The 71418-nt window shown below is 43.4% G+C and overlaps 3 protein-coding genes across 3 annotated transcripts; all 3 read left to right on the forward strand.

The window, feature by feature from the left end:
• The first annotated feature begins 2616 nt into the window (after window positions 1-2616).
• On the forward strand, window positions 2617-7071 carry LOC130871556 (CD209 antigen-like protein E). Its single transcript, XM_057764990.1, has 6 exons — window positions 2617-2707; window positions 3364-3453; window positions 3761-3853; window positions 4223-4374; window positions 5837-5946; window positions 6659-7071. The coding sequence occupies exons 1-6, from the start codon at window positions 2656-2658 to the stop codon at window positions 6807-6809; spliced, it is 648 nt and encodes a 215-aa protein (XP_057620973.1). The 5' UTR covers window positions 2617-2655; the 3' UTR covers window positions 6810-7071.
• A 10394-nt stretch (window positions 7072-17465) lies between these two features.
• Window positions 17466-44310, forward strand: LOC130871342 (CD209 antigen-like protein A). The gene is made up of 8 exons (XM_057764689.1): window positions 17466-17673; window positions 37745-37795; window positions 37897-37983; window positions 38242-38331; window positions 38855-38938; window positions 39616-39767; window positions 41145-41254; window positions 43064-44310. Exons 1-8 carry the CDS (start codon window positions 17466-17468, stop codon window positions 43212-43214), a joined length of 933 nt encoding a protein of 310 aa, XP_057620672.1. The 3' UTR covers window positions 43215-44310.
• A 22216-nt stretch (window positions 44311-66526) lies between these two features.
• Clec4g (C-type lectin domain family 4 member G) lies at window positions 66527-70276 on the forward strand. Its single transcript, XM_057765840.1, has 9 exons — window positions 66527-66581; window positions 66878-66988; window positions 67871-67924; window positions 68098-68160; window positions 68263-68367; window positions 68816-68905; window positions 69090-69238; window positions 69343-69458; window positions 70068-70276. Exons 1-9 carry the CDS (start codon window positions 66527-66529, stop codon window positions 70204-70206), a joined length of 882 nt encoding a protein of 293 aa, XP_057621823.1. The 3' UTR covers window positions 70207-70276.
• Window positions 70277-71418: the final 1142 nt, after the last annotated feature.

The raw sequence follows: 71418 nt of genomic DNA on the forward strand, positions 1-71418 counted from the left end.
CAAGCTGTTTCTTATGTTTCTGAAAGTTCATCTGGAGTTGTCAGATCTTATTTTTTACTATACCTGATGGGTTAATACAGAAGCAACAGTTCTCCCTGAGGAAGAGACAAAGGCTACCTCTCAGCTGTTAGGAAATCTAATCCTTGCCGATTTTATAGTACTATGCAGTCAGCAAGTCTATTTAGCACTGGAGGGTTAGGATTGTGTGAGCCACCTGTTATAGATCCTGGATGAACTGCAAGGAAAGCTGATGGCAAATAGCTGGGTAGTCAGTCCTGCTGCTCCGGTGGTGACACTGGTGGCTATGCCTAGAGCTGCTCGAAAGGGTGTGACCTGAATTGCTCATCTCTCATGCCATGCTGCTTTAAACCCAGTAATGGGAACTGGCAAGGGTTTTCACCAGGTATTACCCCCTAGCATTGGAAAAAAGGAACACCAGGGCACAGACCACCTAGCAGCATACTTATGTGCCACAGAGAATAGACGCAGTGTGAATGTTTGGGCATAGGAGTTGGGGGAGGGTTGTCCTAAGGGTTATGGTACTATTACAATCTGCAGAAGTCAGGGTGTTCACAAAGTGTGTTCCTGGGGAGTTAAATCAGTCTGTGTGTGACAGAGATGGGAGAGATAAGGGGTGGTAGTGATATTCGGCTCAGAGCAATTAACAAGCGACAAGGTGAAAGAATCTACTAAGACAATGGGTAAGGATACAAATGGTGGTTGTGGGTTTGACCCAAGAGGGACACACAACCAGCATTCTCCAAAGCAGTAGGCGAGGCATTATTCAGGAGCTGATACACAGGGGTTAAGGTCTGAAACAGGAGATGATATGACAGGAAGGTGGAATAAATATCATCAAAAGGGGCTGATATTAGAGAGGTAAGGACCTTCAAGTGTTGAAAGGAGCTGCAGGCTGTGTTCCTGCCACCCGGCTCCTGGCCACCAGCTAGTTTATGCCCCGAAATAACAACACACAAATTGTATTCTTTTAAACACTGCTTGGCCCATTAGCTCTAGCCCTTACTGGCTAATTCTCATATCCTGATCAACTCATCTCTAATAATCTGTGTAGCACCAGTCTTACCGGGAAAGATTCAGCATGTCTGACCTGGCAGCTTACTTCATTGCTTCTGCCCTGGAGAGCAGCGGCATGGCCTCTGTCTGAGGTGTCTTACCTCACTTCCTCTTCCTTCCAGCATTCTGTTCTGTTTACTCCACCCACCTATGTTCTAACCTATCAGGGCCAAGCAGTTTCTTTATTAATTAACCAATGACCTTCCTCCATCATTCAAGGAGCTTTGAACCACTTCTCCCATGTATGTTAAGTGTGCCTGATGGGTAGCTCTGATCAATGCTGTAGAAAAGCTTACCCATGACTCCTGTCTCCTATTTGGGATTCCATGGGTCCCTAATTGGAATGAAAGATCACCCATTCTTCATAAAAAGTAGCATACCTTTCTGGATTTGCATCATAGAGGATCACTAAGGGCAGCCTATATCTGGCCAGCATCAATAGTAATCTGTAGTTTGATCACAGAGAAAGAAAGAATAGGGGACGGGTGTTTTAGATGTTGATTTAGGTGTTACAGAGAAAAGTATCTCTTCTTGGCAGCCTGCTGATGAGCCATCTCCAGACCCCACCATGCCAGTGGTCTGGTTGAGTCTTCAATAAAATCAGAGTCCATAGAGGAAGAGGGAAAGGGTCACAAAATGAACTCTGCGGGAGGAGTTTCTATAAGCTCCAAGTGGAACCTGAGAGACAGGAGGGTCAAGGTTGAGGAGACCCAGGTGGGCTTACAGAAACCTCACTTATCAGGCAGCTCTCAGGGGAGGAGGGCACAAAGCAGGGAGGGTTCCAATAGAGGAAGAAGAGTGAGTATAGAGAGTTGCGTGGTGAGGCCCTGGAGGGTGTAGCAGGCAGGAGCCAGAGAGGTCCTTTACCGTGTAGGCGAGGAGAGATGGATGGTTAGAGCAGGTGAAGGAAGAAAGCAGCTGAAGAATTTAGAACTATGATAGGTAGCAGAAGCCAGCAGAAACAAACGATCTATACACATCTTAAGAGGTCAGAAGAAGACATCAATTCCCCTGGACCTGCAGTTATAGGCGATTGTGACTGCCTGACGTTGGTGCTGGGAACTGAAATCAGCTCTTCCGGAAGAGCAGCAGCAGCAGCAGCAGCAGCAGCAGCAGCAGCAGCAGCAGCAGCACTGCTGATTGCTGAGTCATCTCTTTAGCCCCCCTCCACTCAAAAATACTTGAAGAATTATATTCAAAATTATCATCTGGCCTCCACATGGTGTGCACACACATCGCATTCATGCACACATGTGTGCATGTATACACACACAAATTTAAAATAATTTTAGGTTAGTTATTTTTTCCATAGAAATCATCCTATAGCATTGCCATACCATAAGTGATCCAGATCTTTTTTGCTACAGAGGCCAGAAGACACCCAGCCCTACTTCAAAATTCTTGGAATTTGAGGTCTCTGGTATATTGTGTCAAAGTCTTCCTCCTCGTCTACCCTCTTCCGGCGCTGGAACCCAGTTCCTCGTTTCTCTTCCTAAGAAAGAGTAGCTGTGGAGAGCAAGGCAAAGCGGGAGGCAGATAAAAGCTGCTGTTCCAAGCAGTACCAGGCACCAAGGAACAGCGATGACTGTGAGTGACTCCAAAGAAGCAGGGGTGCAGCAGATGGGCTGTCTGGGTAAGACTACACTGGAAGCCTGGGAGCTTGGGGAGGGTCAGCTCAGGTCTCTGCATACCTAGGCTCTGGCCAATGCTCTGCCCACTCAGATGAGAACCAGCTAGTAACCACTTAGAACTGGTGCTAACAGATACTTGAGAAACAGCTTTGGATTCCTACCAACTCTAGGATTCAAAAGTTTCCTAGGTAGCGTGGGGTAGGGTCATGGGATGAGGATGAGTAGACTTCTCCCAGCAGAAATTTGGCCCTGGGAGATGAAGACTGAGGTTCTGGGTTCCTGGGTCCCTGATAGGTGCAGTTTTTAGCTGCACCCCCTGATTGAAAGCTAACTTCTGAAATCCCAGGGAAGTGGAGGTTATGAATCTGAGCCCCTAAGACCTGGGAAGGCAGAGGTTGAGTCTCTGGACTCCTGAGACCTGAGCAGCTGGAGGGCTGGGACTAAACACCTGAATCCCCAGAGAGCTGGAGCAGCAGACCTGGACACTCGGGCTCTGGGAAGGTGCAGGTCGTGGATGTGGACCTCGGGTTGGACACTGACTTTGGGGCTCCTTCCTGGGGAGGCGGGGGCTAAGAGTCTGGCTTCCCCTGGGCCAGGTAGTAGACCATCCATCCATCCATCCATCCATCCATCCATCCATCCATCCTTTCCCCTGCAGGATTTCTGGATCGAGGCCACATCTCCCTGGTACTGCAGCTGCTGTCTCTCGTTTTCTTTGCCGGACTCCTGGCTGCCATCGTCATCCAAGGTCAGGATCATCTTGGAGTTTGGGGGATCCCCTGGGTGGTTTTCAGCTCAGGCATCCAGAACTAACAACAGGAGAAACTAAAAAGAGCAATGTGTCCTTCAGAAGATGCTAGGAGCTTCTTGGGGCCCCTCCACTTCTAGTTTAGTTTAGGAAGGGAAAAGAAGCAGAAGCATAGAGGGTTCGTGGGCATTAGAATTCCTTATTTTTAAATGAGATAAAATAGCACCCTGGATATCAAATGTGGTGTCTGTGTGACCCATGACACACAGTGAGTGTTCAGTAATTACAATATCTTTTTTCTGCCAAGTTTCCAAGATCCCCAGTTCAGAGGAAATACAGTGGGAACAGAAAAAGCAGGAGAAAATGTTCCAGGACCTGAGCCAGCTGAAGTCTGAAGTTGGTGAGTGAGCAAAAACAAAGTGTCCTGGGACTGAGAGGGCCTTCGTGTGGGATCACTTGATTTTAGCCTCTGGGCATCTCTGAGCTTCCCCTTCCTGATCTTTGAATTGGGAATAATTATAAAAAAATGAGGAAGGCATTCCGAGGTCAATAGGAGCCATGTACACAGTAGGCATCTGTGAAGAAGATGCGTCCAGAGCTCCTGGATTCTCTTGGAGTAGAGGACAGGCTTAGGAAACGGAGAGAGGAGAATGGCTTGACCCGGTACTATGGTAAGGGAGGATCCTCGTTCTGGAGGTCTTAAAGCTGGGCAAACAGAGGGACAAAAAGATTCAAATATGGGTCCAACCTGATCTACCTTCACCAACAGATAGCCTCTGTCGCCGCTGTCCTTGGGATTGGACATTCTTCAAGGGAAACTGTTACTTCTTCTCCAAGTCACAACGGAACTGGCATGACTCCATCACGGCCTGCCAGGAAGTGGGAGCCCAGTTGGTCACCATCAAAAGTCATGAGGAGCAGGTGTGACTGGCTAACTGTTCTGAGGCGTCTTCTGAATACTGGGAAACGAGGACAGAGACACTTGTTTATGTGGTGGCTTCTAGAAAATGGGCTGCTTGCTCTGCTTAGAAAGAGTGAAAAGAAGCGTTTGAACAGGTGTTCCCAGGCACCTTTCAAATAGGCATACACCAGTTCTCAACAGTGATGAATGCTGGGGGGGGGGGGGCATTTAAAATGAAAGTGGTTTCTGTGAGTGTGATGGCCAATGCACAACAGCTTGTTTGTTCTTTAAATCCTTATTAGTTATGCTTACAGTTTCCTTGGTGTGTATATTCTTACGAGGGTTGGTTTTAGGTGACAAATGAGGTGCCACTCACTGAATACCTGAAAAGATCTCACCACTTGCATGACTCACGGTCACAAACTGATGCAATCTGGATCCAGGATAACGTATGTGGACATACTTAGAACACATAAGGTGAAAAACCATGTAGTGTTATCAAGCCAGCTATACACACTACCCCCATAAGTCTAAGCAAATCTGCCCCATAGGACACAGATATGCAAATGATTCAGAAGTTCAACTGGTAGGAGAGAGCTTGCCTAATACACAGGAAGCCCTGGACTCAATCCTCAACGTCATGTAAGCCAGGTGGTAATGCACACTTGTCATTCCAGCCCTTGGGAGGGGAAGGCAGGAGGGTCAGAAGTTTAATGCCATCCTCAGCTACGTGAGTTTTAGAGCATGAGACCTGTGTCAGAGAAAAATGAATAAACTGCTGAGAACTTTTGGGGGCTCCTGACCTGATGTACTAGAAATATGAAGAAGTTAAAAGATTCCAAGCAGATCCTGCTGCTGCCAGAGATTGGGGTAGTACGTTAGCTTTTCCATTGCCGTGACAAAATGTCTGAGAATAGCTTCGGGAGGAGAATTATGTCTCATAGTTCAGAGGCTTCAGTCCATGGTCAGCTGCATCCATCGCTGTGGCAAGGCAGAAAGGCAGTATGAAGGCACAGCAGAAGAAAGTCTCCTGCCTCGTGACAGACAGGAGCAGAAAGACAGAAAAGGGGGCCCAGGGACAAGACTCTCCTCCAAGGATGCTACCACTGTGGCCTTACTCCTCCATCTAAGCCACACTTTCCAGCTCCCATAGCCCACAAATAAGTTTGTCAAATACTGAATCAAGCCCACCTCTCCCTGGGGATTGATAGGCAGTTACTAGGGGTAATGGTGGGAGGGTACCAAGGCCCCACCCCTCCCTAAAGATCTATAGGCAGGCAACAGTGGCTGAGAGATGGAGAGACTTTCTTCAGTGGTGTAGCCACTGGGAAGGTACCAATACTTCTGTAAGAAACCATAACTAAACTAATCAATTTACCAAAAATGCAAATGTTTTGTAATCCATTGATGAACATGAGGCTTTGTGGGAAGCTGGAAAATAGGGAGAGATGCTGCTGCCTGACTCTTTCTCTCCCCCTCCAGTACTTCCTGCAGCAAGCTTCCAAGAAAAATGGCTACACCTGGATGGGGTTGTCAGACCTGAACAAGGAAGGTGCATGGTATTGGCTGGATGGTTCACCTCTGTCAGACAGGTAGTCCCGGGGAAGGGAATACCCTGAACAGTAAGAGGGGAGGAGCTGTGACTGCCTTTCCAGGTCCCCCACACTCAGCCACCACATCCTCTGGCCCGCATTATTTTGGTGGGGCTTGCACTAAATCTTCAGGTTGCTTTTGGTATTTTTCATAATGATCTCCTAATCGTGGGTGGTCTCTTCAGCATTTGAGGTCTTCTTCGATTTCTTCTGGATTTTTTAGATTTTCATTGTAGAAAGTCTTTAATTTCCTTGGTTAGGCTTATTTCAAGATATTTTTAGACTACTGTGAATGGGACTGTTTCCCTGATGTCTTTTTCAGGGAAACATATATCTTCCTATATATTTGTCATACTTTTTCTTTCTTTCTTTCTTTCTCTCTTCTTCTTCTTCTTCTTTTTCTTCTTCTTCTTCTTCTTCTTCTTCTTCTTCTTCTTCTTCTTCTTCTTCTTCTTCTTCTTCTTCTTCTTCTTCTTCTTCTTTTTTGATTTTTTTGAGACAGGGTTTTTCAGTAGCTATGGAGCCAGTCCTGGAACTCACTCTGTAGACCAGGCTGGCCTCAAACTCTGAGAAATCAACCTGCCTGTGATTCCTGAGCACTGGGATCAAAGGCGTGCTCCAGCACCACCTGGTTATATGTTGTTTCTCATGTATAAGAATGTTGTTGGGTTTTCGTGTGTCTGTCTTGTGTAACTGTGAATGCTCTTTTCAGATTTGTGAGGTACTGGAATAAAGGACAGCCCAACAACATTGGGGGACAAGACTGTGTGGAATTCAGAGATGATGGCTGGAATGATGCCAAATGTGATGACGTGAAATTATGGATCTGCAAAAAATCTTCAACTACCTGTCCCAGCAAGTGATGGCCACAGCCCCTCTCTGCAGCTTCCACAGCCTAAACATCCCTGTTGGACAGTGGGCTTTTTTTTTGTGCTTTTCCCAGTTCCTTTTCCCTGTCTATGGGTGTGGAAATCTTAGCATTATTTCCGAAACATATCAGTCTCATTTGTGAGTCACTATGGTGCTGGACCACTGATGGCCTTCCTTTGATGTCTACAAACTCCTGCTGGCATAGTTGTGGACCTGCCATTGTGTTTGACCACATTAAAGTTGTATGGGATACAATGACAGGCTAGGTATGTTCCATTCATCTCCCTCATCATCTTTGTTGAGCTCAGAGGGCTTATATAACCATATCATTATAATATACATTATATTAATAAATGGTCACGTGTTGTCTGAGTTCACAGAGATGCTGGTTCTGGAATTAAGGTTTCCCGCTGTCTTAGTTAGGGTTTCTACTGCTGTGAAGAGACACCATGCCCATGGCAACTCTTGTAAAGGAAAACATTTAATTGGGGCTGGCTTACAGTTTCAGAGGGTTAGTCCATTATTGTCATGGTGGGAAGCATGGCTGTGTGCAGGCAGACATGGTGCTGGAGAAGGAGCTGAGAGCTCTACATCTGGATCCTCAGGTAGACAGAAGAGGGCTGGCTTGAAGCACACCCCTAGTACTACACTTCCTCCAACGAAGTCACACCTCCTAATCATGCCGCTCACTATGGACCCAGTATTCAAACACATGAGTCTGTGGGGCCATTCCTATTCCCTGTAATACCACTTCAGACCACAGCATATTTGCCTCTAAGCATCCTTAAAAGACCCTTGTTTAGGCTGCGGCAGCCTCCACCCAAGTTTGTGTCAGAAAGGAAAGAGATAAACAAGACAGTTGAAGAGTAAACACATTGCTTCCTTGAGATCAGCTAGAGGGTGACCATTATCCATAGGTGTTACTCTGTTTATCCCACGGTGTGAAAGTGGAACAGAGAAGCCAGAAGTTCACCCACGGGAAGTTCAGTTGTTGGACCCAGGGTCACAGAATGATGGGGAAGATGGGGAACAAACCACCAAAGTCTATTAAACCAGAAGCAAGCTTTATTCCAGAAAAAGAAAAAAATCACTATGGGGCACAAAAAAACTTACCAGTTATAGCTGAGACCACAGCCAGAGATCGGGCTCATGAAATTGTGGCAATGGGGACTGGTTTGAGGACTCTTCTTAGAGTAAATTAAACACCAAGTGTGGGTCAAAGAACTTTTACAACCTTGAGGTCAGGCTTAAAGTCACATTACATTTTAAGTTTTACAACTTTTGGTTATAGTATATTAACTTAGGATGTTTGCGAAAGCCTGAAACTGATGCAGCTACTTCACTGTCCCTGAAAGAATGCAAGGCAGAGGGTAGAGTCATGTAGGAGGACAGCTGAAAATTAAGGGAATACAATGCTGTACCTGCCTAGCTGGGAAGCTGGGAGGCAGAGACTATTGTTAAAAGTTTGCCTCTGTACACAGTGGCTGCCAGGATGTCTGCTCTTAAGGCAGAAAGTGGTTGTTAAAGGTTAACAGTGGCTGCCAGCTTTATTTTTTTTCCAACATGTGTTTGGGCTTACAACTTTTTATTTCTGTATTCCTGAACCCTTCAAAGCATTGGAGAGAGAACTCAATTATAAGTTCTAGCTGCCTGCCTCAACTTCCCCAGTCAGTTTCTGGTGGCTTTTGTAAGCAACCGAACTTGACAAGTCATCTCTAGCTGTTGTTATTTGGGGTTTTTTTGTTTTGTTTTGTTCTTTTCTTGAAAGCCTTGCCTGAGGGACACCTTGCCCATCTGGCGACTGAGTGGGGAGCTCCAGCAGGCTGGCTTGATGGAGCTTCCTCACTCAGTTTCTGCTGGGTGTTTGTGAGTTTCTGGCTCAGGGGTGTTATCTTTTCACTGTTATTTGTTCTTCTACTAGAAAGCCTCACTCGGGAACACTGCTCTGCCCAGGGCTCCTTGTGTTGGGAACTCCAGCTGGCTGCCTTAAAGGGACTTCTCTCATTGGTTTCTGTTTGATTCTTTGAACAGTTAATTTGATGATGTTCTGGTATCTATCTACACATCGCTTATTATTTATTCTTTTACTTTGGTTTGCTATATGCTTAATAAACCAATTCAAAACTGAAAGCATGGGGGATGGTGTAGTAGGAGCGGTGGGGCTGCGTCCCGCCACCCGGCTAGCTTTACTGGAAATAATTATACGGAAGCTGCATTCTTTTAAACACTGCTTGGCCCATTAGTTCCAGCCTCTTATTGGCTAATTCTCACATCTCGATTAACCCATTTCTAATAATCTGTGTAACACCACAAGGTGGTAGCTTACCAGGAAAGATCTTACTTAACCTGCGTCTGTCTGGAGTGGGAGAATCATGGAGACTGCCTAACTCGGCTTCTTTCTCCCAGCATTCTGTTCGGTCTACTCCGCCTACCTAATTTTCTGTTCTATTAAAGGGCCAAGGCAGTCTCTTTATTTAACCAATGAAATTAACACAAGACAGAAGACTCTCCCCCATCAGGATGGATGGATGGCTCAGTAGTTAAGAACACTGACTGCTTTTGCAGAGGACCTGGGTTCAACTCTCAGTACCCACATGGCCTCTCACAACTGTCTGTAACTCCAGTTCCTAGGGATTTGATGCCCTATTTTGACCTCTAAGGGTTCCAGGCATGCAAATGCTGTAAGGACATACACAAAAGCAAAACAGCCCATACACATAAAGGAGTGTGGCTATAGCAGATCATTCTTCAAACCATGTGGTACACATGTGTGGTTGCTAATACATCCCAAGGAATTGCATGCAGTCCTTGCATGTTTTCTTCCATGCACCTCCCCTGCATACTTTACTTAGAGGTCTTTCTCTGGTTGTTATAGCACATCCTATAAGCCAAAGAGCCAAGGAACCTCCTCAGTCATCCAATGATGGGCAGCAGTTAGTATGTGAATTCCCTGCTGCTACCCTCCCTTGTTGATGGCATGATCGACCCATCTATGTCTCTAGCCAAGGTAGGACATGTTTCTCTGGTTCCTGAGAGCTGCACTGGTGGCAGTGGTCGTCTGTCAACCCTCTTCTCAACTTGACTGTGCCACAGAAAGCTTCCTTCATCAATTCTGGGTCCCTTATTGCTTCACTTCATAGGAGTGTGTGACAATGATGATCCAGTAGGGTTGGACTAATGTGAGGCAACTATGAAACTCTATTCTAAAACTCCCCAGCAGGCAACTCTGGATTATGTCAGCCCACCACTCCTAGACTTGTGACCCTATCACATGTCTGTTTCCCTCCTTGTGGTTATAGACGATAGAAGATAGATAGATAGACAGACAGACAGACAGACAGACAGACAGAATGAAAGATGATAGATAGATATATAGATGATAGGATAGATAGATAGATAGATAGATGATAGATAGATAGAATGAAAGATGATAGATAGACAGACAGACAGATAGAATGAAAGATGATAGATAGATAGATAGATAGATAGATAGATAGATAGATAGATGATAGGATAGATAGATAGATAGATAGAATGAAAGATGATAGATAGATAGATAGATAGATAGATAGATAGATAGATAGAATGAAAGATGATATATAGATAGATAGATAGATAGATAATAGGATAGATAGATAGATAGAATGAAAGATGATAGATAGATAGATAGATAGATAGATAGATAGATAGATAATAGATAGAATGAAAGATGATAGATAGATAGATAGATAGATAGATAGATAGATAGATAGATAGATATAGATAGGATAGATAGATAGAATGAAAGATGATAGTTAGATAATAGATAGACAGATAGAATGAAAGATAGATAGATAGATAGATAGATAGATAGATAGATGATAGGATAGATAGATAGATGATAGATAGATAGATAATAGATAGAATGAAAGATGATAGATAGATAGATAGATAGACAGATAGATAGAATGAAAGATGATAGATAGATAGATAGATAGATAGATAGATGATAGGATAGATAGATAGAATGAAAGATGATAGATAGATAGATAGATAGATAGATGATAGGATAGATAGATAGAATGAAAGATGATAGATAGATAGATAATAGATAGATAGATAAATAGAATGGAAGATGATAGATAGATAGATAGATAGATAGATAGATAGATAGATAGATGATAGATAGATAGAATGATAGATAGATAGATAGATAGATAGATAATAGATAGAATGAAAGATGATAGATAGATAAAGAGAGAGAGAGAGATAGTCTTTTTCTGTACTCCTCAGTGGCATGGATATCCTGGATAATTCTGCCTGTTATGGAAATTGTGTCCCCCCTAGCACAGCAGCCATTAGCCTTTTCCCTCAGAGCAGCTGGGAGAGCCCTCAGACTCTTGCCTACTTATGCTCTTCATGGAGAAAGGAGGAAAGGGTCCAAGGAGATGCTTGTTGCCCTAGCATGAGGAGCTGGGTTTGGACCTTCAGCATCCGCATGAAAAACTGTGCACAGAGATTCTGACCTGTTAATCCCAGAGCTGGAGAGGTAGATACAGAGAGGGAACTTGAGGATAACTGGTCAGTCAATGCAGGCTCAGGAAGAAGCCCTGTCTCAAAAAGTAAGATGCAAACTTCTTAATAAGACGGCAGATGAGAAATGTCACTATTAGAACTCGGTGGAAGAAAACTGTCAAAACAATATGCAGTAAGTGCCTAATACTGGAAAAGACAGGGTATATAGATGAACTTATTAAGCCAGGGTAGATCTCTGCAGAAAAGAGACAAGGCTGAGAATTAGAACTCACTGTGAAGTCCAATTGAAGCTAAGCTACTCCAAACCAAATCAGGCTGCCTGGAGCAGAGAAGTAGAAGCAGTGAGGGTAATGTGCCACTTATGTGTATTGTACACCTGATTCTGTGTTACACCTTTGGTACAGTTCGCGCACCACTGTACCGTAAGCGAGTCAGGCAAGGGCCTAGAGATTGAACACAAAGAGACCAGGGTCATTCGAAAGGAGATAAGCCGAATGCCAGTTTATTCAGACTTGGGGAAGTCCTTAAGTACCTAACTGCTGCATAAGGACCTCCACCCAGGCAGGTGGAAAATTACCATACCAACAAAGGAGTTAATGCCTAATTGACTAATCACCAGACAGGGCAGGAAGAGCACAGGAACAAACAGGATGCTTAGTTAGTTGACCAGAAACTGTCCTCAAGATGCACCCAGAAACAAGGGCAGACCCGGACCCTACAGGTCCCCCTTTTATATAAAATATATGACTAGGCCTGTCTTGGGTGGCATTGTACGTCAGGCAATACCCCTTACCCATCATGGGAAAGCATCCAGGTCAAAACACATTTCCTGTCTTAGGTTGGGGCAGCCCCCCAAAAACCTTTCCCATCATTGGCTCACTAGTCATCCATCACTGAGTTCAGCCAGATTTGTGTTGAAAGATTCTCTGGGGCAATAGCTAAGAGGACTTGCCACATGGCAACATTGGCCTGAGCTTGCCTTTGGCTCTGGCATGATGCTCCAGCACATATAAGCATTCCTTAAGGAGACTGTGCCTGCTCAATCCTTAATTCTGCCCAAAATGGAGCCCTTTAAGTAAGGTCTCAGAACTGGTGAAAGGAACCCTGGTATCGCTGACTAGAATAATCTCAAGAGCCAATTTGTAAATTGTACACCCCAGGGTCCGTGAATAACAGCAATAAGCCTATTACTGTAATATCTAGCAGTGGTCTTTAACCACAACCAAGAGCAAAATTAACTGCAATATTCATTTGTAAATTTAGCTCAATTAGAACGGCCAAGGCATTTGCAACCTGCCCTGAGAAGGTATCCTTTGTGCTAGCAGGAAGCAACTGACTGACTAATGAAAAATCCAGCAGCTCTAGCCGCTCTGGCAGCAACAGCTATGGCTGCCAATATCATGGGATGGGTAGATGGGTAGAGGGACAATCCTTGGCACTCGGACCACCACAGCCAGCTCCTCAGGAATCTCGCAACTCTTCAGTTGACAAGCCAGCGTCGACTTGATCTCTTGGCTCTGTCCTGTCTTTAGGCTTCTGGACAGGAAAATCCACAGCACACACCAGATGCTCAGGTACCCATATAGGATTGTCAGCATCCTGAGGGAAAACACAAACAGCCCCTCTTCCCCACACCAGTACAGGATCTGGACCATACCAGGTGCCCTCTACTAGATTCTTCCATTTTACATGAGGCATCCCGGGAAGAATCTGGCCGGCAATGACAGTCAGCAGCGGTATGAGACAGTCAAAAAATTTAAAATGTATAAAATAAAAGACAAATGATCTCTGGGGGTGGAACCATATTCCCCCTTTTTTGTTTTATGCAAATAGGCTTTGAGCGTACGATGTGCTCGCTCCACTATAGCTTGTCCTTGAGGATTATAAGGTATTCCCGTTTTATGAGAAATTGAAAACTCAGAGCAAAATTTAGCAAAGCCAGAGCTAGTATAGGCTGGCCCATTATCAGTTTTAACAGTTTTAGGAACTCTCATGTAGGCAAAAGCCTGGAGACAATGACTTCTAACATCCCGTAATCTTTCTCCTGTATGGGCTGAGGTAAAAATGAGATGAGGCTATGTATTTATGGTCACGTGAACATATTACATGTGCCCAAAAGAAGGAACATGGGTGACATCCATTTGCCATAAGTGATTAGGAGCAAGCCCATGAGGATTAACTCCCAAATGGGGAACAGTTAAAAGTTCTGTACACAGAGAACACTTTTTAACAGTATCAGTGGCTTGCTCTCGAGAAATCTTAAAATGAAATCTCAAAGACCCAGCATTGAGATGAAAATGATTATGAGCCTTTTCTGCAGCTTCATAAGATTCTTGACTCACTGCATAAATTCGACGAGTAAGCTGATTGGCCAATGCATTCCCTTCACTCAAAGGACCAGGGAGGTCAGTATGAGCCCGCAAATGCCCTACGTAAATGGGAACAGATCGGGCCCAAAGCAAAGTTTGAATAGCCAATAATTGCATCTGGACTCAAGATACAGAGGCAATATAAGCCGCAGTTTCCAACGGTGAAAGAATTTTGCTTATATACTGACTGTCAGTAAAAAGGTTAAATGGAATATCAGCATATTTCTCTAGGGCCATCTGGACAGCAACCAATTCAGCCACCTGAAATAGAGTTAGTATTAACAGACTGAATATCAAAATCAGGAGGGGAGGCCACCACAGCTCTCCCCGTGGAAGATCCATCAGTAAACACATTTCGTGCCCCTGCCAGAGACTGCAAAGAAATAACTTTAGGGAAACATACCGGATGATTTTTTAAAAAGGTGACTAACTTATCAGAAGGATAATGATTGTCAAACTTGCAGGGATTGATGCATAAAAATAAGGTCCAATCTTCAGCAAAATTTTGTAACCAAGTTATTTCTGCCTGGGTATATGGTGTAATAACCTTATCAGGTAACATTCCAAAAGTTTGCAAATTAAGCTTATACCCTTTCTGAATAACACATAGCACAGCTGATGGATATGAGATAACAATTTTTACAGGTGACACATGTTCATGTACCCACAGGATGGGTCCTTGCTGCCAAAAAACTCCAGAAAGACTATGCTTGGAGGGTAAAATTATCAACAGCAGTGGCTGACTATAGTCAATATAATGAATATGAGCAGAGGCAAGCTTCTCTTCAATTAAAGTAATACATTGCCTTGCTTGAGGTGTTAACTCACAGAAGGAGGTTGGGTCTGGATTCCCCTGCAGAATGTCAAAAAGTGGTTTTAGGTCTCCAATAGGAATTCCCAGGCTGGGTCGGACCCAATTTAGGTCTCCAAGCAAATTTTGAAAATCATTCAAAGTTTGTAGTTTATCTAGGTGAAGAGTAACTTTCTGTGATTTTCCTCCTGTCTGCAACAGCTGATGTCCCAAGTATTGATATGGAAACTGTTGTTGTACCTTTTCAGAAGCAATTATTAACCCAGCATGTGCTAGGCATTCTTGCAAGTCAGCAAAAGCCTCAAGGACTATCTCTGGGTCCTGTACAACTAATAGGATGTCATCCAAATAATGACTTATATACAGTTGAGAATATTTATACCTTATTGGGGCAATAACTCGGGCCACAAACATTTGGCAAATTACAAACTATTGGCCATACCCCAGGGCAATGTTACTCATTGGTAGCGCCTATATGGTTCTTTGAAATTTATAGACGGTACACTGAAAGCAAATTTATCAGAGTCTTTAGGATGCAAGGGAATGGTGAAAAAACAATCCTTCAGGTCAATAACTAAAAGATGGTATCCTGCAGGAATACTCACAGGCTGAGGCAACCCAGGTTGAGTTGTCCCCATAATTTCCATACAGTCATTTACTGCTCTAAGATCTTGCAGCAGCCTCCATTTACCAGACTTTTTCTTAATAACAAAAATAGGAGTATTCCAGGGAGAAGTGGATGGCACTATGTGGCCTGCCTCAAGCTGTTCCTGGACTAGAGTACGGGCAGCCTGTAATTTATCCTTACTTAGGGGCCATTGCTTATCCAAACAGGTTTTTCAGTTTTCCATTTTATAGAAATGCTTCCTGGCTGCTCTGCAATGGCCCCTAGGAAAAATTTCCTAACCCTGCACGCTATCCAGGTAACTGTTGTATTATTTTCTTGTCTGCTAAAATCTGCACATCTCCCTGCAGATTTTTGCCCAAACCCTGATCAGGGACAATGCCCTGCTTAGATAGCATACGCTGCACAGGTTCAGTGGTCAGAACTGCTCCCATAGCTTGCAAAACATCTCTTCCCCACAAATTAAGAGGAAGGTGTTCAGGACAAATGGTTTAAAAATGCCCTTATGGCCTTCTTCGTCCTCCCAATCTAAATATTGAGTACAGCACTCTGGAGAACTAACCATTCCTACCCCCTGTAAGGTCATAGAGGCTGGCTGTAGAGGCCAGGCTGCAGGCCAGTGTTTTTTAGCAATCACTGAAGAATTAGCTACAGCCAGCCATAGTGGGAACACTGAGCTTTGCCCTTCTTAAGGACCATTTTTCTTTTCAAATGTGCGGCACTCACTTTTGTTATCAGAGAACTGTCTATATTGGTGATCTCTTATAGCCTCACAGGATGAAGTTAAACAAGGCTGGTCATATGTAAGGGGTATTTGTGTCTCCTAGGATTACCCTGTGTTCTTCAGGCCACTTAATAGCCCTTCTATTCACAATGGTGTCGATAAATAGGGGTGTGTTTGAAAAAGTTTTATTCATCCACTTCGTTGTCTGTGTGTTCACTGAGCACCTACTAGATGTATCAGGAAGGCCTTGGAACCTTTTCCCATTGATTGTTAAAGTAAGGGCAGAAACAATTACCTGGCCCATCACGTGAGTGCCATCAAAGTCTCTGCATAATCGAATAAAGTCATTTAAATCTCCATCTCTATGGGGGCGTAAAAACCTCCTGACAGAACCTATTAGCATTTTCACAGGCCAATGTTTAATGACCAGCATAGCTGAATCCACATCCCCAAAAATGCGACTTCCCACCTGTAAAAGGCGGTCAATAAACTCAGAATAAGGCTCTGGAGATCCTTGAAGGGTTTTAGAAAACTGTTCTCATGATCCTTTGTTAGGTAAAGTTTTCCAAGCTTTAACGGCTGCTGCAGCTATCTGAGCATAAATCGCAGGATCATAAGCAATCTGTGCTGCTAAACCAGCATATTGTCCTTCACCAGTTAACATGTCAAGGTTATACTGGGGGAAACCTGCTTCGGCATTTTTCCCTACGGTCTTTTTGCAATTTTCCTGCATTTCACCTCTCCATAACAAGTAATCTCCCTCTGAAAGACAAGCCCTGCAAAGGTGCATCCAGTCACTGGGTGTAAGGTTGAGTTCTGCAAAGGATTCCAATAAAGCTACAGTGAAAGGAGCATGAGTCCATAGTCCACAACTGCTTCTTTTTACTGCTTGATATCCTTAAAGGCCAAGGGGTCATGCTGCCTGACCCTCTGTCCTTGCTGATCAGTATTTTCCACAACAGGATAAATCTGCCTCTCTCTACTTAGATTATTTAACCTGTTCTGGATCTCTAAGTCTATAGGGGCAGAAGCAGTAGTACAAGGATATTGCGGCGGAGGTCTCATGGAGACATCTCCACTTGCTTCCTTTCTTTCCTCTTTATCTAACTTCTTTCTTATCAGTGTGATCTCCTTTTCTAAAATTTCTTCTTCTTCTTCTTCTTCTTCTTCTTCTTCTTCTTCTTCTTCTTCTTCTTCTTCTTCTTCTTCTTCTTCTTCTTCTTCTTCTTCTTCTATATCCCTTCTAATACTTGCTGTTCCTCAAAACTCTTAATAGAACTCACAGATTTTACTTCCTGAATCTCCTCAAGGGTTTTGTTCAAACTCTCTAATTGCTCTTTCACTTTTTCATTAAAGCCCCCTGCATGTAGGAACCAGGGACTAAACTCTAAAACCGTCTTAATGATCTCTTGTGCTGTCTCAACTTTAATACCGGTGCCTTTATTCTCCAAAAGAGCTAACAACTGGCCTGTCAACCGGCCCTTTAACACTGGAACAGAATTACTTGCACCCATAACCAATTCGCCCTCGCCACTCAATTTCTTACCTGCTGGCCAGCCTTCCCGAGGGCGACCTCTCAGGGACTCCTACTTCCCGATCTCGCAGATGGGTCTCCGACTGCAGTTGCCGATGAAGATCCCAGCCGCGTCTCCAATTGTAACACCCGATTCTGTGTTACACCCTCGGTACAGTTCATGCGCCACTGTACCTTTCAAGTCGGGCAAGAGCCTGGAGATTGAACACAAAGAGACCAGGGTCATTCGAAAGGAGATCAGCCTAATGCCAGTTTATTCAGACTTGGGGAAGTCCTTAAGTACCTAACTGCTGCATAAGGACCTCCACCCAGGCAGGTGGAAAATTACCATACCAACAAAGGAGTTAATGCCTAATTAACTAATCACCAGGTGGGGCAGGAAGAGCACAGGAACAAACAGGATGCTTAGCTGACTAGAAACTGTCCTCGAGATGCACCCAGAAACAAGGCAGACCCGGCCCTACGGTATATCTCATCCACAGGACCAGAGATGGTGAAAGTGGAATACAGAAGTCTAAAGGAAATACCAGGGAAGGGCTTGAAAGTTTCTCTCCCTGGTATACCAGAACCCCACTGGACAGCTGCAGAGACCACTGGTTCCTGTTCGTGCCTATTGCACACAACACCAGAGGAAGGCTCCTAAAGCCAGAGGAATCTCAGATCTTTATCTTTCAACTTAGCACATCTGTGTTAATAGTTTACTTCAAGTTTTCTTATTTATTTTTTATTGAAAACATTTTTTCAGCTTCATCTTTTCATTTATTTTATTTCACTTGTTTATTTTTTAAACAATCTTTTCTCATTTTGCATACCAATTCCAGCTCCCACTCCCTCCCCTCCTCCCAATCCCCCACCTTCCCCTCACCCCACCCTCCCATCCACTTCTAAAAGAGGATAAGTCCTCCCAGGGGGAGCCAATAAAGTCTAAAGCATCACTTTGAGGCAAGAACAAGGCCCGCCCCCTATATCTAGGCTGAGCAAAGTATCCTTCCAAAAAAGAATGGACTCCAAAAAAACAGTTCAAATCCTGGTCCCATTGCCAGTGGCCTCACAGACTGCCTAAGCCACACAACTGTCACCCACATTCAGAGGCCCTAGTTTGATCCCATACAGACTCTCCCAGTATATTGAAAACATTTTTATACAACAAATTCTGATCACAGTTTCCTCTCCCCCAACTTTTCCCAAATCCTCCCACCTCCCCTCCCCACCCACCCAACTCACCCAACTCCACACCCTTTCTCTCTCTCTCTCTCTCTCTCTCTCTCTCTCTCTCTCTCTCAAAACAAAACAAACAAACCATAATCAAAAGAAAAAACAAAACAAACATACACATACATAGCTTTCAAAATCCACAAAAACACACAATTGAAAATTATAATATACAAGCAAATGGCCAATAAGACCAAAAAACGGAATGAGACCAAAGGTCTGCAAAAATACAATTGAGTTTGGTTTGTGTTGGCCATCTACTGGAGAGTTTAGGGCCTACCCTTAAGCAGGTTAATACACCTAATGAGACTCCATTGGAGAAAATTACTTTTTCCTTTGCAAATGTCAGTTGCAGATAGCTTCTTGGTTAGGAGACACTTCCACCTGCTAGGTGCCAGGACTTCATCTGACTTGAGCATCCACAGGCCCTGTGCACGCTGCCAGTATTGGTGAGTGTATATGTGTATCCGTCCTGTTGTGTCTAGAAGACACTAGTTCAGCAGAGCCATCCATTTCCTCTGATTCTGACCATCTTTCTGCCTCCTCTTCTGCTTAGCTCCCTGAGCCCTGAGAGGAAGGGTTGGATGATGACTTCCCCTTTATGACTGAGTTTTCCAAAATCTCTGAACACTTCCAGTTGTGTGTCTGATTTAGTTCCCATCTACTGTCATAGGAAGTTTCTCTGTGGGTCCTTAGCCATCCAAGCAATGTCAGATTTGGGTTCCATTTCATGGAGTGAGCCTTAAATCCAGTCAGAGACTGGTTAGTTACTCCCATAGCATTTGTGCCACTATTACAGCAGTGTGTCATGCAGGCAGGTCACTGTTGTAGATCTCAGGGTTTGTAACTGGGTTCATATTTATCTTTTTTTCTCCAGTAGAATACAGAGTGCCTTCCAGTACTATGAACACTGGTCAGTAGAGGTGAAGGCTCTAGGTGGGCACCAGCTCAACTTCTCTATGTTCAATGCATGTGTTGTATCCATCAATAAGGCCTTACTATACGGTTGTGGAGGGCAACAAATAGCCTTGGAAATAGCCTGAGAAGTCTGAGAGTTTTCATGGAATCTTTTCCATTATTTAATCTCCACTTGAGCTTTGTTTGTATATTGCTCAATTAGCTTTGAGTGTTGCGGTGAGTGTTTTTCCACCCACTCTAGTCTAATGCGTTTTTACTGTGCCTTTCACCCACATACCCCTCCTAGGGTTCTTACATTTTCCTTCTTTCTGTCATCCTGTCCCATCCTCTTTTCACTTCTTAATTATAACTTTCCATAGCTTTAACCATTTCTAAAATCTCAACTCCCCCCCAAACTATCTTATTTCTTTAACTTTTCCAAGTTAGTCTAATACTTATTCTTATTCTCACTTACTTTAAATTTTTATCTTATTAACTAAAATCTGAGTAAATCTCATACTGTCCTTGGTTGTTTCCTCAAACAGTAATTGAAGTCAAAGGGGCCACTGCTATTAATTGACTGCTACAAAACCTGCAACTATAAGAATATCCAGCAACTATAACTAATGCTCTTCTCAGGGGAAAAGGTAGAGTTTATACCAGGCACCTTGAACTCCTGGACTAAGGACTTATTCTGTGAACTGCACACCTCAACTCTACATGTCCATGCCCCACATAAATATTATAAATCTTTCAAATAAAAGAATATAGATTCTTTTTAAAATCCACAAGCAACCAAACAACACAGGTGTGCAAACCCCAAAGCTGTAAAATAGAAGACACAGAAAACCAAGGCAACATAACTCATCAAAAAATTCTTCATCTGTGTTCATATGAGTGCAAATGAGATGAAACCCCAGACAGAGAACTCAAAAGAATAATTATAAGAATGTTCAAAGAGATAAGCCAGGGAGTACAAATCTCTATACAGCATTCCTCTGTCACCTCTGTTTCCTTTGTGTGCTTAGATCACTGCCTGGCCTGCCTCAGGGATGGACTGTTATCTGTAAGTGTAAGACAAACCAACCCTGTCTGTACAAAAGAAAAAATAAATATCCAAAGCCACCAAAGAAGAAAAAACTCATCAAGAAATACAAACCACTGAGTGAAATAAGGAAGCTGTGCAGGATGTGAAAGAGGAATTTAATAAATGATGAAAATACTAGAGAAGAGCTCACTTGAAATGCCAAAAATAAAAAATGAAGTCAAATAAAATGTTCTGTAGAAAGTCTCACCAATCGAAGGGATCAAGGAGAAGACAGAGTATCTGTGCCTGAAGACAAAAACGAAATAATTGGAACAACTTAACAAGGACAAAGTTAAAATACTAAAAAGTTATAATTCCAGAATTCTGACGTCATTACTAAGAGACTGGACCTGTGAACTCTGGGCACAGGAAAACACTGTTCTAAAGGCATAGAAATGATTTTTTAAATAATCATAACAGAATGTTTCCCTGAGTTGGGAAAAGGGATGCCAATCCAGATCCAGGGATTTGCAGACACCACACAAACAGGAGCAGAAGAACCTCCTGGTCATATTATAACGGAAATACAAAGGTACAGAACAAAGACCGTATCTTGAAAGTAGCCAGAGAGAAACACCAAGTCATGAACCTGGCAGGCAAATGAATGGAACTAGAAAAATCATCCTGAGTGTAATAACCCAGACCCAGAAAGATAAATATGGCATCTATTAACTTTAAGTGGATATTGTCTGAGAAGTCAATGACTGTTAAGCTACAATCTGTAGATCCAAGAGGTTAGGTAAAGAGAGGGGCTCTAGGAGGTACCAATGGACCTCCCTGAGAAGAGGAAATAGAACAGATTCTGCAGGCTGACTAGGAGTGGGAGGAATCAGGTAGGAGTGTGGGGAGAGAGTTCAGGAAGAGACAGCTGGATTTGAGGGGCACTGAAGTGTGTGGAAACCTAGTGCAATGAAAACTTCCTGTAATCTATGAAAGTGACATCACTGAAGACTCATAGTAATGGAGGATACAGAATCGGAACTGGCCATTTTTGTAGCCAAGCAAGGCTGCCAGGGCCAGGACTGGAATGAATTCAGTTGAGTTGTTGGCCGATGAGGTCCCGGAGATCCCTAAACAACCCAGACTGATACTAAGACAGAAGGTCACTCTCTGAAAACTGAGAGAGGGACCCCACTACCAAGGGAACAAGGACAACATCCACACAGCTCATTGAATGTACAGAGGTTGAACTGATGCCTGCATGGGGCCTTCACCCCTATGTTCTAGTCTCTTTTGGCATGAGGGTACTCTGCAGGCTTTGGAAAGAGAAACCTATGCAGCAGTGCAGCCACAAAACCCTCGATCTACAATCTCTTCTGTCTCCAAAATGTGCTGGAGCGAAGGTAGACCAGAACTTGCAGGAGTAGCCAACCAATGTTTGATTTAACTTGAAGCCCACATCATGAGAAGGAACCAGCGCTCTACTCTGTCTGTATGGCTGGGAACTGAAGACTGTATAGCCCAGATACCTAGGGTAGAGCCAAATACAACTGATAAAAAACAAATCAATGAAATGATTCCCAAAGATACTCTGCTATACTCAGATTTTTGCCATATCAAGTCATCATTAGAGAGGCTTCCTGTGGCAACAGATGGGCAGGCAGGTTCAGAGACCCACAAACAGACATTATGTGGAGAGAGAATCTAAATTTGAGGTCTTCATCTCCATTAAAGCTTTCCCCTTGGAGATCAGGGCCCCGTATAGAGGGAAGAAAGATCATAAGAGTCATAGGGGGTGAAAGACACCAGGAGAACACAGCCCATCAAAACCAACTGGGCAGGGTTTATACTGTCTCACAGAGACTGAAACTGGAAGCATGGGGGCCACATTGATCTGCACCAAGCCCTCTGTGTGTTATGGTTATTAGTTTGGTGTTTGGGGAACTCCTTACTGTAGGAGCAGGTGTATCTTTGACTCTTTTGCCTGCTTTTGGTAGTCTTTTCCTTCTATTGTGTTACCTTGCTGAGCCTAAATATGAAGTCTGCCTTTTTTTTTTTTTTTAGAGTATCTTGTTTTGTCCCATTTGGTTATCATCTCTTGGAGACCTTCTCTTTTCTGAAGAGGAAATGGAGGGTCATCTGGAAGAGAAGGGAGCTGGGGGAGAGCTGAAGAGTGAAGAGAGGAAACTGTGGTTGGAGTGTATTGTATGAGAGACGAACCTATTTTCAATTTTAAGAACTTCTTTTATTAAGGAGAATCAGATGGAGCTCGAATTTCCCCCAGTTAACACTTTGGTAGCATGGCATAAATAAATCAAATGGGAACTCACTTGATGTGGGTAGGACACATTTTCTAAGAAAAGTTGTTTGAAATTTGCCTGACATATCAAACTTTCAAGTACTCTGTAACCAAGTTAATAATAAGCTTTGAGCTCATTCATAAATACATACTCATTCTGCTTGCATAGTCTGTTCAACCTGTTGAGAATTGACTGACTATGGGAAATGTAATGCAGAGACTTCCCACGTCTTTTCCTACGGTCTAGGTCAGTGACTCTCCCTGCCACCCTAACCCAGGCCTTCTCTGTCGCACATCAGATCTAGCCAGTGGTATGGGGTAGCCTTATTGCTTGAAGTTCACGTTTCCACCATCCCCCTAACAAATGGGAAATGCAAGCCATAAGATACCACTGCTTGTTTAATTTTCTTTAAATCATTCATACCTATTTGTTGCCATTTATATTCTTTGAATCATTTTGGGTATTTAGTTCTGGATGCTTTGTCAGGAGATTACAGGGTAGGTAGCTAGAACCTTTGGTAAATCATCTCTGACATATACTTTCAAGGCTAAATCCTGTCTTTTTACCTCCATCCCCCTGCTCATCAGTTCTGATAGTTTCCTCAAGCATTTCAATATTTTTACCATTGTCTTTTGTAAAGCCTGAATCTCTTGACCTGTAAATATTTCTAATAATTTCATTGAATCACATAATCTCTGGTCCTCATTCTGCAATATGATTCCAAGGTATAAAATTTTTTCATTAATGATAACTTCTCATCTTTAGATATTATTTGAATGACATGCAGAGTGCCTTCCTGGAGAGATATTCTATCTGCTCATTTATCATAACTTTTTAACAGATCCTTTCAGATAAGTTTTCAGTACCCTTTGACATGGATTGATTTTTTTTCTGTCAAATTAATGTTATCCTTTTCAATGGTATTTTTTCAGTCAACTTTTGATTTTTGATGCTATAAATCCTGTCAGATAGCTTTTCATTATTAGTCTGTAAAGACTGCATTATTTCTAAAAGTGCCTCATTTTTGGCTATGTTATCAAACCATTTTTTAAAAGATATAAGGTGAAAAACAAAGCTAAGTCCCAATATCAAATAAATGGATGCATCAGGAAAAACCATATAAGCCTTGCAGAATATAAGCAAAGGTTATTAAATTCCTGGATGGTGATATGGTCTGCCATTACATAACTTTCAAATTTATTGATTTATATATTAATTAAAATGAACTTACCTCTGTTAGGAGATTTCAGTAAATTGTTATCTGGGAACACAAACCAGAAGCTGAGCAAGTTACCATGCAGCAGAGAAAATGTGAGTATAAGCTGGAGAAATTGCCAAGTTGCCATGTGGTGGGCCCACCAAAGGGGTAGCTTCACATGGTGGGGTTTTGGCAAAAAAAAAAAAAAAAAAAAAAAAAAAAAAAAAAACACTTAGTAGGTGAAATCAAGCCAAGTGGATAGGGGTGGAAGACCTTCAGCCACAAGCCTTTTGAGCCAGTCCCAGCAGGCATGGAGTCAAGATCCACGTGAATTTGTACCCCAAAACATTGGAAGACAAATAAAGTATGAATAATAAAATCTCAGGGTCAGATATTGGGGTTCAAGCTGAAGATCCTAAAAGCAAAACAGCCAGCCACTGGCTCTTATTTCAGCCTCAGTCTGAAATGGTGATCCTGCCTTGGAATCTCAGAGGAGACAATTATCTGAGAGTTGTCTCACTCCATCATATATTCCTCTTTAGGGCTGGGATCAAAGGCATGCACCACTGAGATTAAAGGCAAGCACTACCCAATTTCTATGGCAACTAGGGTGGCTACTGGAATTAAAGTTGTGTGTTACCATAATCTGGCCTGTAAGGCTGACCAGTGGGACTATTTTGCTTTCAGATATTCAGTTTTATTTATTAAAATATATTTGAAATGTCACAATAAACTCCAAATCTTTGAAGAAATAAATTGAAGAAGATATAAAGACCTCCTTTTCGTGTATTAGTAGAAGTAACACAGTAAAAATGACCATCCTATCAAAAAATCTACAAATTCAATGCAATCTCCATCAAAATTCCAACACAATTCTTTACAGACCTTGAAAGGATAATTCTCAACTTCACACAGAAAAACAAAAAATCCAGGATAGCTAAAACAATCCTGAAAAATTAAAGAACTGCTGGAATGATCCCACCACTCACAATTTCAAGTTGTACTACAGAGCTATAGTAATAAAAACTACATGATATTGACACAAAAACAGATAGGTGAATCAATGAAATTGAATTGATGATTTAGACATAAATCTACATATCTATGAACAACTAATTTGTATAAAGAAGCCAGAAATATACACTGGAAAAAGATATCTTCAACAAATGGTGCTGATCAAATTGGATGTCTACTTGTAGAAGAATGCAAATAGATTCAGATTTATTATTCTGCACAAAACTCAAGTCCAAGTGGATGGACATGAAAGTAGATACACTGAACTTGATAAGATAAAAAGTGGGGAAATACCCTTGAATGCACTGATACAGAAGACAACTTTCTTAACAGAATACCTATAGCTTAAGCACTACAATCAACAATTAATAAGTGGGACCTCAGTTGGGTATGGTGCTGCATGCCTTTAATCCCAGCTTCAGGAGGCAGAAGCCGGCAGATCTCTAAATTCTAGACCATCTTGATCTACAGAGTGAATTCCAGGAGATCTAGGACTACAAAGAGAACCCCTGTCTCGAAAACCTGAAGAGGGGTAAGAGAGGGAGAGAGAAGCAGGCCAGTGCAGCCTGAATAGCCAAGACTGGCGGGGGGGGGGGGGGGGGGGGGAGTGATGCCGGGGTTGAGACACAGAGGCTTCTTTTCAGGTGGAAGAACAGCAATCTTTATTTTGCCCAGCAACCTTTTATACCTCTACTCCTTCTGTGGAGACCCACCAGCCAGAAAGAACACAAATATCCTTGTCAATTACAGACCACAAGGAAGTTCCACTGTCAGTCAGGGGGAGTGAGGGCAACTGGATCACAACAACTCCCTACCTTGCCTGTCATAGGAAATAGCCCTCTAATATTCCCTGTCTTAGGTAGCATCCTGCCTCCAAAGTATTGCCCGTCCGTGGCTACCCAGACACATAGCTCTAAACCAAGTATCCCCAGGACTGACAGTGCCAAGGAACCAGACCAGCACTGCAACCATCTAGCATTCACTAACTGGGTGGTAAAATTAACAAAAGCAGATTCCAAAGCCCTCTCATATGACGGTTGAGTTCCATAACAGTAGCAGAAGCATGCAATACAGTGTCATGAGTAACACACATAACATGATTAACTGTTGAAAAGTCCAAAGATAGTCCACTTGCTCCTGAACCAGAGCTACTTGTTGGTTCAAGGTCAATATGCCCAATTGAATACGTCCAAAGCATTGCTGACTCTTTCAGCCAGCTGGTTGACAGTCTCAGCCATCTGCACAGTCTGTGAGAGAGCAACTCCGGCAGCAGTAGCTGTGGTGGCAAAGCTCTGCTCCAGCTGCCTTCTGGCCCCAGCTGCACTCACTCTGAATCCAAACTGCTGCATGGAGTGGAGCAGAACTCAGGGAAGCAGGGTTGCTGCTCCTGCTCCGGAACCATTGAAGGGGCCCCACTTTAACAATCTTTTAGGGAGTTTGGGCGTCATCAACCTGTCTGGCTACTTCCTGCTGAACGGGGGTGCTGCATTCTTGGGAGTATTTTACATCAACATTTCAGGGAGTCTCGGTGATTCAAACCACATAAATTTGCAATGAATCCACAGGTTCTCATCCTCTGTGGAGACAAAAGCAGAACCTCTTTTCCAAAGCATCAAATCCTTAGGTCTGTATTTTAAAGTCAAAATACCTTTCTTAGCAGTTCCCAGATCAAATGTCTTTCTCCAGTCCAGAACACAAAAGACAACACAATCAACACAATAACATATATCACAAGAGCAGGGGACCTCATGAAACTGAAAATCTTCTATTAGACAAACAACACCATCAATCTGACTAGGCAGCAACCTTCCGAATACGAAAATATTTTCACCAATACCACTTCTGATAGAGGACTAACATCCAAAATATATAAAGAATTCAAGAAACTAGATATTAAAAAACAAATAAAACAATTTAAAAACAGGGAACAGATTTAAACAGAATTCTCAACAGAGGGATCTCAAATGACTGAGAAACACTTAAAGAAATAATCAACATCCTTAGCCATCAGGGAAACACAAATCCCAAGAACTCTGAGATTCCATTTTACACCTGTCAGAATGGCTAAGATTAATAACACAAGTGACAGCTCATGCTGGTGAGGATGTGGAGCAAGGGGAACACCCCTCCATTGATAGTGGGAGGGTAAAATTATACAGTCACTGTGGAAATCAATATGGCACTTTCTCAGAAAGTTGAGAACCAATCTCCTTCAACACACAGCTATACCACTCTTGGGTATATACCCAAAGGATGTTCTGCCATACCACAATGACACTTGTTTAACCATGCTCATTGTAGATTTATTCATAATAGTCAGAAACTGGAAACAACCTAGATGTCCCTCAACTGAAGAATGAATAAAGAAAATGTGGTACATTTACACAATGGAGTTTTACTCAGCTGTTTAAAAAAAATTACATCATGAAATTTGCAGGTAAATGGATGAAACTAGAAAAAAAATTTCCTGACTGAGGTAGCTCAGATTCAGAAAGATAAATAGGTATGTATTTACCTAAGAGAGAATATTAGCCATTAAGTAAATGAAAATCAAGCTACAATCTCTAAGCCCAGAGAAGTTAAGCAAAGAGAAGGGATTTAGAAGGGACACAGGGATCTCCTTGGGAAAGGGAAATAGAATAAATTTTATGTACAGACTTGGGGAAGGTAGGGATGGGAAGGGTCCAGGTAGGGGGGACATGGAGTAGTAAGAGAATGTGGGGAGAGACAGCTGGAATTGGAGGTGACATTTGTGGTGGTGCAGAACTCTAGTACAGTGGAAACTTCCTGGACTCTATGAAGGTAGTCCTAATGATAACACCTACTAATGGGGGATACAGAGACTCAGCTGGCCATCTCCTGTAGCCAGGCTAGACTTCCAGTGATGGGAATAGGGTACATAAAATTGAGTTGCTGGTCATGGAAGTCCCATGGAAATCCCAATAATACTGAAGATTATGCTAAGACAGAAGCTTGCTCTCTGAAATCTAACAGAGGGGCCCATTGCCACAGGTCACACACTCACATAACTCATGAACATGGAGAAGTCAAGCTGATGCCTACATGGAGCCTTCACCCCTACATTCTAGTCTCCTCAGTGCAGGAAGATACCCTGCAGGCTAGCAAAAGAGAAATGTGGACACCAACTCAGCCACAAAACCTTTGACCTACAATCTCTTATGCCTGAAAAATATGCTAGGTCAATGGTGGGGATAGCCAACTAAAGTCTGATTTGATCTAAGGTCCATTCCATGAGAAGAAATCCACATCTGAGACTGCTTGGTTAACCATGAACCAGAGACTAGATAGCCCAGAGATGGATGGTAAAACTAAACACTACTGATCAAAAACAATACAATAAAATAAAAATAAAAACAGCAACAAAATGACTCCTAATGATATTCTGCTATACTCATAGATCAGTTCCTTATCCAGTCATCTTCAGAGAGGCTTCCTCCTGTAGTAAATAAGAACAGATGCAGACACCAGACATTATGGAGAGAGGGAATCTAAAATGAAGGTCTCCATCAAATCCCTCCCTCACAGAGTTTAAGAAATCCTGCAGAAAAGAAGGTAGAAAGATTGGAAGAGCCAGAGGGGATGGAGGACACCAGGAGAACAAGGCTCTCTGAACCAACTAAGCAAGGTGTATATGAACTCACAGATACTGGAACAGCAAGACCTATATGGGTCTGCACCAGATCCTCTACGTATATAATATAGCTATTAACTTAGTGTTTTTGTGGGATTCCTGACTGTGAGAACTAGTGGATCCCTGACTTTTGCCTGTTCTTAGGACCCTTTCCTCCTGTTGGGTTGTCATCTCCAACTTTGATATGATGGGTTTTGCTTCATCTTATTATATTTTATTTTTCAAGTTTGGTTGTTATCTCTTAGAAGCTTGTTCTTTTCTAATGAGAGACATAAAGGAAGATCAGGAGGGGTGAGGAAGGGAAGTGGGAGGAACCAGGAAGATTAGAGGGAGGGTAAATTATAATCAGGATATATTATATGAGAAAATAATCTATTTTCAATAAAAGGGAAAAAAGAAAAACAAAAAAGACAGGAAGTATTACTTCAGGCAAAAAGAGTAATGAGCATAGTACAGAGACTGGAAGGAACTATGAAGCCCTGATTATTAAAACACAAAATGCCACAGAGAACATGAGCAAAAAAAAAAAAAAAAAGATAAACAATACTATGACCACAATTAACACAAGCATTTTGATAAGAACTTTAAATATCTATGCTGTCAATTGTCTGATTAAAAGGTAGAAAGACCCTTGACCCAACTAGCCAAAAAAAAAAAAAAAAAAAAGACCCAAATTAACAGAATCAGAAATGAACAGGAAACTTTATAACAAATACCAAAGCAATTTAAAATTATAATAATTAAATAATTATTTTTATATACTGCATTAAGCTAGAAAACTTTAAAGAAATGTATGAATTTTTAGATTCAGGCAAATCATCAAAATTAAACCAAGAAAAAGTCAACAACCCAAACAGATCTCCAACAAATGAGCGATTGAGTAGTGATAAAAAGCCTCCAACTAAAAACAGTCCAACCCAGATGGAGTCACAGCAGAATTCTACCAGAATTTCAAACACCATCTACAGCTTGTCCTTCTTAAGCTATTTTTAAAAATATAAACAGAAGAAGCACTCCCAAACTCCATTTATAAAATCAGTATCACTCTAATATCAAAACCAGACAAAGACACACACTAAAGAAAACTTAACAACTAATATATCTGTTGAATATAGAGTCAAAAATCTCAACAAAATTCTTGCAAAGAGGGCATAGACATATATCAAAAGTATTATCCACCATCACCAAGTTGGCTTTATCCCTGAGCTACATGGATATTCAACACACGTAAGTCAATAAATGTAATAAACCACATAAGTGAACTTAAAAATAAAAAAATCATATTATAAGCATCTTAATCGATGAAGAAAAAATCCTTTGACAAATCCCAACATACTTTGATGATAAGAGTCCCAGAGAATGAAGAGCTAGAAGGAACATATTTAAACACAATAAAAGCTGTTTATGAGACAACCACAGTCAACATCACCCTAAATGTAGAAAAGCTTGAATGAATTCTACTGAAGTCAAAAATGAGACAAGGGTGTCTACTCTCCCCCACTCCTCTTCAATACTGTGCTCAAAGCACTAATTGGAACAATAAGGAAGAGAATTAAAAAGATATGAATAGAGAAAGAAGAAGTCAAACTATCTCTATTTTCAGATGGCATGGTACTAAACATTAGAAAATTCTACCAAAATTCTATCAGAAACTTGTAGAAATGATAAACAAGTTTGGCAATGGCAAGATACAGAATCAGTTTGGACAAGTCAATACCTTTTTTATGCATCAACAACATACAGCGAAAGTCATGGGCACACTCCCACTCACAAAAGGCTCCGAAAAAATAAACTATCCAGGGCTAAACCTAGACAAGGAAGTGAAGGACCTCTGCAGTGGAAATGTTACGCTTCTGAAGGAGAGAGAAGACAGTAACAACGGAAAGGCATCCCCAGCTCGTGGACTGATAGAACTAGTGTTAAGGAAATGATCTTTTATCAAAAAGCTATTTAAAGATTCGGTGAAAGGAATGAAACCTGAAACTTCTAGAAGAAAACATAGGTGATACCCTTCAGGATACAGTTTGTAGAAAAAGACTTTCTGGATGGGATTCCCATTACCCAAGTGGGGTTCATAAAACTAAAATGCTTCTGCACAGCTAAAGAAGTAACCAACTGAGTGAAGAGAAAGAAAGAAAATCTTCACCAGCTATACATCTGACAGGGAATATATATATATTATATAACTATATATAATATGAATATATAAAGAACTCAAAAACCAAAGTGAAACACACACACAATATGACTTGTTCAAAAAATTAGAACAGAGAGTTCTCAAAATAAGAAAAAGATGGCTAAGAACGATCTAAAAAACTGCTCATTATGCCAAACAATTATGGAATTGCATATCAAAACAACTTTAAGATTTCATCCTACCCCAGTCAAAATAGCAAAGATCAACAGATCAATGGACAACAAATGCTGGAGGAGATGTGTAGAAAAAGGAAGACCCATTCACTGTTGATGGGATTGCATACTGGTGTAGCAACTCCGGAAATCAGTGCAGAGAAATAAATAAATAAATAAATAAATAAATAAATAAATAAATAGTAAAAATAAATCTACCATATGGCCCAGTTGTACCATCCCTTGGCATATGTCCAAAGAACTCAGTATTCCACTCCAGAGATACTTGCTCAGCCATTTTCGTTGCTGCTCTATTCACAAGATCTAGGAAATGAAAACAGTCTAAGTGTCCTCCACTGGCAAATTAATATTGAAAATGTAGTGCATGTATATTTTGTAATACTATTCAGCTGTAAAGAGAAATGAAAACATTATTAACTTTGCAGGTAAATAGATGGAATTAAAGATGATCACCATAAGTGAAATAACCTAGACCCAGAAAGACAAACGTCACATGTACTCACTCATCTGAAACTCGTAGCTATAAGTCTTCAGATGTGATACATATCCTGGTGTATCTGCAAAAATCACCAAAGTAGAAAGGGATCATTGCAAGGATAGGGGGTGTGGAGCAATAAGAAGGGAAATAGCAGGGTGCAAGTGATCTGATCAGAGAAATGGAGAAGGTGTGCTCTTAGGGGAGGTGGAAGGGGGATAAATAAAAGGAGGAGGGTGAAAGAACAGTAAGGATGTCTGAAAAGTCATAAGGAATCATACAATTAAATATAAAAAATCTACACTACACCTAATTGTGTATATAAATATACATATATAGTATAAATCATCCGAATGACAATGCTACATCAAAGACCACCTAAGAAAAACCCCAATACCAGGCATGAATGAGAAGCCCTATTTTAAGCTATTGGTCAAGGTTTTCTGAAAAATTCTCCAAACATACAGCCTATTTCTGTTGCCCTTAGTTGCTCCCCAGAGGTAAAATGGAAGTCCCTATTTCTAAAGACACCATAGAGGCTCCTGAGCTGGCACTGGCCTGAATGCCTCTGAGGACTAACTTTCATGGTTCCACAAAGTACCACATAAGCTTCCAAAGCACAGAAGAAACCAACAGCCCTACCCAGTTATGATACCTGTGAACCACAACAACAACCAGGATATCACAATAGCCCTAAAAGTGCCGTAACAACATATACACTTTACCACTAAACTACAGCTTCTTAATTAGATTTAAAGCCACTTCACCAAGAAGGAAACCATGCCTGGTACTGGAAAATTAGTCAGTTACTTAGGGCTAATGAAGTCATGAATCTTGGAGAACATACAACCACTGCTTCACTAAATCAGCATGATCCCTAACTACATCCTAAACATTTGTCCTTATGCCCACAGAGAAGTGCACTTCTCACCCTCCGTAAAGGAAACTTCTCTTTGCAACAAATGGAGACCATTACAGCAAGCCACAACCAATCAAAATGCAGAGTTGTGGAGCCAACTCCTAATACATCTACATGACTCATGCACCTGAGGTTCAGGGAACATTGTAGAAGATGAGGCAGGAAGATTTTAGAGCCAGAGGATCAGGTAGTTTAAGGTAAAATTGTGTCTCCTAGGAATGCCAGAAACTACACCCATAAAGTCTCACCAACATGACTGCCTAAACTTGAGATGAACAAAGATGACCACAGATTTTCCTGGGGTGATGAGCAAGGAAGACATCAAGAACTGAACAAGGAAAACAGCCGGAGTGGACTGGGGTAAGACGTAAAGTCCTCAACTCTATGCAACAAGCCAAAAGCAGTCAGGATTGTGGCACAGGCTGTTAAGCTCAGCATTTGAGAGTCAGGGGCAGAAGAACCTCTGTGAGTCTGAAGGCAGCCAGATCTACAGAGTGAGTCCCAAGACAAGGGTTACAAAGAGAAACCCTGTCTCAGAAAAAGAGAGAGAGAGAGAGAGAGAGAGAGAGAGAGGAAAGAAAGAAGAAAGAAGAAAGAAAGAAAGAAAGAAAGAAAGAAAGAAAGAAAGGAAGGAAGGAAGGAAGGAAGGAAGGAAGGAAGGAAGGAAGGAAGGAAGGAAGGAAGGAAGGAAGAAAGGAAGAAAGGAAGAAAGAAAGAAAGAAAGAAAGAAAGAAAGAAAGAAAGAAATGTTTTCAACTAAGGAATGCTGAAAGGGGGAGAAATAGACTTGTCCAGGGAAGAGCACAGCAATTAGTTATCCAATAGCCAAGTGATCAGCCCTGAAAACATACATATTAAGTCACATTATTCAGACTGAGCAGGTAATACAGATGCATTTGTGTGTGTGTGTGTGTGTGTAACAGAAGTTAATGAAAAAATGCAAGCAAGTAGGGACATATGGGAGGGTTTGGAAGGAAGAAAAGGAAAAGAGAAATGATGTCATTTTATTATAATTTCAATAAGAAAAGAAAAATGAAAAAAAGGAAAAACAATCTTACTGTGTTCTTGTTGTGTGATATTTTGTTTGTGCTCTAACAAATAAAGCTTGCCTGGTGATCAGATGGCAGAGCTAGTCACTAGTTAACCACAGAAGCTGGATGGTAGTGGCTCACACATTTAATCCTAGCACTCAGGAGGTGGAGACAGAAAGCAGTAAGGTGAGATGGAGAGAGGATCTCAGTCCACTTTCAGACTGAGAAGCGAGAGAGGAAGAAAGCAACTGGCTGCTGCTCCTGATTCTCTGATCTTCCAGGTTTTTAACCTGATATCTGACTCCTGGCTTTTATTGATAATATTAGATTAATACTTCATGTTTTGTAATTACTAGTGTAATTACCTAAACAAGTTCAGCTGCATGCATAGCATTCTTTTTGTTTGTTTTTGTTTTTGTTTTTCGAGACAGGGTTTCACTATAGCTTTGGAGCCCATGGTGGAACTAGCTCTTGTAGACCAGGCTGACCTTGAACTCACAGAGTTTCTCCTGCCTCTGCCTCCTGAGTGCAGGGACTAAAGGCATGCACCACCACCACCCAGCTGCATGCATAGCTTTGATTGTATCGTGTCCCTATTTTTCCTCTGTGATTTGTTTCTATCCCTGGCTGTATACGTGAAATATTGTTATCAGGTCTAACATCACTCACTAGAAACAGAAAACAAACCAAAGAATCAATGAAATAAAGAGCTGGTTCTTTGAGAAAATCCACAAGATTGACAAACCCTATTTAAACTAATCAAAAGCCAGAGAGAGAACACTCAAATTAACAAGATCAGAGATGGAAAGGAGGACATAATAACAGATGGTGTGGGACAATTGTATTCTGTCAATTAAGTTTTAAATAAACGCTGATTGGCAAGTAGCCAGGCAGGAAATATAGGCAGGACAACCAGACAGGAAGTAGAGGTGGGACAATAAGAACAGGAGAATTCTGGAAAGGAGAAAGCCAATTCCTCTGCAGTCCTGTCAAGACACCAAAGAAGCAGGATGTGATCTGCCCAGCTGAAAAATGTACTGAACCATGTGGCTAACATAGATAAGAATAAAGGGTTAATAATATAAGTTATAAGAGTTAATAAGAAGCCTGAGCTAATGGGCAAAGCAGTGTTTTAATGAATACAGTTTCTGTGTAATTATTTCGGGGCTAAGCTAACTGGGCAGCTGGAGCAAAAAGCAGGCCACCATGTTACAAGTGGACACTGAGAAAATTCAGAGAATCATTAGGTCTTACTACAAAAGCCTGTACACCACAAAATTGGAAAATGTAAAAGAAATGGACATTTTTAGATAAATACTATATACCAAAATTAAATCAAGACCAGGTGAACAATTTAAATGACTTCATGAGGAAATAGAAGCTGTCATCAAAAACCTCCCAACCAAATAAAAGCCCAGGACCAAAATTTTAGTTTTTGTACAGAATTCTACCAGAACTTCCAAGAAGACCTAATACCTATACTCCTTAATGTGTTCCACATAATAGAAACAGAAGAGTCATTGCCAAACTCTTTTTATGAAGCTACAGTTACCCTGATACCAAAACCACACAAAGACTCAACCAAGAAAGAGAATTACAGACCAATCTAACTCATGAACATTGATGTAAAAATTCTCAAAAAATACTGGCTCAATAAAATCCAAGAACACATCATAAAAACATTACCCATTATGATCAAGTAGGCTTCATCCCAGAGATGCAGGGCTGGTTCAGCATACGAAAATCCATCAAATGTAATCCATCATATAAATAAACTGAAAGGAAAAAAAACATATGATCATTTCATTAGATGCTGAAAAAGAATTTGACAAAATTCAACACCCCTTTATGATAAAGGTCTTGGAAAGATTAGTGATACAAGGATCATATCTAAATATAATAAAAGCAATATACAGCAAGCCGACAGATCAAATTAAATGGAGAGAACTAAAAGCGATTCCACTAAAATCAGGAACAAGACAAGGCTGTCCACTCTCACCATATCTCTTCAACATGTGCTTGAAGTTCTAGCAATAGCAATAAGACAACATAAGGAGATCAAGGGAATTCAAATTGGAAAGGAAGAAGTCAAACTTTCGTTATTTGCAGATGATATGATAGTGTACTTGAGTGACCCCAAAAACTCTACCAAAAAACTCCTACAGCTAATAAGTACCATCAGTGATGTGGCAGGATGCAAGATCAACTCAAAAAAATCAGTAGCCCTCCTATACACAAAGGATAAAGAAGCTGAGAGGGAAATCAGAGAAACATCACCTTTCATGATAGCCACAAACAGCATGAAGTATCTTGAGGTAACACTAACCAAGGAAGTGAAAGATCTATCTGACAGGAACTTTAAGTCTTTGAAGAAAGAAATTGAAGAGGACACCAGAAAAATGGAAGGATCTCCCATCTCTTGAATTGGTGGGATCAACATAGTAAAAATGGCAATCCTACCAAAGGCAATCTATAGATTCAATGCAATCCCAATCAAAATCCCAACAAATTCGTCACAGACCTTGAGAGAACAATAATCAACTTTATATGGGAAAAAAAAAAACCCAGGATATCCCAAACAACCCTATACAATAAAAGTACTTCTGGAGGCATTACCATTCTTGACTTCAAACTCTATTACAGAGCTACAGTAATGAAAACAACTTGGTATTGGCATAAAAACAGGGATGTTGACCAATGAAATTGAATCGAAGAATCGGATATTAATCCACAAACCTATGAACACCTAATTTTCGACAAAGGAGCCAAAATTATACAATGGAAGAAAGAAAGCATCTTTAACAAATGGTGCTGGCATAACTGGATGTCAACCTGTAGAAGAATGAAAATAGATCCATATCTATCACCATGCACAAAACTCAAGTCCAAATGGATTAAAGTCCTCAATATAAATCTGACCACAATGAACCTGATAGAAGAGAAAGTGGGAAGTAGACTGCAACACATGGGCACATGAAGTGGTGTGGGAGAATGGTCTGTATTCTGTCAATTATATTTTAAATAAATACTGATTGGCCAGTAGCCAGGCAGGAAGTATAGGTGGGACAACCAGATAGGGAGTAGAGGCGGGTCAATTAGAACAGGAGAATTCTGGGAAAGAGGAAGTCCATTCCTCTGCAGTCCTGTCCAGCCACAGAAGAAGCAAGATGTGATTGCCCTGCTGAAAAAGGTACTGAGCCATGTGGCTAGCATAGACAAGAATAATGGGCTAATATAAGTTATAAGAGTTAATAAGATGCCTGAGCTAATGGGCCAATCAGTTTATAGTTAATGTAGACCTCTGTGTGATTTCCTTGGGACTTAACAACTGTGAGAACTGGACAGAACAGAAACCTCAAACAATATTGGGGTAGGGAAAAAGTGGGGGAAGCAGGAAGAGGGGAGGCAGTGGGAACTGGGATAGGTATGGAAAATGAGAAAAGATTGTTTAAAAGTAAATTCAATAATAAATAAATAATAACTGAGAAAAGAAGACATAAAAGTAGGAGGGAGAGTGGTTGGGGAGAAGGGGTGGTCAACAACATGGGAGGGATATAACAAAAGGACATGGCAGAAGACTGTACGATCACAATGTATTTGTACAATTAACGAATGGTCCAAGCATTTTAATAGACATTAGGTAAACATAATGAAATCTAAATACTTTATAAGATTTAATGAATGCACAGGAATCAACAGTGGGGTGGTGATGTGGCTCCTTTAGTTTCAACACTCAGGAGGTGAATGGATGAGGCAGTTCAAGTCATCCCCTGATGCATGTGGAGATTAAGGCCTGCCTGGACTACATAAAACTCTATCTCAAAAAACAGAAAAAAAAGAAAGAAAGAAAATCACATGAGTTAGGCCACCCAGGAAACCAAGACTGCAATGCCTAGTGTCTGCGGGGTGCTGTTTCTGGGAAGATATGGTGTTCCCAGCCCACACCCCATGATAAATGAAAAAGACACAATGGTGTCACTTTGTTTTACAAGTTACTGGTTTCTATGGAAGATGTCTCTAAACTGACCATACTGGAAATGAATTGGCTCTTTTCGCTGTGAAGTCCAGACCCTCTGGCCACTCTGAAATTCCTGGAACATGTATCTCCTGCCTGTTGTGTCAGACACTCAGGCCCCTCCCTCTGACTCTTTCGACGCCAGTACCCACTTCCCAATTTCTCTTCCTAAGTAAGACTACATTCAGGGAGGTGGTGGATAAAAGCTGCTGTCCCCACCAGCTTCTGCCACTGAGAAGTAAACCCTGAGTGACTCCAAGGAAATGGGGAAGAAGCAGCTCGGCCCTCTCGGTGAGACTGGGCTGGTACTCCGGGAACTTGGGGATGGGGCACCATTGGGGCGGTGCGTGTCTCAGGCTACCCTGTATGTGACTGACGCTCTTTCCACTCAGATGAGGAACAGCTGGTAACCGGCCCCACCAGGTACTCCATCAAAGGCTTTGGCTTCCAACCAAATTCTGGATTCAGTAGCTTCACAGGTAAAAGAGGCCGAGGGACTGTAGACTGCTCCTGGCAGAAACTTGGGTTCCTGTGGGGGTGGAGGTTGGGGCTCTGGCCACGGGAGTCCAGAAAGTTAGAAGCTCAGATCCTGTGTGCATGATCCTGGACTCTCCAGGACTGTAGAGGCTAGCATCTGTAATCCTGTACCTTCAGAATGAGACTGGTGCGCTGCCTGTCTCGTGCCACATTGAGTCAGGGACACCACGGTGCTAACATTCCATCTTTCCCTCCCACAGGGCACCTGGGCCTCAACCATGTCCCCTTGGCACTACAGGCTTTCTTCCTCATTGTCTTCTCGGTGCTGCTGCTCGTCATCCTTGTTAAAGGTCAGGCAGAACTGAGGTTTGGGCCCCAAGGTCCTCATGGTCCTCTGAGTAGGCATTCTGCAGGGGGACACTGGCTTTAGACACCCAACCTTCTTTTGGGTTTTGAGCTCTTCGTTATCAAACAGGACTAAGACCTTGATTCTTGGAAATGATGGTTCCTAGACTGGAGACATCACTCCAGTGGTAGATCCCTTACCTAGAAAGCTCAAAATCTTGTGTTCCACCCCCAGCACCACATAAAACTGGGTTTGACGGTGCATTCCTGTAACCCCAATACTCAGGAGGCAAAAGCAGGAAAATCAGGAGTTCAAGGTCAACCTCAGCTACACAGAACTTTTGGTGCAGTCTGAATTACATGAGACTCTGTCTCAGGAATGAAGGAAGGAGGGAGGAAGGAAGACAAGGAGGAAGGAAGAAGGAAAGCGGGGAAAGGAAAAAGGATGTCTTGGTCCTACGAGTTCAGTATAGGTCAAGAAAAATAGAAACATTTACTAACTGCAGTGACTTGTTTCTCTCGGGCCAGTCTTCAAGATCCCCAGTTCTCAGGGACAGGAGCAGTCCAGCCAGGAGGTCTACCAGGAACTGATCCAGCTGAAGGCTGGGGTAGGTGAGTAACTGGAAATGAGGGCTATCACAGCCAGAGAAGGTTTCCACAGAGTCACTTTGCTCAAATAACTGCTCTTTGCTGAGCCTCAGTTTCCTCTCCTGTAGAATGGGCATGTAGTGTAATTACTAAAGAAGGCATCTCATTGATGTTGATTAGAGTCTGTGCACACAATAGGCAGTCAAGTGTTCACAGGGATTGTGCACAAAATAGGCACTCAAGATTCACAGGAGCCTGGACAGGTTAGGCACTTAATGTTCACAAGAGTGTGCACATGGTAAGCACTCAATGTTCTCATGGTTGTGCGCACATTAGACAATGTCACAGAGGTTGTGTAAACGAGGCATTCAATGTTCATAGAGTTGTGCACACATTAGGCACTCAGTGTTCACAGGATTGTGCACACATAAGACACCCAATGTTCACAGGGGCACGCACATGGGTGATATTTGGTTAAACCTGTCTCCTGACCTCCATTCCTAGCTCTAAGCTGCAACCTCTTCCGGTCTGAAGATCAGGCTAGGACTTCTGGATTCTCCTGGGTAGATAAGGGACTCAAGAAGAGGGGTAGGGAATGGCTCCCTACGGTGCTGTGTCAAAGGAGGGGCCTGATTCTGGAGGGCTTGGAGGTTAAGCAGTCACGGGAGCATGCGTCCATCCTGACCTGCCTCCTCCAACAGACCGCCTGTGCCGCCCCTGTCCCTGGGACTGGACACCCTTCCAAGGAAGCTGCTACTTTTTCTCTGTGACCCAGAGGACCTGGAATGATTCTGCCACCGCCTGCCAGAATGTGGGGGCTCAACTTGTGGTCATCAAGAGTGATGAAGAGCAGGTATGCCTGGTGGGGTTCAGTCCTCATCTGGAGCTGCCTCTGGCCACTGGCTGGGGGGAGGAAGTATTTGGCTGGATACAATGTTCTAGAATAGAAGCTGCTTGTCTAAAGAGGGGGGATGACAGGTTACCAATGATGTCAGAGCACCTGCAAAAAGGCGCACTCCAGGGCTGGAGAGAAGGCTCAGTGGGAAGATCATTTGCCAGGCAAGCGTGGCAACCTGAGTTTGGACCCCTCAAACCCACACAAAGCCCAGCTTGAGAATACACATCTGTAATCCCAGTGTCCTGCGGTAAAACAGGAGGGAGTGATAAGAGGTCCCATGGAAGCCAGAAAGCAGCTCTCCTGGTGTACACAGTGGTAAACAAGAGACCGTCTCAAAGAAGGTGAGGATCCACACCTGGCGCTGTCATCGGATGCACATATACTCTCGCACTTGTGTGTGTGTGCAGGGCAGAGGTCAGCCTTGAGTATCAGGCCCCAGGTGCTGTCCACCTTTTTTAAGGCAGGATCTCTCAGGGACCTGAAACTCTCTATTTGGGCTGAGCTGGCTGGCCAGCAAGTCCCGGGGATCCTCCTATATCTGCCTCCCCAATGCTGGGATTACAAGTGTGCACCATCACAGAAGGCTTTTCACATGCTTGCCTGGGGGTCAAACTCACACGTGTGTGGCACAGACTTGTCTGACTAAGCCATTTCCTCAGCCCTACTACCGTAGATTTTACTGTGATTTATGCTTTGGGGGAACACCTAAGATTTGCGACCAGCACTTTACAACTTCCTCTGTTGGGCTGAGAGAAAGAAAAAAAAAAAACCCTCCTGAGGTGTGCCCTTTTTTTCTTCATTTTTTAAAATAATCTTTTTTATTTTACATACCAATCCCAGTTTCCTCTTCCCTCCCCTCCTCTTGGTCCTCACACTTCCTCCCCCCACTTCCCATCTATTCCTCAGAGTGGGTAAGGCCCCTATTTCCCTGGTATAAATATCACCAGCCTGACTGATTTGAAGCACCAGCGAGACACAGCTCGATTCAGAGCTGAGCAGAGGTCACTGAGACATTCAGTAATCATGAACTTGTTTGATCTCGCACAGCCAGTTAAACCCAGTCACGAGTAAATTCATGCAGACGTGTGCATAACTTCCAGACAGATAGGTACAGGACAATGCTAGATAGGCACATTCTGTGCGTGAGAGCACATCTGCCCACAGCACACAGATGTGGAGAGTTCAGAACGCATGGTGTTCACAGCCTTATAAGGTATAAAACTGAACGTCAGATTGCAGGCAGAACTTCCCACCAGGAGTTTGAGGAAACACTGGTTGGAAAGAAGAAAGAGGCAGAGCTCCTTTCTGACTCGTCCTCTTCTGTCTTTCTAGAACTTTCTACAACAGGCTTCTAAGAAAAGAGGCTACACTTGGATGGGGCTCATTGACATTAATAATGAATCCACATGGCACTGGGTGGATGGCTCACCTCTGACACTCAGGTAAATACCAGACGAAGGGAACACCTTACACAGTGGGGTGAGGTTTGAAGGCTTTGTCTAGAGGCATTCTTGGGGTTCATCTCCTCCCCCCTGGTCACCTTGGCATTAGAGCTTGGAACATTTGTTGAATGGCAGGAGAGGAGGTTCAGATAAGATGGCAGGTGCCTGAGGTTCCATCATCAGAACTTCAGGAAAGACTTGCAGCCAGGGCAGGGGGAGGGGGGGACATTAAATAGGAATCACTTCCTAGGCAATCCAATGTAATGAATGGCTCCATTGGTAAAGTGCATGCCCAGAGCCCGCGTGAAAACAACTGATGGTGTGGTGGCATGCACTTGGAATCTCTGAACCGGAAAAGAAGAAGCAGGATTCCTAGGGCTTGCTGGCCAGCCAGCCTCGCCAAATAGCAAGTTCTAAGCTAGGGAGAAATCCAGTCTCAAAAATCAAGGTGGAGAATGTCCTGAGGAACAACTGAAGTTGTTATCTGGGTACCACATGCATATGTACACATGTGCACACACACATATGCACATAACCACACATACATAAACACACAGAGACTGACAAGGACTTGTCATTAACAATGTTTGTAGGTAGAACGGGAGAAATGGCTCAGTGGTTAAGCTAGGAGTTCTTAATTCTGGATCTATAAAAATCACAAACCTTCCAGAGGACCCCAGTTTGGTTCCCAACACTCACATCTGTGTGTCGACTCACAACCACCTGTATCCAGAGTATGATAATCTCTGCATACATCTACACTCACATGCGCATATGTGCACCAGTACCCACACTGTAACATATATACACACACACCACACACAAAAGAAAAGAATATGTATACAGTGTGTTGTACTCTGAAAAGAGAGAGTTCGCATCACCGCTGGATGATGTGACAGGAGAACAAGAACCTTCGCGAGTCAGGATGTAGAGGGAGCAGGAGATTCGGGCTTGTGGTTGTGTGTGGTTGGTTGTGGTGTGGAGGAAAGTGGATGACGTGGGTCAAGCAGGCTTAGGTGGGGGTGTTTTCAAGCGTGTTAGTGGTTTCTAGGTGCTGTCTTTCCTAGATAACCTTCTGTTGATGTGAACACCATGGCTAAAAGCAGTGTGGGGAGGAAAGAGTTTATTTCATCTAATAACTCCCAGGTCACACTCTGTCTCTGAGGGAAGTCAGAGAGGAACCAAAGCACAGGTCATGAAAGAACACTGCCCATTGACCTGCTTTCCATGGCTTTCTTATGCTACCCAGGACCACCTGCTCAGGGGTGACACCTCTCTTTGTGGGCAAGGACATATCATATCAATCATTAATGATGAAAATGTCCCCACAGGCTGCCCTACAGTCAATCTGATGAAGGCATATTCTAACTTCCCAGACGAAACTAGCTTTGTCAGCTGGCAAATGTTCTTAGCTGTGTGGTGTCCTTAGCTGTCTGGTGTCCTTAGCTGTCTGGTGTCCTTAGCTGTCTGGTGTCCTTAGCTGTCTGGTGTCCTTAGCTGTCTGGTGCCCTTAGCTGTCTGGTGCCCTTAGCTGTCTTAGTCCTAGACAAGTATGTACCGACTCAGTGAAGGAGGTAGTTGTGTATGTAGAGTCTCTGTTGTTATTTTGTTGCATCTGACAGCCGTCCCCTCCTTGGGACAAGTCCTCTCAATCATGGGAGACATGAATAAGGTGCAAAGATCAGAATGGTTCAGACATGTCATGTCATGGGATCGTGTCGTATACAAAGCAAATCTGCCATTCACTCTCTAGAAAGGCACTTAAAACACATGCCTGGGGCAGAATCTCATGTCTTGTGGTCTTTGCAGTTTCATGAAGTATTGGAATAAAGGAGAGCCCAACAACCTAGGGGAGGAAGACTGTGCGGAGTTCAGAGACGATGGCTGGAACGACACCAAATGTTACAACAAGAAATTCTGGATCTGCAAAAAACCCAAAGCTTCCTGCCCTAGCAAGTGATAGCCAACCTCTCTCCACCACCCCCAAAGTCTAAACACCCAAAGCCCTGCCAGTTTGTGATACCTATCTGTGGCCACTGATGCCTAGACAAGATCTCTGGGACTTTTCCCTGGCAGGTAGCTTGTCTCCTGCTGGACCGCTTCTGTATAATCCTTGGGTATCTGCAGGTTCTCTTGGGGTTGGTGGCTGTGGCTCTGGTTCACCTTTGCCTTCTAACGGGGTGACCAGGTATAACATGGACCCAGGTCCTCAGATGGGTTCCTTTTATCTCCTCTCCCTTCCTTTCTGAGTTCAGAGCATGTGCTGCCATGGGCAACGGATGACACGTGGCTTCAGAACATCGCTGAGTTCTTTCCTCCCACCTACTAGGTTTTTATCCATCTACCCTGCATGCCTTTCTACAGATACCTGATTTCAGGAACTCAGTCTGTGGGCTAGAAGCACAAGAGAACCAATTCTTCATTCATTAGTCATGATCAGGAATTATTGCGTTAATGCCCTGGCTCTCTCTTCACCCCTTAGGGTACATGGTGAGCCTCAGTGTTTTTAGACCCTAAGACTGAGCTCCCAAATACTTGGAGGATTTATAATTTTTATTGAATTTGCTTATCATACATTCTGGTTATTGTCACCCTCTACCCATCCTGAATCCCTCTCTTTTTTGCCTCTCCTTTCCCCCATTCATGACTTTTTGCTTGTTTTTGTGACCCACTGAAATTAACAAAGGCCATGAGTTTGAAACTATCCAGTGGAGTCTAGTAGGCTCATCAACAACTGAAGACAATGACTGCCCTCTCCCAAAGTCCGTCAGTAGCCAACAACTTAGCAGGGAGAAATGGGGCCCTGTGAGCTCTTACCTGATCTATAACTGAATGTCGAGAGGCCCGATTTTGTGGAGCCTCGGCCACTGTGAAATCATATTTGTACTCAAAAAAGAACAGGGTGCTGGAGCGATGGCTGAGTGGTTAAGAGTACTGCCTGTTCATCCAAAGGTCCTGAGTTCAATTCCCAGCAACCACATGGTGGCTCACAACCATCTGTAATGAGATCTGGTGCCCTCTTCTGGCCTGCAAGCATGAATGTAGGCAGAATACTGTATACACAATAAATAAATAAACCTAAAAAAAAAAAGGAACAGAATTTCACAGGCCTTCTCCATCTTCAACTCCTACATATTTCTATCCTTCTTGCACACCATCACCTGGAATCTTCTAGCTCTTTATTCAAAGAAGAAAGTGCTGCTCCAGTTGCTGGCAGCTCTGCATTCGCTTGTCAGTCCCTTTCTCTCCTAGATCACTATAGCATACTGTCTTCTCCAAGCTCAGACTTCATGATGGCTGCAGGGTGATGAAGATGTAGCCATGTTTGACTCAGCATGGGACAACTCTGCAGGATCATTTAGGTCCCATAGTACCCCAGAAGGTCACCTGTGGCTGTGTCAGATCTCCTTTTCCAGACCTGTCCCCTTGCTGCTTTTGCTTCTTTTTATGGCATAATTAAAACAGAAAATATGGAAAGAAGTTCTTTATTTAGTTTTTTAAAAAAGGATTATTTTCATTTTTAAATTATTTGTATGTGTAATTAGAGGTGTTCTCAGAGTTCAAAAGAGGGCATAGGATCCCCTGGGGCTGGAGTTATTGGTGGTTGTGAGCTGATGGACATGGATGATGGGAACCAAACTCTGGACCTCTGCAAGTGTGGCAAGTGCTCATCTCCATGGAATCAACTCCCTAACTCCCCAGGTGGGTGGAGCTGTAGTCTCCCTAAAGCGATTGATTGGTCTGTTTTGGTTCCACATACCAGAATATTTAACACAAAAGTATATTCTCCCTTTAAAGCTAAATAGAGGCCATGAATTGAAAGAGAGCAAGGAGGGGTATATAGGAAAGTTAAAAGGGAAGGGGGAGATGATGTAGTTGTAGTTATAGTATTATATATATATATATATATATATATATATACATTATACATATTAAAAATAAAAGAAATAATCATAAACAAACCAAACAGAAACATCTAAGGCTGGGGAGAAGGTTCAGTTGCTAAAGCACTTGCTGAGCAAGCAGACTTGAGTTGGGATGCTCAGCACCCAGTGAGAACCAGGTGATGCTGGAATAAGCCCAGCACTGGGGAGTCCCTAGGGCATCTTCATTACATCCCAACAATCTACTTGTCAAGTTGGTTTTATAATCCTGCCAAAGAATTTTTTAAATCTCCATGTGAATAAGTGGGGCATAGAGAGTTTCCAGGGTTGCTAAACCATTCTGTGTGGTGTAATGGCGGATAGGTGCAAATACACACCTACTCAGTCCTATAGAATGTACGACACCAAGAGAAAACTGTGACTTTGGGTGATAGCTCTATGTCCATATGGCCCACTATTTAGAAGAATCTAATGGGGCTGGAGAGATGGCTCATAGGTAAAAGCACTTGCTGCTTTGTGGAGGATCCATGTTTGGTTCCCAGCATCCACATCAGGCAGCTCATAGCCACCTGTAACTCCAGCTCTAGGGGAGCCAGCTGCAGCCCTGGCTTCCATTGGAACCTGCATTCCCATGCACACAAAAACATGCATACTCTTAAAAATAAATCTTTTAAATTGATGTCTCTTGAATTATGTGAATGCATGAGGGTATGCGTCTGTGCGTGGGTGTGTGCACCTAAGTGCAGGTGCCCGCAGAAGCCAGAGGTGGAGTCAGATCCCCCAGAGCTGCAGTTACAGGCAGTTGTGAGCCACTTGACATGAGCACTCTGGAAGAGCCGTGCATCCTCTTAACCACTGAGCCATGTCTCCAGCCCCAAAATAAAAGGAAATAAATCTTTTAAAAAATAATTTGAAAATATCTACACTCCAATAGGAGATGTTTCGGACAGGACAGCATTGTGCAGGAGCTCCGTGACTTCCACCCCCCAACATTTAACTCTACAGACCTGAAGATTTGGAGAGACTCTAAAATAGAATATCCTGTCTCGGTTTCATTTCCTTTGCCATAATAAAATCTCCTGAAAAAAAAGTGGTTGAGAAGAAAGGGGGTTTACAGTTCACAACCCCAGGTATACTCTATCCTTGCTGGGAAGTTGCAGAGGCAGAACCTGAAGCATTAAGCTATAGCACACAAAGACAAGAGCAGAGGAAAGTGAGCGCAAGCTCCTGGTGCTCAGCTCACTTTGTCTACTCTTGTACAATCCGGAGCCCACATCCAGGGACCCGAGCCACCCACTTACAGGTAAAAGAAAATTGAAGCAATCAAGATAGTCCCCCATAGACATGCCCCATGGTCAACCTGATTCAGATAGTCCCTCACAGAAACTCTCTATCAAGGTGATTCTAGGCTGTGTAAAGTTGATAATTGAAGACAACCTTCACATCCACCAGAAAGTCTAGTTGGTTTTCATTCTAGATGGATTCCAGTTAATAAATGCATAAAGGAATAGGAAATCACCATTTTGATAACCTCATCTGTAATTACTGCAGGCAAGAGTCAAAGAAGAATGTTCTCACCAATGGGTGATGTGGAATTCCCCTCTGAATGCTGTAGCCATTGGTGAATAAAAAATCTGCTTTGAGCCTATAGCAGATCAGGGCAGAATAGAGCCAGGTGGAAAAAACTAAACCAAATGCTGGAAGAAAGGAGGCAGAGTCAAAGAGAAGCCATGGAGCCACTGGAGACAGACACACTGAAGCTTTGCTGGTAGGCCATGACCTCGTGGTGATGCACAGATTAATAGAAATGAGTTAAATTAAGATGTAAGATTTAGCTAATAAGAAGCTAGAGCTAATGGGCCAAGCAGTGATTTAATTAATACAGTTTCTGTGTGGTTATTTCAGGAGTTTGGGCAGCGGGACAGTTGGGAAACAAACAAGTGGCCTCCTTACTACAAATGGCAAGTAGCGTCTTTGCAAAATCTCACTGTATCTGGACCAGGGTGACAGCTTAACTGATCAAGAACTTGCCTCACAAACATGAGGGTCTGAGTTCAATGCCCAGAACCATGACCCACACTGGTTACCATGACACATGCTGGGCATCCTGGAGCTGGAGAGGCAAGAAAAAATGATGGGAATGTTTTATTGTATGGTTAGCAGATTTGTCTTGCTCACTGACAAATGTAAGACAGAAATGATGCTGTATGGTTTTTAAAGAATTTATACATGGCAGATGGTGGTGGCACACACCTTTAATCCCAGAATTTAGGAGGCAGAAGCAGATGGATCTCTGTGAGTTCAAGGCCAGCCTGTTCTACAGAGAGAGTTCCAGGACAGACTCCAAAGTTACAGAGAAACCCTGTCTCAAAAAACCAGAAAAAAAATTTATACACCAAAGAAAAAAATGAGGAAAATAATTGAAGAGGTTGTTTTGCAAAAATATGTGTGAAAAGGGAAGTGAAAAAAGCTGTCCTTTTTAAAAAAAAAAAAAAAGATTTATTTATTTATTTAATATGTATACAGTATTCTGCCTGCATATATGTCTGTAGGCCAGAAGAGGGAACAGATGGTTGTGAGCTACCATGTGGTTGCTGGGAACTGAACTCAGAACCTCTGGAAGAGCAGTCGGTGCTCTTAACCTCTGAGCCATCTCTCCAGCCCCTAAGCTGTCCTTTTTAGCTCAGTCCTGCAAGGCCATTAATAAACTCAAACATTAGCTCCATAAATTAGGACTATCCTAGCTGGATGGTGGTAGCTTTGATCTTTCCAATATCTATAGAATTTTTTTTTTGCATTTTATTTCATGAGGGAAAGAGCAAGAGAGACATTTGCTTTTTTTTTTTTTTCTGTATGTGTCCATGTTCAAATGTAAGTGCAGGTACATCATGTATGTGTGCACATGGAGGCCAGAGGTCAAGATCAAATATCTTCTATCACTCTCCACCTTATGTTTTAATTTATAAAATATTATTATTAGTGTTTGTGTGTGTGCACGCACATGTGTGCATGTGTGTGGTACATACATGGAACTTGCATTTATGTGCACACACATGTGAAGGCCAGGAGTGAACTTTTATAGGTATCATTCATCAGACAGCATTCACTGAGTGTATGTGAGTGTGAGTATGTGTATGTGTGTGTGTTGCTGGTGCACACATGAAAGCCACAAGGACTGGAATTACAGATGGTTGTGAGCCACAGTGTAGGAGCTGGGTTCTCTACAAGAATAACAAGTGCCATCTCTCTCCAACTCCTCCACCTTGTTTTGAGAGATAGAATCTCACTGAACCCGGAGCTTGTGTGTCTAGCAAAACCCTGGAATCTACTGTTCTCTCTGTCCATCCCCAGCACTGAGGCTACAGATGCCCACCAACCTAAGAAGTCAAATTCAGGGCCGTGTGGTGTGGTGTGTGTGTGTGTGTGTGTGTGTGTGTGTGTGTGTGTTTACTTACTCACACACACATGAGCCACCATAAATTGTAGAGACCAAAGGATAACTTTGTAGAGTCTGTTCTCTCCTTTGATATTTACATGGACTCTAGGGATTGGATTCAAGTCATCAGGCTTGACAGGCAAGTATATTGAAGTGTTGAGCCATCTCACTGGCCCTGTTTTGATTTTGAAATGGGGCCTCCCTCACACTATAACACAAACTGGCCGGACACTTACTATGTAGCCCAGGCTTCTTATAACAAACTCCGACCTCAGCTTCACCGGCTCTGAGATAACAAATCTGAGCCAACACATCTAGCCCCTGCCACAACTTAATGACACCTGTGAAAGCTCTCTTTTTTTGTAATTAGTACTTTATTAGGTTATGCTAAAATCGTGTGGCAGCCATAAAGAAATGACATTCACAGTACAGTCTTCACCACAAATACTTTTCTTCCCCCAGCAAACATCGTATTTTTACTGATGATTTGGGAATTTCACATCATGCACCCTGATCACATTCACTTCCCAGTCCTCCCAGGTCAGATCCCTCACCTCCTTATGACCTCCTTTCCCAGAAGAAGGAGAAGGAGAAAAAGAAAAGTCCAGTTTGTATTGCCCCTATACTCACTGGAGCATGGTCAGACTCTCAGTCTCCATCCCCTTAAAGAAAACCGAGTCCTTCCCCACTACACCCTTCCAGGAGCCATCGATTCCAAATATTCCAAATGTTTTTTTAATTCTGTTTTTCTGAGTTACTTGGCATTGATCTGTATGTATCATTAGTGCTTGCATGTTATTTTTAATTCTGTGTAATTGAGTTTATCATCTGTCCCTAGTACTCGGTTACTCTGGCCTGGATAAGTATTTCACGTTAAAACCTTCTGCTATTCACTTAACTTTCAGGAAGTCAGAAACTCTGAGGCTGAGCCCCATCTCATGCCTTAGGTGTCCCACTGTAGATTTTCTCTGAGGAGAGTCAGTGTATCATTGAAGACGGTAATTGTGTTTTTGAGCGTATGGAGATTTTGTGTGTTAAGAAAATTAAGTAAGGTAAACAAGGTAACTGTTTTACCTTGCATAATTGAAACTTCAGGCTGATTAAAATCCCCTATTAAAATCTCCCTGGAATCATCTGTGTAGTCTGAGGCTAGGAATCTGACTCTTCCAAAAGCCACCTGTAAGGGGAACTGCTTAGTGTTTGTCCCTTCCTGGTTGTCATACCTCACCTAGCAGAAAAGAAGAAGAAAAGAAGAAAAGAAAAAGAAGAAGAAGAAGAAGAAGAAGAACAACAACAACAACAACAACAACAACAACAACAAGAAAAAGAACAAGAAGAAGAAGAACAAGAAGGAGGAGGAGGAGGAGGAAGAGGAGGAGGAAGAAGAAGAAGAAGAAGAAGAAGAAGAAGAAGAAGAAGAAGAAGAAGAAGAAGAAGAAGAAGAAGAAGAAGAAGAGGAGGAGGAGGAGGAAGAGGAGGAGGAGGAGGAGGAGGAGGAGGAGGAGGAGAAGGAGGAGAAGGACCTAAGAATGACCTAATGGTTAGTGAGAGAGAAGGGAGGTGGAAAAAGAGTAGAGGTTAGATATGCTTGCACGCTAAATGCATATGTGAAAATAGCACACTCGATATGAATATGTACAAGTAAAATGAGCTAAGAAAGTAAAAATTTAAAAGCACTTCACCAAAAGAACTAAAATCAAAAGAAAAGCACCAGATGCCCCTAGCACTGTAGCGTTCATGGCAGCTAAGGCAAAGAAGTAACCCAGCGTCCACAGCAAGGAAGTGGATGATGAGGGTGAACGAAAACTCTCTAAGTAAGGTGCCACTCACAGGTCCTAACTTAAGGCTTCAGTGTTTCTTCTTTAGGGAAGTTTAAACTTCCTATACTAGAGGTATCTTTATTTTCTTCTTAAATATATCAATAACACTGTTTTCATATCCCATGATTAAGTAAAACATTCCTATAACTGACCCTTTATCTAGCTAAGGAAGCTTTCTCTTATCTATTGTTTGCTAAGAATTTATTTTTGCATGTTTACGGGTGTTGCAAAGATGCTTCTCATAACTGTAATGAGGAAGAGACAAAAACAAGATCGGGAAGGATGTGAACCACGTGGTCACCTGTTTATGAGCCCTCCAAATGTACAAAACAATTCAACAGAATGCCAACGGGTCAGCACAAGACGTTGTTCTAAGGTCATGCTCCAACTTTGCAAAGGAAACCCCTTGGAGACAGAAACAAGACCAGACAAGGACGAGACGTCATCTAAAATATCCCCTATGTTTGTTTTGTTTTGTTTGCCTTTACAGATATCTAGGGACTAGAGAGATGCTCAGCAGCTAAGAGTACATTCAACACTTGGGGTACCTGTGTTCGGTTCCCAGCACCAGTGTCTGGCAGCTCATAAGTGCCTGTAACTCCAGCTGCAGGGGATCCAACACCCTCTTCTGTAATCCACGGACACCTGTACTCTCATGGCAGACACAATCACACACACACACACTAAATAAATAAACATATTTTAGCATATTTTTAAAAATAAAATTTTCTGAACTACATGATATCAAGACTCTATGAACCTGAAATGGCAGGTGAGATCCTTTTTTAAAACTTTATTGATGTTTTTTGTGAATTACACATCATGTACCTCAATCCCATCCATCTCCTGGTTCCTCCATATCCATCCTCCATTTTTACAACCCCCACCAAAGAAAAAAAAATTAAAAACGAAAAAATCTAAAATTAAAAAAGAAAAACAAATCTTGCTGTGGAGGCTGCGGTGTCACAGTGTGTCATAGTGTGTCACTGTGTGTCCCACAGCACACCCAGAAGGCTCATTGAAGTGAGTCATTGCCCTGGTTCAAGACTCTGGCCTCTGCTACACTGTCAATACTGGATCCTGACCACATCTCCTATCAGATATCCTGTTGTTGCCCTGGGTCATGGTGATCCTGTAGCTTCAGGTCTGCAGAACTGGCCCCACCACGAGCTCCAGCAGTTCACAGATGGGGTAAATGCTGGGGTGGGCCAATTCAACACCCTGGATCTGGGCCTGGGTGGCAGCTGAGTTGTTCAGCCCGACCACTCTCCTGCACCTGCAGCACCACCGACACCATCAGGGCCAGCTCTCCTGCTCTCGTGTCTTTGGGGCTGGCTCTCCTGTACCCATGCCACCAGGTCCAGCTGTACTTCTAGGTCTCAGGGCTGGCCCTCCCGAGCGCTGCAGCTGATGAGAAGTGGAGCGGGCTCTCCTGCACCCACTCCACCAGGGCCAGTTGTTCCACATCGCCCAAGGAAGGGGCGGGGCCAGCTCTCCCCAGGCACGATCTTTTTATATATAACTCTTACATGCTTAGCATTTTCTTAATAAAAAGCAAAGACAAGGAGCTGGAAAGGTGACTCATTTGGTAGAGAGCTTGCTATGTAAGCATGACAACCTAAGTTTAGCTCCAAAGTAGCCACGTTTAAAAAAAAAAAAAAAAGGCATTGTAGCATATGCTGTCATTTCCAACAATGAGGAAGTAGAGAAGGGAGACCCCTTGGAGGTTACTGGCCAGCCAGTTGAGTTGAATCGGTAAGTTCCAGTTCAATGAGAGACCATGTTGCAAAAACTAAGGTGGAGAATGATTCTGTCCACCATATGCATACACAGAGATTGGGGGACAAAGAGACAGAGACAGAGACACAGAGACAGAAATTAAGAGAAACAACTAGATTGTGGCATTCCCTTTTCAATGAGTTATCACTACAATCTCTGTCCAAGGTAACCATCAGTATATATTCTTTAATTTTTCTTTTGGTTTTTTGGTTTTTTGAGGCAGGGTTTCTCTGTGTAACAGCCCTGGTTGACCTGGAACTTGTTTTATAGACCAGACTCATAGAGATCCACCTGCCTCTGCCTTCTGCATGCAGGGATTAAAGGTGTGCACCATCACTCCCAGGGAGACTGCATTCTTAGGAAAGGATCAGGTTAGAACTGATTCATCAGCTGTGAAGAAAGGGACTGCACTGGGGAGATGGCTCCGTGGCTAAAGTGTTTGCTGCACATCATGTAGGCTGGAGTTCAGATTCCCAGGACTCACCAAAGTACCATATGGACCAGGAGACCTGAATGTAACTCCAGCCTCAGAAGATAGAAATGGGAGGTCCCCAGAGCAAGCCAACTGCTGAACCCTGGGCTCGAGTGAGAGGCCCTGCCTCAGTGCATGATGTGGAAGAGTGACTAAGGGTGATTCCCAGCACCAACCTGGGGCTTCCACATGCACAGCACATACATACACATGTGAAATACACAAAGAGAGTGACACGTGAAAACAGGAAGGGGTGGGGAAGCCATTCATTCATTTAGGCAGTCAGAGGAGATTTTCCAGAAAGGGTCAGTGGTGCTCTGGCTACAAAGATCTAAAGAGAATGCAAGCTACATCTTTGCCTTGAGGTTCAGTAGTGGGGTTCACTTCCTCCTCCATTAGTCCAAAATCTCTGTGTTTGCTTTATATAGTCTGGCCACAGCTGACACCTGACCTCAGATGAATTTCCCACACCTCATCTTGGCATCTCCAGAGAGAGAGATGTTCTTTTCATCCTCCACGGCTGCAGAAGGTGGCACTGATTGTCAACCTGAAAGGATCCAGAATCACCTAGTGGGCAAGGCTCTGAGCATGCCTGTGGGGTTTTCTTGATTAGACTGAAGTTGAAATACTCACTCTAAAAGTGGGTGTCATCATCCCATGCAGTGGGGTCCTGGACTACATGAAAAGGAGAAAGCTGGTGGTCAGCAAGATGTCTCAGTGGTTAAATACACCTGCTGCCAAGCCTGATGACATGAGTTCAATCTCTGAGATTCATATGGTAGTAGAAAACTGACTTCCAGAAGCTGTACTTGACCTCCACATATGCAGCATGACACATGCACACATACACACACACACAACAGCCAACAACTTAATAAAATTTTTTTCTTTTTTATTGATTTATTGAGCTCTACATTTTTCTCTGGCCCTCCCTGCCTCTCCCCTCCCCTTTCAACTCTCTCCCAAGGTCCCCATGCTCCCAATTTACTCAGGAAATCTTGTCTTTTTCTACTTTCTACTTCCCATGTAAATTAGATCTATGTAAGTCTCCCTTAGTGTCCTCATTGTTGTCTAAATTCTCTGGGATTGTGGTTTGTAGGTTGTCTTTCTTTGCTTTATGTTTATAAACCACCTATGAGTGAGTACATGCAATAATTGTCTTTCTGGGTCTGGGTTACCTCACTCAAAATAATGTTTTCTAGCTCCATCCATTTTCCTGCAAAGTTCAAGATGTCGTTATTTTTTTCTGCTGTGTAGTACTCCATTGTGCAAATGTACCACATTTTCCTTATCCATTCTTTGGTCGAGGGGCATTTAGGTTGTTTCCAGGTTCTGACAAACAAAACTGTTATGAACATAGTTGAGCACATGCCCTTGTGGCACAATTGAGCATCCTTTGGTTATATACCCAAAAGTGGTATTACTGGGTCTTGAAGAAGGTTGTTTCCTAATTTTCTGTGAAATTGCCACACTGACATCCAAAGAGGTTGTATCAGCTTGCATTCCCACCAGCAATGCAGAAGTGTTCCCTTTTCCCCACAACCTCTCCAGCATAAGTTGTCATCAGTGTTTTTGATCTTGGAATCTCAAAGTTGTTTTGATTTGCATTTCTCTGATGACTAAGGATGTTGAACATTTTCTTAAGTGTCTTTCAGTCATTTTAGATTCCTCTGTTGAGAGTTCTCTGTTTAGGTCTGTACTCAATTTTTTAATGGATTATGTGTTCTTTTGGTGTCCAATTTCTTGAGTTCTTTGTGTATTTTGGAGATCAGACCTCTGTCTGATGTGGGGTTAATGAAGATCTTTTCCCATTCTGTAGGCTGTGGATTTGTCTTGTTGACCATATCCTTTGCTTTACAGAAGCTTTTCAGTTTCAGGAGGTCCCATTTATTAATTTTTCTCTCAGTGTCTGTGCTACTGGGGTTACATTTAGGAAGTGGTTCCCTGTGCCAATGTGTTCAAGAGTATTTCCCCACTTTCTCTCAATAAGGTTCAGTGTGGCTGACTTTATGTTGAGGTCTTTGATCCATTTGGACTTGTGCATAGTGACAGATATGGGTCTATTTTCATTCTTCTACATGTTGATATCCAGTTATGCCAGCACCACTTGTTAAATATGCTTTCTTTTTTCCATTTGATATTTTTTTGCTTCTTTGTCAAAAATTAGGTGTTCAAAGGTGTGTGGGTTGATATCTGGGTCATCCATTTGGTTCCATTGGTCCTCCTGTCTGTTCTTATGCGAATACCAGGCTGTTTTCAGTACTGTTGCTCTGTAGTAGAGTTTGAAGTCAGGGATTATGATGCCTCCAGAAGTTCTTTTATTGTACAGGATTGTTTTGACACTCGTGGGTTTTTTGCTTTTCCATATGAAGTTGAGTACCATTCTTTCAAGGTCTTTGAAGAATTTTGCTGGGATTTTGATGGGCATTTCATTGAATCTGTCAACTTAATAAAATTTTAAAGCAAAAGACAGGCTTTAACCCCAGTATTTGAGAGGGAGAGGCAGTTGGGTCTTTGCGAGGACTAGGACAGTCAAGGCCCTGTGCGTGTGTCCTTGAGGGTAGCATTCTGACAGTATCTCTTTCTGAACTTCCTCTGACTTTGCCAAGCATAGTAACATGTTCTCCTTCATCAGGGATTGCCGCGGACTGACTCTCTTGGAGATCGAAGACCGAGGGAGAACAGGGGTGAAAGCTTAGGAGAACCCAGGATTCGGCGAATGACAGACAGACACAACTCTAATGAGATTTGAATCTGCTGCAACTTTACTAAAATTCAAGCATCACTTTTAAGAGATTACAGAAGGAAGTTGGCAGACATAAAAGTTTCCATAGAAAAATGATTACAGACAATTGATTATTCTCAGCAAGTCTTGTGGTCAGGGCCAGGTGGGCAGAGCTTTTCTTTGAAATTCGTCTCACACCGCTAACTACCTGTGCTTTCTCCTGGCCCTAAATCATATCTGCCCTCAAGGTAACCAAGGTAACCCAAACACCATTCTTCAGGATTCCACCCCCAGGGTTTGTTCCAATATTGAATGACTGACTTCATGTTATCAAGAATAGCCTGCCTTTCTTTCCTATCTAAAATGCACCAGGGGTTTCTCATTCTGGCTAGCCTCTCCATAAATGGTAACTCATGCCATTCCATACATTTTCCTTCATAATTTACCCATATTCTACCAAATCTCCTATCATGAGCTCTTTCTGTTCTAGGGTATCTGTAAATTCCCCTAGAGAGCGAGCTGGAGTTTTAATCATAACATTAATGGCCTGAATCAAAGGAGGGAACTAACGCATCAGTTCCTCCGTATTCAAGGAGCCGTTGGAAATGCTTCCTGGTTCCTTGAACAGATTAAGTTTTTGTCAAGAGAAAAATAGAACAGAAGCAGAGTCAATGCAAGAAACCATCGCCAGGAACAAAGTGAACGAGATCGTTGAGGCTGATCAGGTGCCTCAACTCGAGCAGACTGCCAGGGAACCGCCGGGGGCCAAGCTCCGGGAAGCACGAGCCCCTCATTTTGAGACGGCCACCACCTGAGAGGCATTTTGTCACACAGGCGGGACAGCCGTGGATGTGGCAAGGGATGATGAATCAAATCCATGCAAACCCTTTCGTAAATGTGTCAAAAAGACGTTATGCCGTTCTCCTCTCTCCCTCTCTTTCTCTCTCCCTCTCCCTCTATCTCTATCTCTATGCCTATCTCTATATCTCCCACCTCCCTTCCTCTTATTAAGAATTACTTGGGGTGTGCCCTGCCTGGAAGCTCTGAGGCAGTCATGGCCTGCCTCTCATTTCCTGGTGATAAAGGAAAGAGAAGTGCCACGTTCAACAAGAAGCCTTCTGAGAAGAGGAGTAGGGCCTTCTGTTTTCTTGGAAAAGCAACTCCTGGCCCTACATCACTCCTCCAAGCACTGACCACATGTGTTTTAACTCTTTATCCTTGAGGTCTGTGCTGATGTGCTTGATGCAAGGGCTTAAAGTTTACACATAATCATACATGGTGTGTACACGTGTGCGTGTATGCATATGTGTGCATGCGTGTGTGTATGTGTATGTGTGTGTGTGATTACACCTCCCATCATTTCTGTTACAAGTGGGAGATGCCTCCTGCAGTCACCCTATTCTAATTGTAGTACCGATATTGTGTCTTCAGCTCCTGAAGGGGAAGAATTCACACTGGGACACTTGTAGAGTAACCAAAAAGTCAAGGTTTTTTTTTTTTTAGATTACAAATATACATTTTTATTTATAAAAGATAGCACATTGCATAGAGAGAACAAAAATGAGTGTGAACGTTTTCTCTTAAAAGAGGTAACAGTATTAAATAGTCAACAAGTATCTGGGATATTTCCTCCCACCTTTTGCTGTCTAGGGAGCTGATGAAGGCCCACTAGTAGTCATGACTTGCATCTCAGGACATGCAGTTCTGGTGGAACTATCATCACACTGAAGATTCTAGTCATCAGAAAGGGGAGCAAAGCCTGCCCTCCAGAGTGGCTGACTCAGTCACCCTGTGAGAGCGGCCAGCCTCTGAACTGAAAAGTCTTACTCTTCCATTTTCCCTCCCCTTCTTGGTCACAGGGAAGCTGGAGGTATTCTCAGCGCATTCCTAAGCCACAATTCAGTCTGGCGCAAGTAAATGCATTTGTCCCAAAAGTGCATAGAAAAGTATACCTAGTCGGGCGACGGTGGCGCACACCTTTAATCCCAGCACTTGGGAGGGAGAGGCAGGCGGATCTCTGTGAGTTCGAGACCAGCCTGGTCTACAGAGCTAGTTCCAGGACAGGCTCCAAAGCCACAGAGAAACCTGTCTAGAAAAACCAAAAAAAATTAAAAAAATAAATAAATAAATAAAAAAGGTATACCTATGAGTAAAATCTAGACGTTAACTAGAGGAAAGGGCAATGGTGTCTTGCACCTCAAGGGAGGACTTTTAGTGGCCTGCTGGGGCCCAAATGGGCCTTTCAATTTCCACAGCAGTTGGTTATCTCCTCTGCGCTGCAAGCCCTCTTATTTCTCTCCCCTTGTACCTCCAACCTTACCATTTTAACCCTTACATTTCTTTTTAACCCTGACAGGTTGTTTTGGATTTTGATTTTGGATTTTTTTGTTTGGTTTAATTTGGTTTGGTTGGTTGGTTGGTTTTTGTTTGGTTGTTTGGGTTTGGTTGTTGTTGTTTCCATTGGGGGTTGGTTTTGTTTGTTTGTTGTTAAAGACAGGGTTTCTCTGTATAACAGTCCTACCTCTCCTGGATCTGTAGACCAGCTGACCTGGAACTCTCAGAGACCCGCCTGCCTCAGCCTCCCAAGCACTGGGATTAGAGGTGTGTGCCACTACTCCAGGCTACCCTGACAGTTTTTTTTTTTTAATTGTAGCAATTTCCATTTCTCCCAACCCTTGCTTTTTGAGATCTGGAAATATTACACCTGAACAACTAAGTTATGACTGATCTGTTGTATGTCCTCATCAGATCTTACGAACTTATCCACTGCTCAGGGACTAAGGGATTGCCCCCAACTCTGGTGCCATAAACAACTCAGAATGAGCCTCCTAAGAAGTAGATGTCCCCTTGGAATGACCTCCTTTTTACGAATATATGTTTTTTAAATATCAGAAGCTAGGAATATGATTTCACTAATAAAGAACTTAGTTTGACAGCATGAGGACCTAATTCAGATCCCTAGCATGCACTTCAAAAGGCTTGGTTCAGCAGCAAGCACTTATAACCCCAGCTCTGCATGGAGACAGGAGGATCCCTAGATTCACTGAATGAGTCCGTCTATTGGAACCAGTAGTTCTAGGTTCAACAGGAGATCCTTTTTCAAAAAATAAGGTGTAGTCAGTCTGGCAGAGTGGCTCAGTGGGTAAAGGTTTTTGCCCTGCATGCCTGGTGGCCTGAATTTACTTGAACCTTGTAGCCCTCATAAACATAAAAGGAGCCACCCAACACACCAAGTTGTTTGCTGACCTCCATATGTGTGTACACACACACACAGGATTTGAAAAAACAATGTGAAGAGTGATAGAGGAGAACATATGACTCAACCTCTGGCCTACACACACACACACACACACACCATACACATACACATGCATACATGCACACATGTGTACTCACAAATATCATACAAATGCACACACATACATTATACACATCACACACATACAAATGCACACACATACATTATACACACACCATACACATACATATTCATACACACATCATACACATACATACATAAACTTATCAGAGGACATATGCTGTTGCAATTTTACTATGTACTTTCACCTTCAAAATTGCTTTCCCAAATGACTGAATTTGTACTTCAATCAGCAGTGAACAAAGATCCCCTTCTCTCCACATCCCTCCACATCCTTACCAACTCTAAAAACTATGCACCCTTTCATCCAGCTGTAGTGGTACACACCTGTAATCCTAGAAATTGGGAGGCTGAAATAGAAGGATTGTAAATACAAAGCCAGCTTGGCTTACAATCAGATGAAAAATTATCCACTTGTCTTTAATATTTTAAGTATGTATATCCATGTGTATATGAATGCAAGTATCTGAGGGAGTCAGAAGAGAGCATGGGGTCCCATCAGCTGTCGTCACAAGAGACAATGTGGAGACTCAGAAGTGAGCTCATTTGACAAAAGCAGTACACTCTCTCAACCCCTGAGCCACCTCTCCTCCCTCTGCTCACCTCTTTTATTGTTTGCCATTTTATTTAGCATAAGTGACATAGTGTTACTTGTGCTTCAATTCCTATGAACTTAAACTTTCCTTAAATGCATGTTAAACACTCTGTTTTGGCTTTGTTTGTTTTTGTAAACAGGGTCTTGTGTGGTCCAGATGGGCCCTGAGCTTGTGATTCTCCTGTATGAGCCCTGAGAATTGTGATCACAAGCATGAACCACCATGAAGCCACACACGTTCATGCGGATTTCTCCTTCTAGGTCTTTCTACTTCCTACCTTTGACCTGTTTTTTCTGCTAATGCTTGTGGGTTTTTTAATTTGCAGAAGTATTTTTGCAGATTCCAGAAAGCAAGTAATTGTTAGCTTTAGATGTGGCAATGAAGTCTCCGCACCCCACAAAGACACCATGTAGACCCCTTCCTCCTTTCATGTCGTCCACTTCTACTTTCAGGTCAGCTTTTTTTCTACAACTAGTTTCTGCAAAAGGGAAAAGCCGTGTGATAGTTGTTGTTCCCGCTTATTTCGCATAACATGACACTCTTCGGTTCCATCCATTTCCTTGCAAATAGCATTGTTTCTCTTTTTGATGAGAGACTAAAACTCCACTGTGTGCTTGGACCACATTTCCTTTATCCATCCATCTGCTGATGGACACCTCGGCTGTTCCATAATTTGGCTGTCGTGAATAGTGCTGTAACGAGTATGGAAGGCATGCTGTGGTGTACTAACTGACACAGATTCCTTCAAATATACACCCAGGGGTGGCATAGCCGACGAATTAGTCATACACTAGCCCTGCTTTCAGCAGGTGCCCTGGTTTTGTTTCCTGTTACTATGTAAAAACACCTGGTGAAATCAAGTCTGAGGAGAAAAAATTATTACACTCACAACTCCACATCACAAAGTTCTTTTCAGCAAGGAAGTCAAGATGGCGGGATGGACACATCCCGCCACAGTGAAGAGCAAAGAGGAATCATTTCTGTGAGCTCATCGCTCAACTCCCATGCTCACAAAACCAATGTAACTGAGACTGCTTTGTGTCCCAGCTGTGTCACCCCGGTTACAGACCCAAGACACCAAAGGCCATCCATGTTTACTGCTTTACCATCCATGATAGTCAAGACAAAGAATTGTAAAAAAAAAAAAAAAAAGTAAGTGAAATCTTGTTTATTCACAAAGAAGAGTAAAATTGTGTTACCTGATGTAAGCAGCTGCACTGAAGATTGTCACCTTAAAGCAAAATAAGTTAGAAAATAGAGACAAATATCACATTTTCTCTCATTTGCAGATCCTAGACTATATATAGATACATAAATCCCTGTCTCTCCGTGTGTGTGTGTGTGTTTTCTGTGATGCTATTCCTGAAGATATGTGAAAAAGTATATGCTCACCTGGATAGGAAACCAATGACCGACCAAAGTAAAGATACCACCACCGAAGTCCAATGAGATGAGCCAATGAGCGTGCTGAGGCTGCTCACAGGAATGTGTGTGAGGGGTCACCTACAGGAGCATACACAACCCAAGTGCAGCTGCATCACTGAAAACCCACCCCAGCCTGGGCGCTGACTCCCTGGAGCTCTCTACAGGAATTTAAAGCCCCTCAGCAGGTCCGAGATCCCACTGAAACCAGGAACAAGAGAAGGATGCCCACTATTCCCATTCCTTTTCAATCCTGTGCTCAAAGTACTATCTAGAGCAATAAGGAAATTAAAGGGATCCAAACAGGGAAAGAAGTCGAACTATCTCTACTCATTGTGATACTAGACACTAGAAAGAAAGAAAACCTAGCAGAAAACTTCTAGAGACAATAAGAAAACTCAGCAGCATGGCAGGTAAAATCAGTTTGCACAAACCAATAACTTTAATGACAGTCCCAAAGAAGGAGATTGTTGGCTCACACCCATTAGTAACAGCCTGAAGGGAAATAAAACATCTAGGAATAAACTTAACTAAGGGAGGGAAGGACCCTTACGATGAAAACATTAAACCTGTGAGAGAAAAGATAAAGACACTAGAAAATGGAAAGACATCCCATGTCCATGGACCGGCAATATTAATATTGTGAAAATGACCATTTTACCAAGAGCTACTTACAGATTCAATGAAATCCCAACCAAAATCCTCATTCTATTCTAATAGAAAAAAAACTATTCTAAAATTCATATGAAATCCCAAAAGACTCCAGAAAACCAAAACAATCATGAACAAGAAGAAGAATACTGGAAGGATCGCCATTCCATATCTTAAAATCAGCTGCAGAATCATAGAGATAAGAACAGCATGGCACTGGCACAGAAACAGACATGTAGACCAACGGAACAAAATCAAAGGCCCAGGCATGAGTGTGTGTAACTTCACCCTCTTAATATTTTACAAGAGCAAAAAAGGTAACCTGGAGAGAGGAAAGCATCTTCAACAACTGGTGCTGGGAAAGCGGGACATCCACATGCAGAACGATATAATCAGACCCGTGTTTACCACCTTGCATAAAAACTAACTCCAAATAGATCAAAAATGTAAACGTAAAACCTGAACCTGCTCGAAGAAAACAGACGTGGTATGATCCACGATACAGGGGTAGGAGGGAACTTCCTCCATAGGGCTCCGTTTGTGCAAAAATTAAGGCCAATAATTGACAAAACCAAAACATAACAGCTCCTGCGAGTTCATGACTGTCATGGGGATGTCATGCATTTCAAACATGGGGCAATCTGGTTGAGACGCCCATCACCTCCCTGACGGCCAGGGTTGATTCAGTTGGTGTGGCTGGCTAGGTGGGTGTCTGCTTCCTCCCTCACCCCTCCACAAGCATCCTTCCCAAAATGTGCACTCAGCTGAAGAGGACCACCTTCCCTATAGACAGACTGGTCTTGTGTCAAGGGTATACATGTAGCTGGGCTCCGTGCTAGAGCCTCTAGATAGTCCTCAAGAATACGACGTGTGCCAACCCTGCTCTTACACTCTCCTTGCCCCTTTACCACAAAGCTTCCTGGGTGCTAAGGAAGGGCTGCAAACGACTTCTTTAGGACTGCGTTCTCAACTCTCCTTGGCTTTCAGCATCGTTGTTGCCCCAGGAGTCTGCATTGACTTCCGTTCACGGAAAAGAGGGGCTTCTCTGGCTAAAGGTGGCCTGGTGCTGTGTCAGTCTATGTAAGCAGCGGTGGTAGACTCCCGCACAGAGCCTAAGGTCTCCTCGGCAATGGTTTGTTGCTCTTGTTGCCATTGTTTGCTTGTTTGTTTGGGTTTTTTAAGTGGGCTTGGAGTACTAGGTAGGCATCTTTGGTTTTTTTGCCTCAGAGTCTTTCACTGGCTTGGAACAAGCCCCTGGGGTCCACCATCCCTCGGCACAAGGATTACAAATGAGCCACAGTACTTGCCTTTTTTCTTTTCAATTTTATTTATTTTCGTGTGTTTGTGTGAATGTGTCTGTCTGTGCAAGAAGGTGGGTGCCACAGAATGAACATGCAGTTCAGAGGACTTTCGCGGGTCAATGGGTTGCGGGTATCAAAGTCAGGGAATCAAGCTCATAAGCAAGTGTTCATACAAGCTGAGCCATCTCCTCAGCCCCTAGTTCTCCATCTTCTTCCCTCATCTCCTCTTTCTTTCCCATCCCTAGCAATGTTTCATGTCCATTTTTCTTTGATTTATGCTTGCTTGTAAAGAAAGGATCTCGCTGTGTATAGTTTAGACTGTCCTAGAAAGCTACAATGTGGGCCGGACTGGTCTTGAACTCCCAGACTCTCAACACTGGGATTCCAGAAGTTCACCACTACTCCCAGCTTGCAGGGGGTTGTTTTTGTTTTGAGTTTTAGATTTGTACTGAGCAGGCATGTGTCACATGAGCACATTTTTGTGCAAGCACATACTGTGCATTGAACACATCCCTTCGCCTTCCCGTTTCCTACACCTCTCCCTCCCCTTAGCCCCTTTCTTTGACCCAGGCGGTTTCACTTCTACATTCTTGTCGTGTATACATTTGCGATTTTTATGTAACTATATAAAATCTAGGAACCACAAAACAGAGAAAACATTCAATATTGCCTTTCTGAAACTGACTTAATTCACTTAATATGATTGTCCCCGGTTGCATCCATTTTCCTGCAAACAACATAAACGAAGTCACATTTTCTCCATCTATTCCTCTGTGACTGGACACCAAACATGGTTTTATAACTTAGCTATTGTGGTAAAGGTTTTCCTTTTAACTCGCTTTTAATTTTTTTCATTATTTTTATTCTTCTTATTCTTCTTATTTTCAATTATGTATAGGGGTGTGTGCGCGCACTGGAGTGCAGGAGCCAGAGAACAGAGGCATCAGACCCCTGGAGCTGGAGTTATAGGTGGTTGTGAGCCATCTAACAGGTGCTGGGACTGAACTGGGGTCCTCTGCAAAAAGAGGCCCCCTTAACCACTGAGCCATCTCTTAAGCCCCCCCCATGTGCTTTTTAAAATTGTTTTTATTGTTTGAAATTTTCCCAATGCCATTTAGTAAGCACCATCACGCCGTCACCCTTCCTCTCCCCCTGGGAGTCTTCGTCTCGGTGACTCCCCTAACTGTGGTCTTGTCTTCTTTTTGAGTGCGGCCCACCAAGGTTAGCAAGGGCTGCATCCCTGGGCACAGGTGGAAGGTTATTTATTTACAGGGGCAAGACAAGTAGCCAGTGGCACCAGCACTAAAGAAAATGACACTCTCTCCCAGCAACTGTAGTACGATTAATTAAAAATCCAGAGACAGAAACTGGAGTTCAACATGAAGGTCAGAAAAGCAAAACAGCCAGCCACTGGCACTTTCCTCTACCTCAGTCCAAAATGGCGATCCTGCCTCCAGGAATCTCAGAATGAGACTGTGTGAGAGAGCTGTCTCCTCCCGTCTTATATTCCTCTGTAGTGCTGGGATTAAAGATATGTGTCACCACTGCCTGGTCTGTAAGGTTGGCCAGGGCAGCTGTTTTGATCTCTGAACTTCAGGCGAGCTTTATTTATTAAAATACAAATGAAATATCAGTACAAACAACTGTTCCTGGAGGTAGGTGGCCCTATTGGCCCCTTTCTCTAAATTTAACATAGTATCTGTTTCTTTGACCATCCCTGAGAAATATTAATACCCAGAAGGAAATAATTTGTTCCCTGATATAACACAATTCTCAGAGAATTTTCTGTCAAGCGTCCGATATCCAATATTTGTTTAAAGAATACATTATATTTTAAGGCTGGGGAGATGTTCAGTATTGATTTGGGCTTGGGTTTGAGTTTGTTGTTTCTTTGTGACAGGGTCTTGCGTAGCCCAGGCTGGCCTCAGACTCATCTGGGTAGCCAAATCTTTTGCCTCACTCTCCCAAAAGCTGGAATTACAGGTGCACCACCACATCCAGTCTGTTCCCTACTGGGGATCCTGTCTGGGGTTTTGGGCATGACAGACATGCTTTCTATTGACTTTGCTACAGCCCCAGGTTTATCTGTTTACATTTTGGTTTTTTGTTTGTTTATTTGTTGGCTGGGAGGTTTTATTGAGTTTTGTTTTGTTTTGCTTTGCTTTGGTTTGGTTTTGAGACACAGGCTCATTACATTATAATCCAGGCTAACCCATAATGTTCTTCCTCAGGAGTTGTACACTTTTTTCATGTGTGTGTTTGTGTATGTGTGTTAACTTTCAGTTACATTTATTTACTTACTTTGTATGCAGTTTCCATACACGTGTGCCCACACAGGCCATGACACATTTGTGAAGGTCGAAGGGCAACTTTAAGGAGTTGGTTCTCCTCCCATGTAAGTCCTAGCATTAAACACAGTCATCGAGCATGGTGGCAAGTCCCCTTGGCAGCTGAGCCATCTCACTGGCCCCACCTTTTTTCTGAGACACAGACTCTCACGGTGGCCTGGAACTCGCAGATGCTCCGGGGACTTGTCTGTGTCCACTTTGCCAGTGTGGGGATTACAAGCGCATTCCACCCCACTCAGCTATTTCCTGAGCACTAGGGGTCAGATTCAGGCCCTCCTGTTTCCACAGCAGCACTTTACAGACTGGGTCCTTCGCTGTGACATCAATTGCTCATCGCAGGATCAAGCCCTGTCTTGTTCCCCCTTCATCACAAAGGAGAAAACTTCTAAACGGCACACCACCTCCAGGCCCACCCTACTCTCCCCAGCAGGAGACCCAGCCAGCTTAGTTAAGAGCTCCCACGGAAGTATTCTTTCCCTTCCAACCAAAGTCAGCTGAATTCACATCAAGGTCAAGCAGTGTCTAAACAACACCTTCAGGTCCAGGTCAAGATCACACGTAAAGAGATTTTTTTTCAGGATCCAGCAGGGCCCTGAGACACTTGACTGGATTCAATGTTTTCAGCCTCAGGAGAAATCTCAGCCCTGAGCCCATAAGAGACAGAGACCAGAGCTGGGGGAAAGAGGCAGCTCAGGCAGTAACTGACTGTTTTGCAAGCATGAGGATCTAAATTTGATCCCCAGTAGCTACCCTAACAGAGACGGTTGGTGTGGGGCAACCCCAGTGCTAAAGTGACAGACACAGGTGGGGCTCTGGGGCTTGGTGGCCAGCCTATAGTACTTAGCAAGTTCCCAGCCATTGAGAGACCCTGTTTCAGAAAAAAAGGTGGATGGGGGCCAAAGAGACAGAGCAGTAGATGAAGGAGCTCGCTGCCAAGTTTGGGTTCCAAGGCTCACATGGTAGAGAGAGAAAACCAATTCTCACACAGGTTGTCCTATGAGTGGAGCTCAGGGGGATCCCTACTCGTACGCCAGCACCACAGACATACACTAGAAATAAAATGCAAAACGTTTTTTAAAAAGATAGGTGGCACCTGGATAACAATACCCCAAGTTTTTCTGTGTGTATGTGTGTGGGAGAAAGAGAGGAGAGAGAGAGAGAGAGAGAGAGAGAGAGAGAGAGAGAGAGAGAGAGAGAGAGAGAGAGAGAGAGAGAGAAACAGCTCTGAAGAAAAGCTCCTGGCACCGAGGAAACAGCTGCAATGACCAAGCCACACAGATTGGAGCTGCCCCTCCCAGCCCCAGCCTTGCCCAGCACTGTGACCGGCCATTGGCTGGGATCCTACACAAAGGAATTGAGGCCATGGAAATGAAAAGGAAGGAAGGAAAAGAGATAGGATGGAGCTAGGGTGGGGACCTAAATTTATATCTCTGTCCAGGGCTGGATCCCCACCACCATCATGGACGCTGGTGGATACAGCAAGCTGGGTAGCGCCATCGAGGAGGTCCCCAGAGGTATGAGTGAAGGGATCACCTCATCTTCCTCTGTGAGTCCTAATGTCGGGGGGAGGGGCCACCAGTGTACAGACAGGACTGCAGAAGGGCAGTGCCTGCACCCTGGGTGTGGGGAAGAGCAGAGCCTGGGTGTGGAGGATTCCCCGGGACCCAAAGGGCTGGGTAAGGCAACCCTTGAGTCTTCCCCAGGAAGCCTGGTTAGGGGAAAGATGTTATTCCAGTCATAGACACAGTTGCATTGGCACAGAATTCTAACCCAACCTGGAGGAATCAAGAATCCATTGGTGTTCTACTAGGGCAGTTGGGACGCTGGGAGTACTACAAACAAAGGCTTTCCTTCCTGATCTTGGCTTTCCTGGTGGCCACAGTGATATGGGCTCTCATTCTGAGCACCCTATTGTCCAAGGGTGAGTGATTCTCTTTATGTGTACATGTATGTGCCTGTGTGAGGGTGTAACATATGTGTGCAAGTGCCCACAGATGCCAGACGGCTTCAGCTTCCCTAGAGCTGGAGTTACAGGCAGCCGTGAGCTGTCGCATGTGGGTGCTGAGAATTGAACTCGGGTTCTCAGGAAGAGCAGCTCGCTCTAACCCTCTGAACCATCTCTCCAGCCCACGACAATGATCCTTTAACGTGGAACAAGTTGTATGCCACCTGGCAGGGAAGGCACAAACTTGTTCCCTCTGTGGCGCGCCAGATGGCATCCTGGACGTCAGTAAGTATAAACCAGAGGTTCTCAACCTGTGAGTCACAACCTTTTGGTGTTCCTAAAGATCATCAAAAAACATATGCTCGCCGGGCGGTGGTGGCGCACGCCTTTAATCCCAGCACTCGGGAGGCAGAGGCAGGCGGATCTCTGTGAGTTCGAGACCAGCCTGGTCTACAAGAGCTAGTTCCAGGACAGGCTCCAAAACCACAGAGAAACCCTGTCTCGAAAAACCAAAAAAAAAAAAAACAAAAAAAAAACATATGCTTACATTATGGGTCAGAACAGTAGCGAAATTATAATGATGAAGTAGCAAAGAAAATAATGTTATGGTTGGAGGGTCACCACAACATGAGGTGGTTATTAAATATTAAAGGGTCGAAACATTAGGAAGGTTAAGAACCATTAGAGTAAACCAAACATGTGTCTGTTTGGCGCTGTATGTATGCATTATGCATGTCTCCTATTCGTGGCCGAGTGCTGTATTCCTGGACTGTGCCTCCGTGGATACCAAAACACGGGTCCTCACACACTCTAGGAAAGCGGAAGGTTCCCAACTTCTGCTTGCTTCTCTCTCTGCAGCCTCCAACGAGCGCAGGGCGCTGCTCAGCCACCAGGACCAGCTAAAGAAAAACGGTATGTGCGGAACGGCAGAGCAGGGCGTCTGCGTCCCCTGGCGGTAGGAGGTGGGACTGCCAGGGATTTAGAAACTGGGTAGTAAATTAGCTGAGACCCCTGGAAATGGGGCTGAACCTGGATTGGAGAAGGGTGTCCCCTGACCTAGTGTGTTGGGGGGCAATTCATTCCAGCCTCAGAGCAAAAGATGATGTTGAGTGCCCTGAAAGAAGATGTCGGAGCCTGCAGGAACTGCTGTAAGAAATGGGCCTGGTGGAGGCTTGAGAGCTGTGGGACTGGGAAACGGGACAGGTGGGTGACACTGGCAGGTCTCAAAAGGTCGCTCCATCCCCACATAGGCTCCGGGATGAAAGCGCAGTTGCAAACCACACTTGCTGAGTTTAAGAACACACAGACAAAGCTGATGGAGCAGGAGAGCGCCCTTAAAGAACTGCAAGAGCGTGGTGAGAGCTGAAGCTGAATACGACCCTAGGCCCTCAGATCCTTGGTGACGCAACCTAGGGCTTCACATGCTAGGCAGGATTTCTTCACTGCATGACCCTAAGCAAGTGTTCTTCTGCCTTTGAACCATTCCCCCAGCCCCTCACTGCGCGATTCTAGGCAGGTGCCCTAATACCAAGTTTATCACCAACACTCATTTTACATTTCATTTTGAGACAGGGTCTCACTAAGTTGCCCGGGATGAACTTAAAACTCTGTAGCCCAATTTAGCCTTGAACTTGCAATCCTCCTCTGTCTCAACCTTCTGAAGTAGCTGAAACCACCACGCCCAGACTGAAGTTATTCTTGACCCTGATACCAACCATGAACTGGCAATGGACATAGATCCTGACCTATACATAAGTCCCAATCCAACTCCCGCTCTAATTGTCCACCATTCTGACCCTGTAGTGACCCAGAGTTTGGCTAAAGCAGCCAGAGATCGTGAAGACATCCGCAGTGAGCTCTTCCAGGCATTGGAGGCTGTCAAGCAACAAAACAGTGAGCCAGAGAGAAGACTAAGGATGGGAAGGAGTGGGCCCTGTCTGGGGTTCTCAAGGCTTCTCTTTCTACCAGATGTGCCTTTTGACCTAAACCTTGTTTCTCTGGTATACAACACCCTCCATGGCATTCCAATGACCTCATTCGATAACAATTCGTCTCTCTGACCCTCACCACCCAATAGAATCCTGTGAGAAGTGCCCCACATCATGGCTACACTTCCAAGGATCCTGCTACTATTTCTCTGAGACTCAGGCTATATGGAACACAGCACAGAGCTTCTGTTCAGTCCACGGTGCCCACTTGGTGATTGTCAAAGACCTGGATGAGCAGGTATGCTGCTGGGACTTGGCAGAGGAGAATCAGAGTTCACCTGAGCTGGTGTGGCCCGGGATATCAAGCAGAGTTGGCCAGATGACATCTCTTCTCCCTTCCAGAGTTTCTTGAGTCAGCGCACGCGGGGCCGAGGCTACTGGTTGGGTCTGAGGACAGTTCGCCACCTCGGCAAGATTCAAGGCTACCAGTGGGTAGATGGAGTCTCACTCACCTTCAGGTAAGGAGACAGCTCCAAGAGAGATTCGGAAGGGTAAAGTTAGACCCTAGGAAAAATGCTTTGGGATGTGTCTAAAGACTAATTCCTAGGAGAGGATTGTTGCTGGTGCTTTATATGGTGCATGGGTAGCTTGCAAACCCACGCATGCTCATGCAAAAGCTAGGGGAGAACTCTGGATAGTCTGTTCTACCATTGTTTGCTTTATCCCACTGAGACAGGGTCTCTCAGTGAACCTGGATCTAGGTTGACTGAACAGTCAGAAAACCCCACCCTGGAAGGGTTACAAACACATGCACAGCCATAGCTGGATTTTTATGTAACTGCTTGGGGTTTGAGCTCAAGTCCTTATGTTTGTACAACAAGGATTCTTTTCCACTGAGCAATCTCCACAGTCCCTGAACTAACCTTTCAAGAGTGGAAAAGCTAAACCCTGGGAATTGGCTAAGACTTCCATTCTGAGCCCTTACAAATGCACACTGTAATATAAGCTCAAATTAGACATTCAGGGTGTTTATGCCAGAGTCAAGCAACAAGGCGGGGAGGGAGGCTGGACCCTAGGTCTATCGCCAGCCCAGATTCCCAGTAACACTCCCCACTGAACCACCGCAGTCACTGGAACTCTGGAGAGCCCAATGATTCCAGAGGACGTGAGGACTGTGTCATGATGCTACACTCGGGGCTGTGGAATGATGCGCCATGTAGCAATGAGAAGGACGGCTGGATCTGCGAGAAGAGGAGCAGCTGCTGATCCTGCCCAGTGTCCCAGTGCCATGTCTGTTGCCTCGGGGTAAATCAGAAGCATGGTGCATGTTTCTTGAGCCCACTACCAAGATTTTTTTTTTCTAATGCACCATTACTAAGAGCCACTCAGCCTGACCAGTACACGTTTTGGAGACCCCAGCTCTGACTCACAAAATACCCTAAACCTCCCAGCTAATCTGACTTGTGTCAGTTTCGAAATCGCTGCTCTAAAGCCCTGGTCATCTGAGCCCTTACCTGCCTTCCTAGACACAGGGTCAGAGTTGTTCTATCTTCCCGTATCCTCCTATCCCATCCCTCTGACTTGGAGCTATCTCCACAGAGAAAAGAAGCATCAACCAATGTTTGAGAGACAAATCAAGGCTCTGGGTCTTGATGTGGGAGTGTCATCTATTTATCTGTTACTTTCATTGGTTAATAAAGAAACTGCCTTGGCCCTGATAGGACAGAAAATTAGGTAGGCAGAGTAGACAGAACAGAATGCTGGAAGAAAGAAGCCGAGTCAGGCAGTCGCCATGATTTTCCCACCCAACACAGACGCAGGTTAAGATCTTCCCTAGTAAGCCACTTCGTGGTGCTACACACATTATTAGAAATGGGTTAAAGCAAGATGTGAGTTAGCCAGTAAGAGACTAGAGCTAATGGGCCAGGCAGTGTTTAAAAGAATACAGTTTCCTTGCAATTATTTCGGGTAAAACTAGCCGTGTGGAGCTGGGCGGGAATGCAACACACTGTCCTTCTTATTACAGGGTCTGTGTTGGAAAAGAGTGATCTCAGGAACATGAAAAGTTAAGTAATTTATTTTCCCAGGAAAGGAGTGCCAGAACCCAAACTGGGGTTGCAAGCAGCACACTTGGCCATGATGGTCTGTGTCTTTCATCCCTGATGTAAGTGATGACTACATCTCATCGCCACTGGTGGAATTTCAGCTTTACACTGTGGCGTGGTTGATGAATTAGCACAAAGGGAAGGGGGAGCTTCAGAAAATATGGACCTTTATCAAACTGACTACCTTCAATATTAAAAGGGGTTCTCACAATTCTCATCTCTGTGTTATACAATTTTTAATCATCCCCCATTTTTGAAGAGGTAACCTTAACTGTCATTATGGAATCAGGATGATGGCTGGTCTGTTCTTTTTTCCAGCTGGAAGGGGTCATTGGGCATAGCAGTCAGAAGGCCCCTCCAATGTGCCTGTCTA

This window comes from Chionomys nivalis, chromosome 3 (assembly GCF_950005125.1).
Source record: "Chionomys nivalis chromosome 3, mChiNiv1.1, whole genome shotgun sequence".
Classification (NCBI taxonomy): Eukaryota; Metazoa; Chordata; class Mammalia; order Rodentia; family Cricetidae; genus Chionomys; species Chionomys nivalis.

What these genes read in the sequence shown, in the direction of transcription:
- LOC130871556 (XM_057764990.1), top strand. Translation starts at nt 2,656, where the DNA reads ATGACTGTGAGTGACTCCAAAGAAGCAGGGGTGCAGCAGATGGGCTGT. An exon ending in TCAAAAGTCATGAGGAGCAG is followed by an intron (nt 4,375 to 5,836) that starts GTGTGACTGGCT and finishes CTCCCCCTCCAG; the next exon opens with TACTTCCTGCAGCAAGCTTC. An exon ending in GGTTCACCTCTGTCAGACAG is followed by an intron (nt 5,947 to 6,658) that starts GTAGTCCCGGGG and finishes TGCTCTTTTCAG; the next exon opens with ATTTGTGAGGTACTGGAATA.
- LOC130871342 (XM_057764689.1), top strand. Translation starts at nt 17,466, where the DNA reads ATGGGTCTCCGACTGCAGTTGCCGATGAAGATCCCAGCCGCGTCTCCA. An exon ending in TGGATTCAGTAGCTTCACAG is followed by an intron (nt 37,984 to 38,241) that starts GTAAAAGAGGCC and finishes TCCCTCCCACAG; the next exon opens with GGCACCTGGGCCTCAACCAT. An exon ending in GCTCGTCATCCTTGTTAAAG is followed by an intron (nt 38,332 to 38,854) that starts GTCAGGCAGAAC and finishes CTCTCGGGCCAG; the next exon opens with TCTTCAAGATCCCCAGTTCT.
- Clec4g (XM_057765840.1), top strand. Translation starts at nt 66,527, where the DNA reads ATGGACGCTGGTGGATACAGCAAGCTGGGTAGCGCCATCGAGGAGGTC. An exon ending in CGGAGCCTGCAGGAACTGCT is followed by an intron (nt 68,161 to 68,262) that starts GTAAGAAATGGG and finishes ATCCCCACATAG; the next exon opens with GCTCCGGGATGAAAGCGCAG. An exon ending in TCAAAGACCTGGATGAGCAG is followed by an intron (nt 69,239 to 69,342) that starts GTATGCTGCTGG and finishes TCTCCCTTCCAG; the next exon opens with AGTTTCTTGAGTCAGCGCAC.